The sequence below is a fragment of the Centruroides vittatus genome, unplaced genomic scaffold, assembly GCF_030686945.1.
Source record: "Centruroides vittatus isolate TY-2023 unplaced genomic scaffold, ASM3068694v2 contig_221, whole genome shotgun sequence".
In the NCBI taxonomy this organism is placed as follows: Eukaryota; Metazoa; Arthropoda; class Arachnida; order Scorpiones; family Buthidae; genus Centruroides; species Centruroides vittatus.
The window spans coordinates 1838268-1898762 of record NW_027121377.1 but is presented as its reverse complement, the minus strand read 5'-3'; the positions used below and the strand labels follow the sequence as shown (position 1 = coordinate 1898762).

The 60495-nt window shown below is 30.6% G+C and overlaps 2 protein-coding genes and 1 pseudogene across 2 annotated transcripts in view; 1 reads left to right on the top strand and 2 right to left on the bottom strand.

The window, feature by feature from the left end:
- The window catches only part of LOC136970862 (cytochrome P450 4C1-like), a 16029-nt gene extending 152 nt beyond the window's left edge, over window positions 1-15877 (bottom strand). The window contains exons 1-12 of the mRNA XM_067265361.1: window positions 15790-15877; window positions 13745-13947; window positions 13409-13521; window positions 12120-12205; window positions 7190-7380; window positions 6788-6860; window positions 5571-5697; window positions 5327-5485; window positions 3030-3203; window positions 1261-1327; window positions 857-1036; window positions 1-338 (exon numbers count right to left, since the gene is read on the bottom strand). The exon at window positions 1-338 is cut by the window's left edge and continues 152 nt beyond it. Coding sequence (XP_067121462.1) covers window positions 166-338; window positions 857-1036; window positions 1261-1327; window positions 3030-3203; window positions 5327-5485; window positions 5571-5697; window positions 6788-6860; window positions 7190-7380; window positions 12120-12205; window positions 13409-13521; window positions 13745-13937 — 1536 coding nt within the window. The 5' untranslated portion in view covers window positions 13938-13947; window positions 15790-15877 and the 3' untranslated portion in view covers window positions 1-165. The remainder of the gene's footprint in view (window positions 339-856; window positions 1037-1260; window positions 1328-3029; window positions 3204-5326; window positions 5486-5570; window positions 5698-6787; window positions 6861-7189; window positions 7381-12119; window positions 12206-13408; window positions 13522-13744; window positions 13948-15789) is intronic.
- Window positions 15878-22526: 6649 nt separating this feature from the next.
- LOC136970892 (glutamate receptor ionotropic, delta-2-like) lies at window positions 22527-58021 on the bottom strand. Its single transcript, XM_067265395.1, has 9 exons — window positions 57634-58021; window positions 42875-42918; window positions 40833-40930; window positions 40286-40349; window positions 34317-34475; window positions 32657-32804; window positions 32328-32557; window positions 31998-32254; window positions 22527-22704 (listed from the first exon to the last, which is right to left on the bottom strand). The coding sequence occupies exons 1-9, from the start codon at window positions 58019-58021 to the stop codon at window positions 22527-22529; spliced, it is 1566 nt and encodes a 521-aa protein (XP_067121496.1).
- Window positions 24374-24492, top strand: LOC136970927 (5S ribosomal RNA; annotated as a pseudogene).
- Window positions 58022-60495: the final 2474 nt, after the last annotated feature.

Here is a 60495-nt window from a genome sequence, read left to right as displayed (position 1 = left end):
TATTATAGTATCTATAAAACTATTTATTATATAATAGTTCAAATCATTACATTATTGATTATCATATTCGTTCATCCGTAATATTTGTATATTCTACTGAACGTTTCATAAAATAACAATAAATATATAAAATAACAGAAAATATTGATAAAATAAAAAACTATTTTATAATGTTGCAGTCTTTTCCCTAGGTGATATTTTAATCAGAATTGGTTGACTTTCGCCAATTACAATGTCATTCAAACAGGCAACAACTTTTCGTGGATGAGTTTTCACGTTTAAGAATCTCATAATGTATGATAAAGTGAGTTTCACTTCCATTATCGCTAACCGATGGGCTGAAATGTAAAAATGTTAAGTTTATTTGTTATTTGTTACTAAATTTTTACTGATAATTATATTTAACGGAGTAAAAGCAGTTGTTTATAATAATAATTTTAATGACAAACTAAATTATAAGTGAAATAAAATTAGTTGAAACAATTTTAAATTCAAATGATTTGTAAGCCATTGTAGTCTTATTTATTATTTTGTGTAATTTACTTACCATTGTAGAAACATATGAAAAGAATAGAAAGAAGAACTATGTCTTGTATTATATAAGAATTATATGTGTGATACAAGGAACGTTAATAGTTTTTCATAGCCTGATAACCGATTTCTCATCGATTGAAGACGTTTTTCAATACATTTTTATATTATTTATTTGGCTTGAATATTTGAACTTCTATGTCTTAATTTCAATATATCAGGAAATCATCTCTAACAAGCCAACTTTTGTGATATATGTAGTGTTCAAATCTTTTCATTTGGCATTTACTCTAAACTCAACATTTTTTTATAAAAAGAATCTTACCAATACATTTCCGAACTCCAGTTGAAAAAGGAAGATAGGAGTACGGATCTCTTTCTTTAGAATTCTCCGGAAGAAATCTGTCTGGATCAAACACTTCTGGATCGGGATATAATTCTGGATTTCTATGCATATGAAATAAATCGATGAAATAAACGGAATCTTTCGGGAAACTTTCGTCATCTGTAAACAGAATTGCAGGGATGATAATTATATTTTCTTTATATATGAAAAAGATTATAATTCTTCAATATTCTTATTTATGTATCTCAGAATATTTCATTACAGATTTGTTTGAATACAGTATAAGCTTTAATAAGATAGATCTGACAAGCAGAATAATACTACATAAGATACTATAATATTATGTTACGTTACAATAACATGAATAATGCAAATAATCTTACTAAATTGTAACACTTTTTTAGTACTTCTCATGGTAAATGGCACAGCAGGATATTTCCTTAATGTTTCCTATATTATACAAAATTCAAATAAGTAGAGCAGTGATTAATACCATCGTAAATAATTTAATATAAATTAAATTCATATTTTCTAATGTTATTAAAATAAAATTATCTCTCCAATTTTTATTTAAAAATGTCTAAATTGGCCTCTCGTAACAAAAATATTTCTGTCCTTGAACATTAAAATTGTAGAACTGGCAATAGATTTACCTTAGTCTGGTGTCAAAATTCAAAACAATTAACACATTTAATAGCACATAAATAGAAACTGATCTCAGTAAAATTTATGAAACATGCTGCACACAAGCTTTCATGAAGAATTAAATTATTATATCAGTTGAATTGCAACTGAGGAAACATAAAATTTATGAAGCAAAAGAAAAACTGGTGTTTCATGAACCATCGATTCGACTCTTTCTGAGTGTTGTTTGTAGTAATCAGGTCTAAAATAGCATTGCATTCTCGTGTAAATAAAGTATTGAGATGTAGGGCAATTGCATTAGTAGATTTGGTGCAGAATAGTCTAATACAGAGATAATTGGATGGTAAGGAGTGTGATATCAATCATGTGAGAATAATTTCAGAAAATAAAAACCGTCACCATTACAGCAAGTGAAGATCAACGAAAATCAACGACTCTTTGTGAAAATCATCGAGTGGATTTAACTCCCTGTGTCATAGAGCAAAGGCATCCAGATAGCTCTTCCGTGACTTTACTGCTCTCTTTGATACATTGATATCAAAGAAAGCAATTTATAATGACTAAAAAGAAGGAGCTTTATGCTACGTGACCATTATTCTGTTCTCCGCTAATTACCCGGTGTAATACCCATATTTTCAGGTATTATAAGCATCATCTGTCAACATAAAACCAATGAACTCTCGTTGTGCTATTTCTTGAGTCGAAATACACTTTGCAAATTTGATTTTTGATGCAATAATCTATAAAGAAATTATAGGACAAGCTATCAACCTTCAAACGTCAGGGAAAACAACCGCTATGGTGGAATTGATGTCGTAGCATGAGTTCGCTGCACATCCCAATACATCCTCAAAGAGTGTACAGAAGTATGCATCGATTAACCAGCGCCAACGGCACTCCAAAGAAGATTGACATGGGTTGAGTGCAATACAGATGAGATCTGTGAGTTACACGTCAGGCTTTTTCGGAGTGTCATTAGACCTAATTAATTTTTATAGACAATAAATATATTTGCGTATTGGTGTGTTTCTAGACCAATATTTGATTCATCGTGTCTGAAATTCTCTGCATTAAGTAGACCCTCTCTCAGCACCTACCAAGTGTTGAAATGTGCTTCTGTTCACTGGTGTGTTTATTACTATAAAACCTCTTCACAACCTCTAAAAATGTTGTATACTGTCAGGGAATCAAACTCTTTTTTGGTTCTTTCTAAAGATTTCGACGCTGTGTTTTGTGTATTTTTGGCAATATATACCATATCTCTGAAAGTAAATTATTTATTTTCACTTTGTACGACTAATAATCTTTTTTGACATGAGGTATATGTGTACAAAATTTTGTCTGAATTACGAAATACCTTTCCAGACTTCGTAAACGTGTGCTTGCTGCCTTAGTTAATTTTACACACCTCTGTATTACTACTGCTACTAGCCTTATATTAAATCTGCTATACTTAACTTATAACATTTTGTATTAATGATAACTATGCACAGATTTTGAAACTTACTTTGAGAACACATTCCAAGTATGTCATTTTCGATAAATCTTCTTTTGTCGTTGTTCGTAACAGATCATCTTGAAATATTTCATCTAACTCTTCCTGAATTTTCTCTTGAATCTTTGGATGTCTTCCCAATTCGTACATAGCCCATGTCATCGTTACAGTAAACGAATGATGACCCTAAGTTATTAGACATTATAAAAGTTTCATTTATAAATCAATATTTAACAATACAAAATAAATAATGAATTTTTGTAACCCAACACTTTATGAATGCCACTTGTAAAATACATATTTATGGATGAGGTGAATACACGTAAATTAGACGTTATTAATGATGGCGATGCCAGTAAAAACGCACCATAAGCGGAAAAAGACAAAGCGTGAGTGCAGCATATCATAGAAGAAATGAGAATATTTTCTGTACTTTTTCGATATTACTTGTACAATTTAAATTTGTGCCCTTATGACTTGAGAACTTTTTCTCTTGTTGACAAAATGTCAGATGTCACTGAAGAATGTTATGCTACTTGCAGAAAAAACACAGCCTACGTAAAAATTTAAATAATTACATTTTACGTTTTGATTTCCTGAAATGAAAGAAAAGTTAACATAAAATGTAAAACAAGAACTAATCTATCAGAAACTTTACTGATGGAGCCACAATTTTCGGATTGTTTTAAATTAGAAAATATTTTATTTGTCCGAATCGATTTCATACAGTTTCACTGACCTCTCTCATGACCTAATCTCCTAACCTAGCAATGTAATTTAATTTTGTAGTACACATCTTGCAAATTGCTTCACTTGTATCTTTCATTTCTGGTCATTTGCAGATTTTGTGTTACAAATTGCTTTAAAAGTTTGTAAATTTAATCGTCTATATCAATTTTAAATGATTAATAGTTACGGTCTATGTACATAACAAGCATCTCTAGTTATGTTAATTATCCAGATAATTATTTATCAGATAGTGGTATTGTTATTCAAGACATAAATTAAGATTTGGCCCAGCACGGAACAGTCACAGTGTAATAAAATGAGATTTATAAAATCAAAGGGATGAGAGATAGTACCATTTAAGCTGCAAAGATGCAGAGGCCCAAGACCTGTTTGACAAAAACCGTAGCTGCAGATATTCACAGTTAACCGAACTATTTTCATTTTCTTTGTGAGTTTAGAAGAAATAACAGGGTTACCCTGTGTACATATATTCTCACTATATTCTCCTATCACCCATGCAAGTATCAATCGATCTTGGCACGTTGAACTCACTAACTCCAGATAAATTGGCTGCACAAATAAAACGTCTTTTTATGTTTGAAGTAATATAAACTCTACTAACACCCGCTCCTGGACACAGCAGAGTTCGCATCACTTATGAGTGGAGTGCCCTCAACGGATTAAGAGTGTTAACATTTGAGCTGGAATAGATGGCCAGTGAGTGCTTGAATATTTATTATTCACTATATCTTCAACTTCCAAAACTACTTGAGCTCCTAGAAGAGAAAGGCAGGCCACTGCTGAAAAATTTAGATCTTGACAAAGCTATTTTCTGTCAACATGATGGAGTATCTGCCATTAGGGTATTCAAAGTGAGTGGTTTAATGCCACATTTCCAGTCGAATAGATTGAGTGAGGAAGTTTATTTTCATGGCTTTTCAAATCATCTGGTTTTTACGCCATTACATTTCTTTCCTTGAAGCTAAATAAAATAAAGTTGTCCAATCAAGTTGAAAATGCCGCAGAATTTAAACAACGCATAATTCACATTTCTGCAGAGATAACGACAAAGTGGCTTAGGTAAGAATTGCAAAGAAATTTATTACAAGTTTGCATTGCAAACTGCCAGGTGCCACAGAATGCTTATTTTGAACACTTAGTGAAATAAACTCCTTGTAATAACTTCATTTCCGTTGGACTTCGAAGATAGGTTCTGTTTCTTTATACAATGAAAAGCAGTATAAAATGATGAGTTATGATTTAATTTTATTTCTAAGCCTTACCTTTTACATGACTAGCACAACGTATTTCGGTGACACTTGTCCTGTTGTCAACAAAGAAAAAAATAATTAATGGAAAAGTGACTCTTAAGGAATTAGTGGGCAACAATCAATACTTTCCCAAATAATATGTAAAATCTGAAAGAAATATCTTTATTTTTGGTGCTATGCTGGTATGCTTGCTTTATCAGGGTCACCTATAATGCGTTTTGTACAAACACCCAGTAATATGAAAGTGATATTGTTTATTATTTCAGTCATGCATGAAACTAAGATCACGAAACATATATCGGTACTTACTGCTCCTAGAAAAGCCATTACGTCATCAACGACATTTTCTATTGTAACGTCAGGATCAGTGGTTAAAAAAGGCAGAAGCAGATCGATAATCGACAATGTCTCTTTTTCATTTTTATGTAAATTTTTCGTATTTATATCTTTCTGTCGTTCAGTAACCAACTGAAATTATCAAGATATTATAAACAACAATAAAAGTTCTACAGAATATACTTATACGAAATAGAAATTTTTTATGATACTCAACTCGTTTCAAAATATCCCTCCCGATTCTTTTGCATTCATTAAATTCACGACCATGTTTTGTGAAGGAAAAAATAATATTTGGCCATAAAAATACATTAAGGAGTCTTATTATAAGAGATGACGCCAATCTATAAATATAAAATTATTTTCCTATATTAAAAAACTTTTCTATATAGCTTTTAATTCTTAATTGTACGTATTATTATCAGTTAAGAAATATATATAAATACTAATGAAATATTATTTTAAAATATATTTTAAGTATTTATTTGAAATGCTTTAGAAAGTCATGTCTTTTTGCAAAAATTAAACATAAATTTTACTGTTTATGGTTTAAACCTAAAGCTTGAATTGAATCCATTTCTATCTCTATTGAAGCTAATTGTCGCTAGACAGTGAGACTGTTGCAAGAGTTAATTACACCATACAGTTGGAGTGTAGGAAAAGCCTACGTGCAATCCCTCCTCACTACTGTTACGGCTAACGGGAATCTTAGCCAAGTACAAGTTCAGGGTTGTCAATACTCGAGAGTCCGTACCCCAAGGTTCGAATCTATTCTGGGGTATATGTTCGTTCTTGCTCCGCACTCATCAACGTCCTAACAACAAGGGACCAAGTCACAAACTGTCTGATCCTACCGGTTCCTCTCGTACCGCGCAGGATTACTATCGCAACGACTTCCGTTGCCGCGGCTAGGGGTCTTCTGCCTTAGGGGTGTTTAGTCATAATCCCACGAACAATAGCTTCGCGCCACTAGCCACTCGAAGAAGCACATGTACCAAGTGTCCGTTACAACTACATCATCTCAAACAGAACCGTATCGATTTTCGTGAAGACATAGCTTGAATACCGCAAGGTGTGCACTCTGTAAGTTTCTTGAATTATAAGAAAATATCCTTAAGACCAAAGAGTGGAGCTATTCCGGCAGAATCTTTTGCTTGCCGCAATGAAGTTGATATGTTTCTCCAGCACATAATTGCAGGCAAGAAACGTAGTGCCACTATTACAAACTATGAAGCAAATTTCAGAGCATGGAGTGGAAACACGCGGAGTAAAAACGTCCCTGAAAGCTCAAAAGGAGAGCATGAAATGGCAAGATGCTGTTTGTGGCCTTCTGTTATCATTTCAATTAAGCACATCCCACAGACAATGTGCATTATAAATTAATAAAATTTGAAAAAATAGATCATTATGAAGCATATAGTTAATATTACTTACACGTCATCAACTTTGTCATAAATAGGAAACAGATCAAAATCTTTCCAACTTTTAGGAAATGATACCACAGTTTCTGCAATAAATAACTGGTAATTATCAATATTAGTTTTGTATTTTTATACTGCTTGTTCATAAATACTATATAGTAATGCGAAAATCTTTATACTGTTAAGTGACATAATCAAGTTAACAATTTCTTTATATTATAGATATAAACAATTAAATTGTTGAAAATAAAATTATAAAAAGATTAAAATTAGAAAAGGATAATTAATAATATCATAATGTTATCTGCAATAAATTAGAAATAATGAATATTTAATTTCTAAAAACAAAAAGTGTTTATTAATACAAGACTTCAAAATTTAAATAGACAATAAATTGTTTTGTTATGTTTCTCACCAAGAAGTATATAAAAAACACGTTTTTTTATAATTGGATAAATTGGTGTCCATTCTTCTTGACATTTTTCTTTAAGCTCAGCTATAAGTTTCCTTGCATTTTCATCAATAACTGATTGAAATTTATCAATACTCTTTTGTGTAAATGCAGGAGCATGTATTTTTTTTCTAATTCTCCATTTGTCTCCATTTCTGAAAGGAAAGCAATGTGCACAAATTACTGTTATAGATTAAATGCTTCTATCGTATAAAAATTAAATATAAAAATATAAACTAGAACTAAGAAAGAATTCATAAACAAGGTTAAAACTTTCAATCGTGAAATTGCCTAATGAATTATATATATATATATATATATATATATACATTTATTTATTTAATATATAAAATAATTCTACCATTGTTATGTTTTTACATGAAGATGGTAAAAAAATAAGATAAAATACATTATGTTTAAATGATTACAGATTGTTAATGTATAGTAGCATTTGTATATTTCGTACTTATATCTTCATACTGCAAAAAAGAGTCATGATTTGTCCGTAATGCAGCTAACTTTTTCATATTATAATATCAGCATGTTGGGAAAGTGAAATGTTGAATCCAAAATGTTGTCACTTGACTACATTTCGGGTTCAAAATGCTTATGATGAACCATACGCTGGTTTTTTATGATTTGCAGCAACTGTTGTCAACACTTTTTCTACAGACAATGTTTCATACTATAAAAGACAGATATCAGTACGATTAATTTTTTTATCAACGAGAAGATGCATGTATACATCCGGTTTCAAGTGGAAGCGAAAATAAGGAGTATTGAAATAAGTTCATACTTGTTTCGCTTCCTTAAAGAGACGGTTTTACTTGTTATCATAGCACCACATGTATCTCTGATACACGTGAAAGACGAGACACAAATGTCAATGCTTTTAGCATGATGGATTTCGTAAATTCAGATATAGAGCATTAATACGGTGAAGATCTTTTATCAGGAAAATTGCTATCACGAAATGCAAAAGAGTAAAAAGAATTTATTTACGCTCACTAAATGCTAGGGACACAGAGTAATTACTGCAAATTTTAAAAATAGTACACTGAAAATCAGACACCAAAAGCAACTTTCTTCCGCTGAAAGTTAGGAAAATCGTATACTTTGGGTCCCTACAGAAAATAATAAAATAAAATGTTCACTTTTCCAGAGATTCAACAGAATTCTAAACAATAAATGTGAATAATGCTTTACAGCTAATAATACAAAATGATGAATCAACGTTTAGATAAATTAGTTTAAAATTATAATGAATTATATCTTAGATCAATTAAAATGATACCAACTAAGGCTAGTAGAAAAGAAAGTGAACTAACAGTTTATAATAATCTGTTCAAAATAAAATCTATATCTAAACCTAAATACAACGTGAGTGATAAGATAAGAATAAGTCAAATCAAAATTCCTATAACTTCCAAAATTCTGAAAAATAGCATAGATAAATTATCTAGTAATCTACAAAAAGAAACAACTCGGAAATACAATAAAATATTTTACTTAAGACGAATTAGATTTCCTAATTACAAACGGTGTTTATCCCTATAACTATACATACAAAGAATTAAACATCGACAAAAACAATTACCATCAAAGCAGGTATTTTATAGTAAATTGAATGAAACTAGCATATGAGATGAAAAATAAAGCCATGCACAGAAAGTATGAAATAAATTTAATATTAGAAAATGGGGGATATTTTGATTTATGTGTTAAAACCGATTCATACCATGTCTACACAGCAGAGAGAGAATACAATCTTACTACAACACTTAATAAAGAATTCTTTCAGAAAACTCTTAACAACCGTTTTCAACTATCAAGACTTTAAATACGTTTAAGAAAACCTTTCACAAAAAAAAAAAAATTTAGTTTAAAATTTTACATTTCAAGTATTCTAACTACAATTTTAAAATTACCGTATTAGCCCGAATATAACGCGATATTTTTCGACAATTTATTTTCCGTTAAAAAATCGACTCGCGCTAAATTCGGGGTTTAAGTAATGGAATGTAATATAAACAAGGACATTTTCCTACAGAGATTGAAACGCGACTGAACGTCAGACCTAGCTCGACCGACCACTTCAAAACAACCATGTGATCTCGTTAGTAAACCTGCGCTTTTGTTTGCATAGCGCTACTATAGTAAGGCTATGTCTCTGCTTGTTCGAAGTTCATTAGTCACGTGATTTTTCGACCGCCTTTTAGTCACGTGGGCTCTCACAGACGCCATTTTTTATATTAAAATTGTGAAATTTTTGGCTTCGCTCGAAAAATTATTATTACATCTTTCTTTTCTTTATTTTCTCTACTTTTTGACGCTTTCAAGTGAAGTCAGTAGAGATTTCGTACTACTGCGAGAAAATTTGTCAATAGACCGCTTTACCCCCTAACGCGAAAATCAATAAACGCTAATTGTTTTATAACCCTATTTTCAAATGCTTTTTTCTGAGTTGTAAATCGACCAATTGACTAAGTTTTTATTTTGTTTTGCTCAGAAAAATGTTGTGTTTAAGATTTAACAGATATTTTTTTACATTTTTACACATGAATTTTATTTTTAATTTTTTATGTGATATAGTCGTGTGTTAGGCTTAACTCGATCATTGACATGAATGTAATCTGTCTTATTAGCTATAAATACCTAAATAAATGCTTATCTGATTGAATTTTACTTTTTTTGAATTCTTTTATGAGTATTATTTATTTTTCTAAATATCTTTATGAAAATTTTGGAGTCGCGTTAAATTCGGGGTCGCGTTATATTCGGGCTAATACGGTACAACCGATGTCATAATGTTAGCACATATCATTTAGAATTTTAGAGACGTTTGCTTTAAAACATAATAAATTAGACCCAGCTCGATATTTTGTAGCACTGGGATTAGCATGGGATGTAGGATTAAATACAACAGGAAAAATATTAGAATTATTAACTTATTACGATATGATTATAAGGCTTGAGATAGAAATCATTGTTCGAATCTCCTAATGCCACAGATGTGGCAAAGAAAATAATAAATATATGAGAAATTTCGATGCAACAAAGAAATCAAATTATTCACACTGTTTAGATGCTAATTTATAAGAATGGGCAATGATTCAATGTCTACCATGTGAAAAATTTAAGTGGTCTGATAGAATTATAAATCTTACGTAACTGTACTATCAGAGTACACGAAAATTTAAATTTTCTTTCTTTTCTGATTTATAGAGGGCTAAAAAGTAATTTAACTCTAAATCATTTGTTTAAAAGTAAAATAGAATTTTTAAAAGGTTAAAAAGTCAAGAAAGTTTTCTCGTAGAGAAAAAATACTTTTTTTATTACACGATATTTATCCCTAAATGCATTTGCCAGTTTTTCCGGCTTCCTCAGTAGAGCTTGCATATACAAAATATAATTCTAAAGGCCAACAATGACAAATTTCCATTACTATCTTCTATCTCGCGTTTACAACTTTTATACCCGACAAGGTTTACTTGGCATTCCGCAGTCAGCACGCCATTATTCAAATTTACAGAGTTACTTTCCATAACAATTGTAAAGTGTTCTTTAATTTTTTTTTACACGGTTTGATTCTTTGTATACAATCTTTACTTTATTAATTAATATTAATTTGACAATTATGAGCATTACAATGCAAATTACGTATGATTGAAAAATTCTGACTCCATTGCTTTTAATAATTTTTATTTTTAGAATTATAGATGTTACCAATAAACCTGACTATTCGCAAACAGGATAAAATTTATAAGTTGATTTATAATATTCTAAAGAATTATATGATTATCATAAGTTCAACCGCTAACTAAAGAAAATCAATCGAAATTATAAGCAATGCTTTATTATAAAGGTAGAAATTAAAGGGACCAATCATAAAAGTCGTATAAGTAAGAGTTGTGCGAAAATGAGATTAAACAACTTCAAAGAAAAATATAAAAAATATAACTGTATTTATGACATTACCACTAGTTTTATGTAAACATATAGCCAGCAGCAATTCTCTATCAAAAAACAGATATTATGTCGAGTATGATACTCTTATCTGCTTTCTTATTTTCCTGGGCATCTGTTTGTCCTGTGGCAAATTGACTTCAGCCTCTTCTTGTGATTGACAAACACAACGGTATAGTGAAGGAAAAATACATTTGTCTGAAACATTTGTAGAGGTGAAAAGAAGAAAATGTTTAGGACATACCAAGCGTTATTGATAAAAAGAAAATGAAAGACGAAAATAACTGTAAAAGAATGGCTAAATTTGTTGGTTACGTGCTAAAATGTACGGCTTGAAAGAAAATTTCAAAACAGAGTTGAAAAGAAAACATAGGGTGTTAAGAAGTACGCTTAACTTCACTAAATAATGTCAGTGAAGGTAGCATTATATATCAAGATTATGAGAGATATGGTGGAAGATGAAATTTACATTTACATTGACAGATTTTTTTAACACGCCTGTAACATGTATAACTTTCTTACATGAGATTTTATAATTCTTAGGTACGAGTAAAATATGTATAATTCTGAAAAAAAAAAAACAGTTTTATAGAAATACACAGGAATTCAATCAAAGCTAAAGTAACAGCTTTTACGTGAAGCAATTACATATTTAATTTCCGAAAAAATTGAATTTCAAAAGAAAAATAAGATATTATTAAATTTCACACGTAATAAATCTTGATCTTCAATGTGAAATAATATAAATTTTAACAATGTCTGAAAAATCTAAAATTGCCTTGCAAATTCGAAATTTAAAACGATAATCTTCTAAACACTAATTAATGTATTATAAATGTAATTTATACCATTCATATGATGTATTTAATATCTAAGAAGAACTGTATTACTGATGCAATATACAAAATCCCTTTGAAATGCCACTTACCTGATTAGTAATGAATCTGTCATTATACCTTTATCAGCATGCTTCATTATGGGTCTATCGATGTTTTCATCGTCTTCCAATAGCATCTCAAATAAAATTACATAAATATTAATTTCAATATGACTTAATGAATCATATTCAATTATGATAGTCGTATCCTATTATAAACAAATCAAATCGAAATGATCGAATAGCAAATTATTCAGATCAGGTTAAAATTACTTTACAAACTTCATGGAAATATTTTAATATTTTATATTCGGATCAAATTCAAAATAATGGAACATTACTCTCTATTACAGATTTTAACTTTAATGAAATTTCAGTGTAAACTGACAGTAACTAAAAACAAAACAGTGTGTGTCATTTTAATAAAATACTGTAATTAATCATCGTTACACAACAGGAAGATACTTAAAGAATAAATACTTAAAAACGAGTACACAAGGGCAATTTTTTTAACCTTCGATGGTCCACAAAACAAAGAAAAATATAAATAACAAAATGGATTTATTACCAAAAGTTAGGTAAAAACGTAGTTACTTTTCGACATTATCTTTGTGAAGACTGGGGTATTTGAAGTATCTGTGGACAAGCTATGAAATCCCCTCATCATAGAACGTTGCCGTCAGTGACTGGAGATGATCCTTAACGTTGTTTTGAAGGTCATCATTAGTCTAGAACCTGTGCCTTGAACTGACACCACGTTTTCACTTCAGGGAAGAGGTTGGAAGTCGATTTGCGCTAAATCAGGACTATACGCTGGGTGTTTAAGCAGTTCTAAGCTGGGTGAAAGTTTTCACACACCTTTAATGTGCGAAGGCTTTCACCTCTTTCCTGAACTGAAAACGTCGCTATGAGGGCAGAGGTTCGAAACTAATTACGATTTTTAAAACAACGTTAAGGCTCATCTCAAAACACTGACAGCAACATTCTATGAAGAAGGGATTGCATATCTTGTCCACAGATACCACAAATGCCTCAGTCTTCACGGTAAAAAATTCATTTTGTTATTTATTCTTGTCTTTGTTTTATGGACCATCGGAGGTTGAAAAAAATTGCTCTCGTGGATTATATTACATACATTTAAATACAGAGTAATAGAGAACATTTTTTTTTGTGTCCATGAACAATTCCTACATTTTATCGTCTTTTCTATTACATAAACAGTATATGAACAAATATTAGATCGTGTTAAATCTTTTTCTACACATCTACAAAAAATTGTCATGGTGTTTTCGTTTCAGTAATTAATTATATCTTATGAAAATATTTAAAATTTGGCTTACTTTCATAAATTTCGGATGAAATACAAATACCCATTTCATGAAAATCAGGTTCATTGTAATATATCCTTTCGATGACTTGTAATCGTAAGTTTCATCTATAATCATATCCATTCCTATAAAAAAATTTATTCGTAATATTAATGTTAAACATATAGAAACACGAATGAAAATATACCTCTTTACATCGAATAAGTCACGTACATATCATTGCATTAAATATAATTTTATATGTATTTTGAGTAATTTTAATAAAATTCGTGGATACGTACAATGATATATATTATTATAAGAGGATTGATAAATCAATGTGCATTCGTTGTAACAACCTAAACTTACCAATTTTTCTTGCTTTCAATTTTGATAAAAGTTTCATGTAAGCATTCAGTCGGCTTTTCTCATTAAAACCTATGAAATTCGTCATCAAATCATATACACTGTTTCTTGTGTATATAAATACGAGGACACATAACAGACTTATAAGAATATAAATCACTCCTGGAGAATTAGCAATTTTCAGTATGTTTTGCATGTTTATATTTCTGGAAAAAGAAATAAACTGATAAAATAATACTTTAATTTGATATTTAATAAATTAATGTAAAATCATGCATTAAATTTTACTGTCTGTAAGAAAGTAAACGTAGAGATGAACATTTCCTAATAACGAAAAACACTTTAAAACTATGTATTACAGTGTCGAAATACATATTATCCTGTCCAAAACAGTCTTTTTTTAAATAGTATTATCTTAAAAATTGGCCAGTAAAAAGAGATTGAGGTTCATTATTTGTTATGAGTTGCTGCTCATTGTGTTCGGATCATTTCGAATGAGAATTTTTAATATTGTATTTAATAATTGAAATTATTTAGAATGGCAAAGACGAAACGTGGTTGAATACAAAATGAATAGTTGCCATAAATAAGTGGGAACGGTGATCTCAGCCTCCGAACTCAAATTAATTTCCAGAAAATAGCAGAAGACATAATGTTGTTACAAAAAGGTTAGTTACAGAATACATGAAATAAAGTATTTTTTTTATTTTTGTCTTCTGTGAACGCAATATTGTAGACATGTTGAATGGATACGTTCACACCTGAGGTGTAGCAGCATTACAAAAGCACAATATTGACAATAGTGGAACGACAAGAAAATGGCCATTACATTTGAAATTAGCACAGGTAATATAAGATGCCTAAATGCATTTTCGCAAAAAAAAAAAAAAAATCCAAAATCTTGTAAAAACTAGTTCATGCCTTAACTGGAATTTTTTTTTGACATAAGTACAGTACACTTCAACACGGCCTACAACCTTGTGTATAAAAAGCAAAAAGTTACTTAACTTTTCGGAAGGAATTTATGTATCACTGTACAGTTTAACATTACTGTTTACTTGGACCTTGTTTGTTAATGGGACTTATTATACTGGTGTCGTTCCTGATTAGCAAAAACAGACCTAAGTCAAAAGTCGAAACATAATATTTTGATTTTTAATGAAAGAGATTAAAAGAATTAAGTAACAAGAATTACATTTTAAAATATTATGTTCACTGTACACTTAAACTTTATTTATTTCTCAGTTTTTTGTTATATTTAATATTTTAATCGGTTTAAATCATATTCGATTTAATCCGTGAAAACGATAATAAATAAATCGTGTTTATATCTTTAAAAAACCACTGTTTCGATATAATTGCAAGAAATTTGAATTAAAAATATACACGAGAAAACAAGTGGCGTATGTTGCAATAAAACTGTTGTTGACAATCTCCACCATATATTTAATACATGTATTATAGTAATAAATCTAAATAGCAAATTAAATATAGCTATTATGTAGATTTATTAAAATATAGGACAAAAAGCAAATAATTATAATCATCATTATATTATAGCTTTATTCGTATATTTAAATTATTTGTTTATAAAATTTATTACATGATTTAAAATAATTAAATGAAATTATCGATAAAAATTTTCAGCACTATGATTCATTGTCTCACTATTGCGCTACAATGTAGAAGTAGAAGCTGTATTACTAGTTTTAAATGTAAATCCACATTAAACACACACACATACACACACACACATATATATATACATAATTATAAACATATACTAAATATTATGACAGTAATAAGAACGTTAATAAATTTACATGATGATAAATATTAACTGTTTTTAGTTACGAAAATATATTTCTCATTTTTAAAATATAAGAATTGTTTTATTAAAAAAGAACTTAACAAAATATTAAATACTAAATAAAAAAAATTCTTTCATATTACACATAAACAATCCAAAAGAAAGAAAAAAAAACCAATTGCAACACTTTAGAAGAATGAATAAATTTAGACGTTTTAATTCAAATTTCGTTACTTACTTTTAAAATAATATCTATTTTCTTACTATTTTTACAATTTATTGTTGATACTTGTAAGTTCTTCTGTAAAGTTAATACTCGCGTTATTATCCTTCTTCGTTTTTTAATTGGAATTAATATCATGGGTTACATAAGCAACAAGTGTTTAATTTCAATGTCTGAGTCAGTGTTGGCACTTTAATGAAGGTATTTATTACAGAATAATATTTTTTAAAGTTTAAAAAAGGTCTCTACCTGTTTAATAGTGAATTTCTAAATCAAATTTTCTACTATTTCATAAAATTCATGTCTCCCCTCCGAATTATATTAAACATGTAATATTTATTATATAACTAATAATAATTATACAGATTTTAATGCTTATAAGTATATTTGCATTAAATATAGCAAAGAAAACATTTCAGATGTTTATATTTTTTCAGGATATAACATATTTTTAGGTGAATGTTTAGATTTTATCGTCTAAATGTTTTATTATTTTTTAATTCAATGCGGCATTTATAATTTTAGAGCTTTGGAAACGTATTTAAATTAATATTGTATTAAAAATCTTAAGTATAAATGCGAACCGATTCACTTTCAAAGATTAAAATCGAACGAACACTTTACTATTTTGCATTTTATAACACTTGAAAAAACAATAACCGAGTAAACTCGAATAACGAACAGTGAAAGCGGATCTTTCAAAAACAATTTATATAATGGAAAGTTTATCCGTTAGGACTTTAGAGAATACACGCGATATTTTCTGGTTAGTTTATAATTTTCACCCATAAAACTTTTTCAATTATATTTATCAAAATTTTGTTTATTACTTTTCCAGCTGTTATTTATAACAGAGAAGTGTCAGTATCAGTGAAAAATGGCCCATTCGAAAATTATTATATTTTTCGGCACAGCACACTTTGAAACGTCGAGAAATAAAAAAAAATATTCGGGATTTTTTTTGTATGTATGGATTCTTGTAAGCATGATTTTGTTCATCTTTGAAGCGTAATCTCTCCTGTGCTTTTTGTCGATAATTACTATAATTCTTCCCGGAAGTTCGTGTATTAGAGAGATTGCAGTTTTTAAATTTTGAGTTAAAAGTTGACTGGGTGGGGAGATAAAGAAAGTCGTGTGTATCTTCAGTAGGATCAGGCTTAATGACGATTTTACTTGTTACTAGCATATAAAATTTTTTACAACGCTCATCCCACCTTCAAAACTAATCTTTTTGCTATTTTGTAATAGTTAAAAATATAAAGAAAATTTAAATAAAATATGATAACAGATGGCGCAACCAAATGTTGCCAGGATATTAAGCAACCCATTCTAGATTTTTTTTTTTTTTTTCAATTCTCGAATTACCACAATTTAACTAATTGCACAGCATGTGATTGTAGAAATTATTTTCTAGACAGAGATATTCTATAAGTATCGGATGATCTGTTTGAGTGGGAACTACTTGAGAAATGTCTTACAATAAACAGATTGTATAAAAAAGAAATTCTGCCATAATGGTAAGGAAAGGTGGTAGTTTTATTGAGAAATTTTCGTCACGACGAAAAAATCCAAAATTGCTTCGACTTTGTGATTTTAAGAAAAATATACTACAAGTTTTATTTGAATTAAACCTTAAATTCTAAACTTATTTTTATTTTCACATTACATCAATGTGAAAAAAATTTTGAAATTCGACAAAACACTTACAATACTAAAAATCACAAATTTGAAATTTTACCATTTTAACAATACAATCGATTTATATTAATGTTGTATTAAAAACTGGCAAGGAATGAACGAATACACACCAATTTATTTTCAATGATTAAAATCATACTGGAGACTGTTTTTATTATTTCGTATTTTATAAAATTTAAAAAGAAACAATAACAGAAATACATTTGAAAGACAGAAAAAACATAAATTTATTTTAAATTTTTATAATAAACACTGCATAATCACTTAAAGTTTTGTGATTTGTGCAGTCACGCTATATTTTCTACTTTCTGTTCTAAGGAATGTAAAGTACAATACAATTTTACAGTTTGCACATTATACAATGCGATTTTAGAATTATAGCAATTTAACTAAGTGCAAAGAATTTAAATATTACAGTTCTATTAAAATAAAATGATTTCTATAAGAATTCGGTCGTGAGTTTGCGTCTACCCAGACAGGCTTGCCCCGGGGAATATTCAGGGTTTTCTCCACGTTTGTAACATTGAATAGGGGCCACTTACCTATATTATTGGAATACTATCACGTTTAAAATGACTGTTATTACTATCATGGGTAAAAACCTAGAAGTGAATTATTTATTTTAATATATTATGAATTTTAAATAAAATGTTAAAATACATAAATAAACTAATTATAAACATTTATCTTTATTTTAAAAACAGAATAAATGAAATAACTGAAAATTAAAAAATATTGTTAAAGTTAGAAATTTTGTTTATTTAGTTAGCGATTTTTATTTGTGATAAGTGTGACAAACATCAGACAACTTGTCAAATAAAGAGAAAATTCATCTAGCGACAGCTGGAACGTAATATTTCCATACGTTTACGGCATAAATATTTTTTACATTTAAAATACTAAACACTATACAGTATATATATATATATTTTTTTCATTTACTACACGAGATACCTTTCTTGTCGTGAAGTGGATTTTTTTCGAACAGGTTCTCTGTTCTCACCACTATGTATTGAATTCCCGAGATTTATGATGTCCAGAATCTTCATTTGGAGAATCAATGAAAAATTTAATCTTCTAATGGTGTTTCATCAGAAGCTTCGCCAAAGTGAAACCCAGGTTGTAGAGAATCTAGAGAATTAACGTTGGCTTCTGAACCTGGCTAATTTGTTCTATGTGTAAATGATACTGGCATTTATTCCGGTGTTATTGAGCATACCATGAAATACAGCAAGTGACATTCAGTGACTGAATATGTTACATTCAGTCAATTGGTTACTCGTGGTTGGGGGATTTTCCCTCGTAAAGCAGAAGCATCATTGACATACCCTTCAGTGAGAGGATTGAAGTCTGTGTCTTTGTCCGTGTCATTCCAAACCCTTCCATTAATCTATATGTCGAACATTTCTATCTGAGCGAATCTGTTAAAAATGTGACTCATCACATCACATACTCGTTTCCAGTTTTTCAGTGACTAGTGATAAGGAAATATTGTACAGTCCTCATGCTGATATTAATAGTGGTTCCAGCGATGAACTGTGATGTTATTTACGGCAGTGTTGTTTGCATATTGCTTGAGTCTCGACAGATGACGCAGGTCACGATCATTGAGACTTTTTCGATTGCCACACAGTTTACGGAAATTTGATGTCTTACCGAAATTTTTGTATTTGTAGGAAACTTTTAAAATTGTCATACATGAATACACAAATATAGTTTTTATTTTCAAAATGATATGACTCATTTCTCTAACACTTGCCCTCATATCACATTGAAATTTGCTTAAATCATGATAACTTGCCATTCTCACTGCGCAATAGAAGAAAAAAGTGATCCCGTGACATAGGTGTCGGGCATATCGATACGGTTGTAAACAAGCCGTTCCGTTCGAAGGATAGCTTACTTTATAATAATGGAAGAACGAAAGTATTTTTTAAAAAGGTTAACAACGGTACAATTAAAGGAGGAATTAAAAAAATACAATGCCAAGTTAGCTGGTAGAAAAGTTGATTTAATAGAAAGGTAAGTTAAAATAATTTACATCTACATTTTTATCGTTAATTATTACATTTAAACATTTATAATTTCAAGTCCTTATAACTATTAAATGAAAAGGCAACTTACCAGTAGATGAAAGTTTTAAGGATAAGAATTCACAAAATGCACATTTTTCATTGATGAAAACATTTAAAGATCAGTAAAGTTGTAATTGATTGTTTTCACATTTGTCTAACCAAAACATAAGGTCAAAACTTTAAAATGAATTTTTTTCCTCTTGGAATATGATCATGTACTGAACCTGATATATTATAATTAATATCTACCAGTATCTGAAATGTTAACTGTACCAATAGGTTATCACTGCAATTTAGAACATCAATCAACACAAACAAAACTAATTTCTATGAAGTTCTAAGGCAATATAAAAGATATATATCTGAATCTTTTACGAAAAGAAAACAATTTTTGGAGTATTTAAAATAAATATAATCATAATGTCTTTTTTATTAGTCACAAGTCTTCTACTTGTTTCAATAATTTAATGCAATAAGACTAAGTTTTTCACCAATAAACTTTTTGTACAAGTGAATTTTTGCCCATTTTCTTTTACTAAATCAGGCATACACTTAATATATGTTATATTTAGGTGCTTGTCAATACTGTTCAGTTACCTTATACTGTTTATTTTTATATTATATTTTTTTGCCTTTCCTGTCAATGAGACAAAAAAATAAAAAAAATATTGGTGAACATATGTTAACTAGTTATTAAACTTGTTTACAATAATTTTCAAATTACTGATACATGAGAGGAATCAGGAAACTCACAATTTTTCTATATCCTGTGATAGCTCTCCTGAACTCAAACTTCCTGATTCATCTGAATATAAGGATCTCTCTCCAAGTTTACAAATACAAGTTTGACTATAGAAAATATTGATGCCTACATGGAGGTGTCAAATCAAAAAATGCCACTGTCTGCTATGTAGATGTATTTTAATGAATTCTTATTAATAATAAGAGGAACAAAAGAAAAAAATTTTTTATATTTTAAAGGTAATGTAAAATCTGAATTAACCAAGGGGAACACATATTATACAGATTTAGTAATTACAGATGATGAGGTTATAGAAAATGCAATATGTAAATATACAGCAGGTAAAGGGTCTAGACTGTATTGCAAACATGTATGTGTAACACTATTGGCAATAGAAGAATATGGAAGAACAGACACATATAAGTGTCACAAAACATGATGATAAAATATTAAAAGTTAAATGTCCTTACTCCATTTTTAAACTTCCTGTGAATGTGCTAAAGATACCATATTTGAAATGTACTGATGACAAAATTATTTTAACACGGAATCATGATTATTTTCATCAAATCCAAGGACAATTAGCAGTGACAAATAGACAAGTTGCTCATCTGTTTATTTACACAAAAAGTGACTTTAAAGTTTGTATCATTCCAAGAGATGAGAAATTCATTGCAGACATGATTGAAACACTAATTATGTTTTTCCATAAGCATAATAGGCCAGCTCTTTAAAAATAAAAACGTTTTATAAACATTAAGTTATATAAAATAATTGAGTAAATTGTTATTTTTATTTTACAATTTGAGTTAATGTAAAATTTTTATAGATGGTGTATAGTGTGAATTTTTTTAAATAATGAAAAGAGATTTTGTTTTAAAAATTAAAATTCTTTTATTAGCTTACAAATATTTATTCAACTATAGTACAAATTTTAAAACCACTATATTACTTTGAATTGAAGTTTCACAATGAAGACCTTACTGTGTATGCTAGTATACATTCTTAATCTTGAAATTTATAAACAGACAAAAATTTAAAAATACTATAGATGGAAAAGTTAAATTAGGCTAGAGTCTAGAATGGAAAAAAATTACATACGGTATTAATAGAGAGCTAGACTAACAGTTAAACAAATTACGAATCTCTGCCAACAATGCATGGTCTAAAATTGTATAACATAAAACTTATAAATATAATTTCACTGCCAAGTTTGGTTACTGTCGGATGCATGTGTTGCCTCAAAATTTTATATGTACAGTACGAGCCATTCCTATAATACGTTCAATATGTATTCTTTTACTAGATATTTTTCTGTCTCGAGATGACGTGAGACTAGTAGGTTAACTTACAAATTTATTTCTAGTGTCTATCGACGCCTGCATTCGAAACACTTTACTCCTACCTTTACCATGACCCAACTTCTCACGGGCCATGGCAACCTCAATGCTTACCTGAAGCGCTTCTGCCTTAAGGACTCTAACGTCTGCCACTGTGATGGAATCTCGAACCAAGACAGCCTGCACTTCCTTATGGACTGTGAACTTTTCGAGATAAACAGAGACAATCTCATCAGCAGTGTGCTCCACGCAAGCTAATAATTGGCCTTGCCCCTTGGACAACCTTATAGAGAATAAAGACATCTTCAACTGGCTAAAGAAGTACCTGCAGACGACTAAAGCTCTCGATCCACCACGCGGTTCATGCACCAGCGCTGATAACAACCATGGTTCAACGTAAACGGACTTTTCTTCACTTTTTGACCCTGTTATCGCTTTTCATCACCTACAGGTACTGTTTTGTCTTTGTATTACTTGTTTGCCAACTTCTCTCCACGCGTCACACCTTTGTTTCGCTTAGTGTTAATAGTCCGCATTTGTATGTGCTCACTTTACTATATATTGGTGCTTAAATGTTACTTTCAGCTGTTTTTCTTAGTGTTCAGTTTTCACAGCATTCTGTTACATTTGTATTATTATTTCACTGTTGTACAAGTGTATACCTTGTCCCCCATGTTTGTTGCGATCTTCAATATCTGCAATGTACTTTTCTTCATTTCACCCTGTTTTTGTATGCTATCCTATAGTTTATTTTATGTAATCACTTTGCTTTTGTTAAAAACTTAATTGTCGTGCCACCCATTTGTATATATTTTGTATTATTCTCATGTATGCTTTTTTATGTTTTGTATACTGTTCATTTCAATTATTGCAATGCATGCGCTCGAGTTCTCATCTTTATGCTGACCCATTTATATCTCCTAATCTTACTTCTCCCTCTTCTTTCATCTCCTTTTTCCTCCTTGTCATACCTCTAAGTGATACCAGAAGTCCCCCTCTTTCAACTAATGTAATGTCTCGAGATGACAAACTGCTGCTCAGCTGTGCTTTTCTTCTTATAAAAGTAAGTATATTCCTAAATGTTAAAATTTCGATCAGCCAATACTTAGTCTTAAAATAATTATTGAATTTTCGTTTAAAAATTAACAAATCGTACGTTACAACCGACAACGTATCGCTTAGTCTGATTACAACATCGTCGATACTAGCGCCGCGTGCGGAGTAGATTTCACTTTTTTCCCCTCAAATTTGTCTGAAGTGTATATAAACTTTCATATTTAATAAATTTTAATATAAAATTTAATTAATTTTAAAGATTGGCTATTTATCAAAATAAATATTAAAATTGCACACTTTTAGATTCATTAAAACGTTTCTACTTTAATCAATATTTATTTTCATCTCTGTCATCGTTTAGGTTTACAATAACGTGACTATTTTTAATATAAAAACAGCGATAAAGTAATTAAAATGAGTACCATAGTTTTGCAATGAATTGGAAAATATCGGGAATTCACCAGCACAACTGCTCTCCCGTCATTACAACGCCGAATTAGTGAATTCCGAAGCGAAAAGGCCGTTCTGCAGTATCGCAGTCACACAGCGCCAAGTGGGAAATTCACTGATACACGAATCAAAATTGCCGATCTCTCCCTCTATTAAACGTCTGTAGTAAATGTGAATATCTCGTTCGAAAGATACTTGTTTTCTTAGGTAGCGTGCAAAATTTCTGGTTTTTCTGTAAAGGGATTGCCGAAATATAACCAGTTGAAAAGTGCAAAGATCTCCATAAAAGCTGTGACTTTTCTCTTTCTTATTTATTTGGCGGTGCAGACTGATTGTACTGCACCGCCAAATCATCCCTGTTGAGAACGATTTATTTTTGCATTTATGACGAATTAGAAACTTCATTCCAGATGTGTTAAACTATGCGTTAGACTCTGTTTTCTGTTAAGACTGATTGTAAAATCGGAAAAAGAAGTTCGTCAAATGATTATTGCACAAAGCAAATATTTACATAAGTTGAATACCGTTTATTTTTCTATAAGTTTAATACCGTTTTTTTGAGAAATTTTGTGATAAGTTTACTGTTTGAGTTTACTGACACTCTCTACTTTACTGTTAAGCTACGTAATTATAATAGGACAAGTAAACTAGACGCATATTGAGTTGCAATCAGAAAATTCCGCCTGTCTTTTCCTTACCTCGAGAACGGAGTTAGATAGATGAAAGACGAGATCAGATACGGAAATTTAGGGGCAGCAGGAGACCCCGACTATGTACCAAGTATGTACGAACTTCCGATGCAAACCGGAAGTCGCGTTATTTCAATTGAAAAATTTTTCTCTTAAAGCAGTTAGATAGAAGACTCTATTGTTAAAGGTAAAGTATGACGTACAGGGGCAAGCCACTACTGATATGGTGTGGAGATTTTAAATTAAATAAATGAAAAACTTAACATTCCGACGTTGTGAGGAATAAAAGAATTGCTAGTGGGATTTTTAAATTGTTTATTATTTATAATATTACACATATAATAAGTCTTATTAAGTTAGTAAAATTGACTGATATTGTTAATTTTTAATAAACTTTTTTCCCCATCGATCCTGTCAATGTAATATCGAACGCTTTAAGAAAACCTGGTTTAAAGTGGAATGTGATGGGAAGAAGGACAAAAAGCGATATTCGAGGCGCGAATTGGGTACGAATATGCATAAGTGATGCTGTGCAGGCGATTTGTCTCAGGCAGCGGCCATACCACGCTGAAAATACCGGTTCTCGTCCGATCACCGAAGTCAAGGAGCGTCGGGCCCGCTCAGTACTTGGGGCGGAAACGACCTGGGAATACCGGATGCTGCTGTCACTATTCTTTTACTTTCATTCTTCGACCTATCTCTTTTTCTTTCGTCTAATAACATTTATCACTTGGCGCAGTAATTTTTGTTTAATACATTATGCCAAGCAAACATTTCTTTTCTGTAACCTTTAGCTTCCTGTACATTGTTTTAAAACTTCTCGGTAAGTATCGTCTTTTCCACTTCTCCCCTTTGTCGTTCTCGTCTCCCCCGCAACCCTCGTAAATCTTAACGGTTTAGGAATGTTACTCGTCTAAACCCCACATATATAATTTTTTATTTACTAAAAATACACAAGTCATTAAATGTGAAATAATAATGTGGGTTTAGAATTAAATAGAATTTGTATATAGTTGCTGGATACTAAGCATATAGGAGGGAGAGCGACGGTAATACTGCCATGGCGAAAATTTTGGTTTGCAGTAAATTTCAGGCCGCAATCTTTTAATAAACTCTTTTTTATTTACAATGTTTAAATGGTATCTGTAAGTTACACAAAATTATATCTTCTGTAAAGGATAGTAGCCTAAACTTAATTTAAAATCGGGCATAACTTTACAGCGCTTATGGAAACCGTTTAATTTACAAACGTTTACGATTTACTTTATAAGGTTTTGCTAAGTTACGAACTTCCGAAATCCATATAGTTTGTAGTTTCAAACCCGAGGCAGCTACGACCAGCAATTTCGAGGGCGCTGGGCGACACGACAGTCACCCACAATATGGTGTTAGTGTAATCGCTACAATAAAGTTTAATTTGCTTCAATTTGAGCTTTTCTTATTCTGAACAACAACATTCGTTCGGATTAATTTTATTTTAAGAAGCGATAAAAGCAAGGGATAGGACCCCGCCAAGTTTGATTTATCCACCCGCAAGTTTCGCCAGCACCTCACTAATAACGAGAAAAGCTTAAGTTTAAAATATAACTTCTCTAGAGCCAGCGGTGTTCTTTCTCTAGGAGCATCTGCACCGCCAAATGAATAAGAAAGAGAAAAGTCACAGCTTTTATGGAGATCTTTGCACTTTTCAACTGGTTATATTTCGGCAATCCCTTTACAGAAAAACCAGAAATTTTGCACGCTACCTAAGAAAACAAGTATCTTTCGAACGAGATATTCACATTTACTACAGACGTTTAATAGAGGGAGAGATCGGCAATTTTGATTCGTGTATCAGTGAATTTCCCACTTGGCGCTGTGTGACTGCGATACTGCAGAACGGCCTTTTCGCTTCGGAATTCACTAATTCGGCGTTGTAATGACGGGAGAGCAGTTGTGCTGGTGAATTCCCGATATTTTCCAATTCATTGCAAAACTATGGTACTCATTTTAATTACTTTATCGCTGTTTTTATATTAAAAATAGTCACGTTATTGTAAACCTAAACGATGACAGAGATGAAAATAAATATTGATTAAAGTAGAAACGTTTTAATGAATCTAAAAGTGTGCAATTTTAATATTTATTTTGATAAATAGCCAATCTTTAAAATTAATTAAATTTTATATTAAAATTTATTAAATATGAAAGTTTATATACACTTCAGACAAATTTGAGGGGAAAAAAGTGAAATCTACTCCGCACGCGGCGCTAGTATCGACGATGTTGTAATCAGACTAAGCGATACGTTGTCGGTTGTAACGTACGATTTGTTAATTTTTAAACGAAAAACGTTAATTCTTAAACGAAGTAATAAAGAAAATATTGGTGAACATATGTTAACTAGTTATTAAACTTGTTTACAATAATTTTCAGGTTACTGGCACATGAGAGGAATCAGGAAACTGACAATTTTTGTATATTCTGTTATAGCTCTCCTGAACTCAAATTTTTTGATTCATCTGAATATAAGGATCCCTCTCCATGTTTACAAATACAAGTTCGACTATAGAAAATATTGATGCCTACATGGAGGTGTCAAATCAAAGAATGTTACTGTCTGTTATGTAGATGTATTTTAATTAATTCTTATTAATAATAAGAGGAACAAAAGAGAATTTTTTTAAAATATATTAAAGGTAATGTAAAATCTGAATTAACCAAGGGGAACACATATTATATAGATTTAGTAATTACAGATGATGAGGTTATAGAAAATGCAATATGTGAATGTACAGCAGGTAAAGGGTCTAGATTGTATTGCAAACATGTATGTGTAACAGTATTGGCAATAGAAGAATATGGAAGAACAGACACATATAAGTGTCACAAAACATGATGATAAAATATTAGAAGTTAAATGTTTTTACTCTATTTTTAAACTTCCTGTGAATGTGCTAAAGGTATCATATTTGAAATGTACTGATGACAAAATGACTTTAAAACGGAATGTTGATTATTTTCATCAAATCTAAGGACAATTAGCAGTGACAAATAGACAAGTTGCTCATCTGTTTATTTACACAAAAAGTGACTTCAAAGTTCGTATCATTCCAAGAGATAATAAATTTATTGCAGACGTGATTGAAACACTAATTATGTTTTTCCATAAGCATATTAGGCCAGCTCTTTACAAAAAATGTTTTATAAACATTAAGTTTATAAAATAATTGAGTAAATTGTTATTTTTATTTTACAATTTGAGTTAATGTAAAATTTTTATAGATGGTGTATAGTGTGAATTTTTTTAAATAATGAAAAGAGATTTTGTTTTAAAAATTAAAATTCTTTTATTAGCTTACAAATATTTATTCAACTATAGTACAAATTTTAAAACCACTATATTACTTTGAATTGAAGTTTCACAATGAAGACCTTACTGTGTATGCTTGTATACATTCTTAATCTTAGAATTTATAAACAGACAAAAATTTAAAAATACTATAGATGGAAAAGTTAAATTAGGATAGAGTCTAGAATGGAAAAAAATTACATACGGTATTAATAGAGAGCTAGAAAAACAGTTAAACAAATTACGAATCTCTGCCAACAATGCATTGTCTAAAATTGTATAACATAAAACTTATAAATATAATTTCACTGCCAAGTTTGGTTACTGTCGGATGCATGTGTCGCCTCAAAATTTTATATGTACAGTACGAGCCATTCCTATAATACGTTCAATATGTATTCTTTTACTAGATATTTTTCTGTCTCGAGAAAACAAACTGCTGCTCAGCTGTGCTTTTTCTCTCATCAAAGTGGGTATATTTACCACAACATCTTTAGTATTTACTTATTTCTGAATGATAAAATTTCTATCAGCCATTACTCAGTCTTAAAATAATTATTGGATTTTCGTTTAATGAATTAACAAATCGTACTTTACAACCGACAACGTATCGCTTAGTCTGTTTACAACCTTGTCGATACTAGCGCCGCGTGCGTAGTAGATTTCACTTTTTTCTTCTATTACTTTTTACGCTATTCAGATGCCTGTGGATATGTAGACTTTGCATATGAACATAGACATTAATAAGAAAAACGACGGTGCTATGCTTTCTGAATGGGATCGACTATAATAGTTTTTTGGCACATGAATGTGTGGAGATCTAAAGATATATACAGTATATACATTGATGTGGCAGGAATCTAGGATAATCGAACCCATTTAGATAGTCGATACTAGGATTTTCACACACATCAATAATTTCGCGGAAGTTATAAAACATATGAAAGCATTGTAATTGGTAAATCTGGACTTTTTCAGTCCTTTTAAAAAATCATGGATATCTCTTTCTTTTTCCTTTGTGTGTGTGTGTGTGTGTGTGTGTGTGTGTGTATGTGTGTGTGTGTATGTGTGTGTGTGTTTGTGTGCGTTAACAGTTGACATCTATTTGATGAAGAAACGAAATATAGCATTATATCCTGTGTATATGAGGCGTTAATGTTACTAAATTTTCGTGGTAAAGAAGTAAAAGGGCTTAGAAGAGAGAGAAAGTTGTCATGCAAAATTTAAGTGGGGTCACATTCAATCAAAATTTAAAATGTAATTAGCATTTACATTTTTTTACATAAAACTTATCTGTACCCGCAAAATTAAGCTTTTTCTGTACTTTACAATAATTAATGAGATAATAAACTTAAATTTTAAATACACGCACCTTAATTAAAATTGCAACACTACAAAAGAATACACGTTGCCAGTTGCAAATTGTAAGATCAGTAGTCCTTACAGAGATATGCAAATGATTAAAAAGACAAAGATTTGCAACAGTCACGTGTTTACTCAGTTAAAGCATATGGTCCTCATTGCAGCTAGACATTCCGATATAAGGCTAGGCGTATTATCATCAATAAAATTAAGTGTTTCATCAAGTATTCCATTCCAAGCAGCATCTACTGAAGTGCAACTGTCATTTACAGTTTATGTGGCAGTGGTTCTTGGTGTAGATCACATTGAAAGACATCCTACAAAAGTACTATGAGAGAGAGAACCGATAACGCTGCCAGTCAGGGAAAAATTAAAGTTTCATACTGGTTGGTGACTGTTTGCGATGAGACAGTTGGTCTGGCCTTGCCATACTGAAACACTGTTTTGGAGGTAGCTTGCAGTAGTGACTAAACCAGAGGCCGCACAATTTGGGCGATGCATTAATTGGCTATCAGAGTATTAGAAATGAGCAATAAAGTTATCAGCTGATTGAACACGATAACTTCTCAAACTACAATGCCCTGTGTGGGTGGGGCAGGTGTGACGCTCGATAAAAAAAGCTGGCACGTAGAATTTTATGGGATACCGCCACGCATATCCACTGTCATCATTTTTCCACAGGCAGAAGCCCCATTCCTTTATAAACAATACACGATACAATTTACTGCTCCAGTAGCGATGCTGATAACACCACACTGAGCGTGTTGAGCTGTCATTAATTAATCACTTACCACACCCTGTGCTGAGTGATTAATTAATGACATTCTAGTTGTTAGTTGCCTTGCGTGCATCCCGACTACATGCAATCTGTTGCAAACGGTTTTTGTGGCCGTTTGAAACACATGCAGCCGTTGATGGCATCAGGCGGCTGCAGATGTCACATGCCGTGAGAAACTGATCCCGATGCTCTGTTCGGCAAATCTTCTGGTCTGTGCGTTCTGTCATCTGTCATGAGTCAGTGCAATCCACTTCCTCTTTGACGTATTCGTAAATGTTCCTGCAGCCATTCTGTCATACATCGCTGGATGGAACTCACATTTTGCCCAACATGCGTGGCAACTGATCACATCGTAAAACCAAGCACGCTTAGCTTCACGATACAGTCTCATTCCGCAGCCATGAACTTGTGGTATTTGGATCGCAGTCGTTCGAAGTGCTTTTCTATGCTTCTTTTAATGTTTAGCTGCCGCGAACCGTCACTAATAGCATTTACGGTTCCAGCCGGCAGCTGGTTTTATAGCATGAAACTGGGTATAACACATTATCTAATACGTATGCAAACTTAACCATTTGGATGTCTGTATCACCTGCAATTATCAAGTTGCGTCGTGCATTCATTCATGGTATTGAAATTTCACTTTTGAAAAGTGTAAAATCTTATAACAGCGGGGAAAGTTATGCAGCTCTTTATTGAATTTTTTGTTAGTTATAAATCACAGAAATCCGAATCTGCTTTTCAAACTTCAGAAATCACTTCAGCCGCGTGACGAAACGAAATTGCATTTATGTTAGTTTCTCCTCTTATTGAAATTTTAGAAAAGTCCAAGTGACGGGAGTGTTTTAATTTGAAGACATAAGGAAAGTAAAAGTCTAGTTATCTATTACGATCAGCTATACACAGAAGTTTTACTTTGCTTTACTAATGTGTATACTGTGAAATATGAGCTCAGAAAATTTTACCACAGTTCACAATACGGCAAGGTACACTCTAGTAACTTACCGACTACAGTAATATAATACAGAGACTTATAGATATTGACAACACTTGTGAATTATAATTTTTCTATTACAGAGGTGGGGTTTAGTACCTAAATTGACTACAAAAGAGCGAAACTATTTTTATTACCACAACATTTTTCAATATATAAACAATGTATGTCCAAATAAATAAAATGTAAATCATAAATATAATTTACAGAAATTAAGACAATACTTTAATTCTCTTTCTATCTTTCTTCAAGTGCAATCCTCTGTGCGACGTCGTCAGGTTTTAATGGAGTTTTGCCTGCCAACGGTATTAATTAGGAAACATAAGCAGTTTTTTTATATATCAGAGTTGTTCTGGCAACAGTGCGTAATTGAAAATATTAAAAGTGGCGTGCTTAATAAGAAACAAAGTGAAAAATGCAGGTTCTAGGCACAATAAAATAAAATGCATGTTTTTGCTGATTACAAAGGAAAAGGGCTTATGAATATCGGCACATTTCATTGTAGAGGCATTTAAGTAGCCTAATTATAACAACCTTTATTTTGAGTAGATTAAGCACAGATAAAAACTTGTCACAAATATAAAATTATTTATTCTGTTTCTTTTCTATGCAGTGCAATACAGTTTTGTACTACGTATATTTTTTAAATCCAAAAAATCTTTTTAAAATAATATTTAAGGTCTATATTATTTTTAATTATTTACAGGAAATGCTTCTCAGTATGACAACTTTGAGAAATGAAGGTAAGCTATATATTATACGTTACAAAATTGTTGACGTGTAAGAATAATAGATTAAGATTTTCTCGTTGTAAGTGACATTTATATCAATACTTTCACAAGAACTGTTTCAATGAATTATATTTTTTCGAAATATCAGATAATTGGCTGGTGTTTTACTAAAATATACGAAAAACAAAGCTTTATTTCTAGGATGGACATGTTTGCAGTTGGCATCTTCTTTCCGGATGTTTGTTTTCCACAGTAAAATTTATAAAGAACTGTTTGAAGAGTTCAATAGTCGAGACGAAACTCAGTGGTTTAGCATTACTTAGAATTAAAATGTCAGAAACGAGAAAATGGGTCGTTCCAGGTTAGTGAAAATATAGTAATTCAGTTATGCGGATAGTGTTTTCAAAAAATAAATATGGTATTGAGGTTTCAATCCAAATATCTTATTTAACATGAAAAATTACTTATCGGTTATAATTTTCTATATATTACAGAAAAATTAAGAGAATATTTTACAGAAAGGACTGTTTTAGAAATAACAGACCCCTTATATGTTTCCTCACTATGTGCAATTAATCATTAACAATTCTATTTCGTGATATTATTTTGGTCTATGAAATACTTTAGTGCTATTTAAATGCTATTAGTCAAAATTACATTTTACGTGTACATTCATTTTATCTTAAAAACTTTAACCTTAATAAGCGTTTTTGCATACAGAATTTCAAGAATTAAACAAATGAATGACAGCATATATCCTGTAATTAATAATATTAAAGGGCTAATAAGATCTTCCATCGTGACAGGTTGATATTGTGAAGATGTATGAAAATTCTCCATTTTAGAGTGATCGATTTTTTCAACGATTCCTGCTTCAAACAGACGAGTTATTCTGAAAATATAATTTAATCGCGTGTTTAATATTAACGATACACGTGCTATGTAATTTTGCAAATATTTACAAAAAAAACTTAACTTACACCATGCTAACATTCTCTTTCATGGGAAATTTTTTCCTCATTGGATAAGCCTCAACAAATGTAAAAAGAGTATCGTCCGAAATTGTGTACTTGTACATTTCTTTTTCTTTGATAAAAAACAATTTTAAAAACTTCAGAACGGCTATAAAGGCAAAACGCTTTTGCAGGACTAATTTTACAGCCTCAGCACTCTTTACTAAATTGTTATTTTCAATTATATGATCTCTGAGTATTTTAGCATTTCCAGATTTAGAAACCTAAAGCAGAATAAAATCAAACAAATTATTCAAATACAAACAATAATAAATGTATTTTACTATTTTTACAAACTTTAATTGTATTCCATATGGCTGTTGCAGGTGCTATTCCACAGGAATATTCTCCTCTTTGTACCGCTTTGGCCAATTCGTCAAAATCTTTCGGGACAGGTTCTATTGTGGGATAAGTCATAAAAGACATCAATGTTCCGCTGTAACTTGATATTAAGACAAAAACCGATAGCAACCAGATTCCTATCAATAATCTGGATGGGAATCTTCTTATATCATTCAATTGAATACCTATGATTCAGGATATATAAATATTAGGAAAATTACACCAAACTAGGCACCTTTACATATGTAAGTCAATAATTGAAATTACATAATTCAGAAACATACCTTCATACACAAATGTACAAAACAGATTCCAAAAAATTTTTCTCCTTGGCCAATATATTTTAATTTCGTCTGCGATGAAATCATGTTCAATCACTTTGTGCAAAATTAATCCAAATCCGAGGGATGTGAAGAATAACACGATCCAAATCTGTAATGATGTTAAAGTCACAATTTTCAGCTATGAATATGAATGAGAGACTTCTTTGTTAAAATAATTTAGTCTTTCTGTAATTTGTGCTGTCAAAATGGTCTGAGTATAGTTTCCAAAGCTTTAGCAAAAACAATATGAATATTGAAATAAATAATTTAAAAACAACATTTCTGCACAAATATGAAAGAATTCAAATTTTTAATGTTTGTGTCTGGAAATAATTTTTATTGCCTCTCTCACGTTTGCTTTTAATGTGTTAATACTTTTTCACGTAAACAATAATTAAAACATGAAAAAATACCAATTGAAAGTAAATTAAAAACCGAAAGCAAAACCTCATTTTACTATAATTTGGATGTTTGTTTATTAATGTAAAAGTACTATTAAAATTCTATGAAAAAACATATATATAACGAACATATAAAATCTCACATATGTTCTGTTTTTAAAATTCATTATTATTCTATAAAATTTACAGCTTAAGAATTAAAATACCGTGATAACCAGATTTATATTTTTCATTTATATCACATAATATTGTTTAGATGCATTAGTAGTAAGGCTTTTATTACCACACACATTATGAGTTCACCCAGGACAAAATGTAGCACGCGGGTGGTAAGAAGTATCATCTGATACATTCGTATATGGTTAAATAGTGTCCAAAAAATTGTTTTAGAATTTTCACCTTTTCAGACGTGATTTTGGTTACCATTGTTCTTGTTACTTGCGTTGATTTTTAAATAGACAATTATGAATAGCAAAAGTCAAGGAAAGAAATAAATTTAAGAAAAAACACTTATAATATTTATTTAACAAAAATTAGTAAATACATTGATCGATAAAGTAAATTTAAAAAAAAAGATGCTCTAGACATGTGAAAGTCGAAATTCTCATTCAATTGTAGACCAATTGCATTGAATGAAGGATGTTTCTGTCATATTTAGGTTGACTGCTTATTCAAAGAATGTTATGCAAAACTGGTTCAAAAGAATTAAAGTTAATTGCAGAAGTAATGCAGGTTGATAAAATGTATAATATTTCTGTACATTTCTAATATTTTTGAAAAAGATAAACAAAGTTACCAGAAAATTTAGAAAAGGATTTTTTCTTGAAAACTATGCATGTAATGCAAAAACTTAATTAATAGTGTATATTCTACATGTTGATAAGTTAGGATAAATCTGATATTTTCAGACTTTTACAAAATTTTAAATGTGAAACGTAATGAAAAAGTTAGATAGCATTTCAGGAGACAGAGAGTTAATGAAAAAATCTCTTTGGTTCTATGTCATTTCGTTGTATTTTTCTGTATTGCTGAAAATGAAAATTCACAATAATGTCTACAGTATTGACTAGTAAAGACGTAGAGGTGCAACAGAAAAAATATATCATATTAGAGTGCTGATCTATAGAAATAGTTGAAAAACATTGCAATAACCTTCAGGCATCAGTCGTGCTTCTTATAATTAACAGAATAATTGTTGCATTGAGTTATCATTTACTTACCTGAATGGTAAAAGGTTTAATAATAGAACTCCAATTCGGAAATTTCTCCGGAGCCTTTACTATAAACGAAACTGACGGGCACATTAACGGGGAAGAAAAATCCATCACAGAAAACCGATCGTACGTCATAAATAAAGAAATATAAGCCATGTCCGCTTCCTATTTATAGAAAATATATAAATCATGTAAAATACAATTCGATAAACCATATGTTTATGCCTAGTATGTAAAATAAATAATTATTTATCAATGCATAATAACAAATTTACAATCTTAAATTTTCTTTAAACTCTACAATTTGATACGTGGCTAATATCTTCTGCGAACTATTTATATGCAATGTTTCAAATGTATATTCGAAAAGTTTGAGAATTTGTACAAAATTAAATGATGAATGTTTTAATCGACATTTCAGAATTCATGCTGTACACATTCAAATTTAGTTTTAAATACATTATTTTTCTACTGAATTGGAAAAAGATAACATAATCTAATTAAGAGTATAGATTCCTGTTAGAATGTATTCCTTTTTCCACTGCTAATTTTCTTATAATAATGGAGAATAAAAAATTATTTTAAAACACGAATTAATAATAGATGGCAGCACACATAATTTTAACTTTTTATTTAATTATATGAGAGAAAAATCATAAAAGCTCTTTTTCAGAATTTTATTATTATAACTTAAAGATTGTGAAGTGTTTGATTATGTTGTTAATATAGTTTGTCAAAAAGTACTTTATCAGCTACATTCATACCTGCTACCAGTATATATTTCTCCCTACAACAGAAAAATTTATAACTTTTATTTTTAAATTTATTTTTAAAAATGTCTACATTTACTCTTTCAACAATTTAGTTTATTGTCGTTGTTTCGTAACAAGGGAAAATATTGAAACCGTGTCAAATTTGATTGTCCGAGATTTCTTTGCAAATCTCCAGGTTTTCAGATTTCTTAAACCCAAGGAAGTAAAATAAGACCCGTCAAAATATATCGTAGATATGTGTGCCTGCGTGTACGTGCGTTGGCATCCATTTGGTTTAATAAGTAAAAATGGGATAATGATAAAAACCGAAATTTGTAATGTTAACATCTGTATAAGGAACTTTGATGGTATTAAATTTTTTTTTATCACAGGTCGAGGAGTAGGAGATAAAGTGGTGTCATGTATCATATCGCTAGAGGAGTCTGACCTAATGAAGATGTGATTCCTTATTAAATTTATCGCTTTTTATTAAACTACTCACTCTCCTCAAAAGTAAGTTAGTTGCTATTTTATATATTTAAAAATATAGAAGTTTTTAAAGCGCTAACTCATAGCAGGTGGCGCCATACACAATATTTGTTTATTTATTATCATTAATAAAATAAATGTTTATTTTTTAAAAAAAGTTGCATAACAGCCGAAAAATTTATGCAACTCGTTGCTAACCGTCTTTAAATTATTTGGTATATTCCCCAGTGTTATGCCTGTTTTGTTCCCATAAAATATTATTTATGTCATACATCCTGTTTTCTTGTTTACGCGAATTTCACTTATTTCACAGTATTGCATGTCAGCAATTCATTATTATTTGCTAGACTTCTTTAGATACCAAAACTGCTGACGTGGGAACTTGGATTATGATAGAAAATAACACGATTTTTTATATATATAATTCATAATTGTCAATTCATTAGTGTCAACTTTTACTTAAGAACATCTCATTTTACATGTTCTTTACACCAAAAGCAACACTTTCCCATGACCTTTTGGTCTCCATGACATATTCTACTGACTTTAATATAACGATTAACGGCCCATTGAGGCAGTTGCCACCCATTTCTCCCGTGGTTTTACATTTGTCAACCAGCTTTCAAGAGAAGTTGTCACTAACTCTCATCTTGTATGTATAGTCTATCAAGAAATATATATATATATATATATATTTTTGTAAATGTGAATTCGTTCTGGCAATTTTTTTCAACTTTATTTTGTCCAGATACATTTCAAAAATTACATTATTCCCCTGTTCAATGAATTTTCTTCTAGAAAAGATAAACAAGGCACAAACAATTATCCTTAAACCAGTATCTGCAGTATCCATTCAGATTAAATTTCATTTTTGTTCAAAATACGTGTAGTTCTGTCCGCAAACAATGGATCTGTTGCAACATTATAGCTTTACTTAATTAAAAATGACAACCCTTTCGTCTTATTCCTATTTCATCTGCTATGCTGAAAGATTCAAAATTTGTTTAAACTGTACACCAGTGGTTTTCAAAGTGGGTTCGCGGCACCCTTGGGTTCCGTGAACAAGGTCAGGGGTTCCATAAATCTGCATTGAAAAGCAACATTTAATCATAAAAATTCGGGACATATCATATCTTATGACGTCAATGAATTCCCACTGACAGCAAGTGTTGGCAGACTAGATTATTCACAGTTGGCAACATGGTGATGGCTGGCTTTGTCGGTTAGTTACGCACTAACTCTCGTGGAGAAAGTTGTGCTGTTCTACTGTTACCACAAGCATTTCTTCTACTCAACAAATTATTTTTACTATTTTTAAGCCCTACAATGGATCGATGGTTAAAACGGATTAGTAAAGCAACAACATCCAAAAAAGATACTTAAATAGGTGAACTTCCAAAAGAACGATCTGCAACTACTAGTTCAAAAAACACGGAATGTGTTCCCTCTTGTTCTGAACGGCAACCAGGCAAAAAGACGCAAGTATGATCCTCAGTAGTTGTCATATGGCTTTACTAGTACTAGTGCTGAAGAAGCCCCAGATGCCATTTGTATACTTTGTCACACAAGATTAGCTAACAGTTCGTTGGCACCAGCAAAGTAGATATGTCTTCAATAAAACAATTGAGGACAATTTGCTTTTCTGTAAAAGTTTAGATCTTCATACCACAGGAAAAGATATATTTGATTGTGTTGATAATTATATAACAAATCATGGTATTGGTTGGAATAAATGCATTTCAGTGTGCACTGATGGAGCAAAGGCTATGATGGGAAAATTATCTAGCGCTGTAACTAGAATAAAAAAATTTGCAAAAAACTGCAGCAGTAATCACTGCATTCTTCACAAATACGCATTAGTGACAAAAAGAATTTCTGCTTCATTAAAGGTAGTTTTGGACGAAGTCGTGCAAATTACCAATTTTACAAAGACTCGGCCATTACAATCAACAGTATTTAAAGCTTTATGCGACGATATGAGTAGCCGTCAAACGACTCTTTTACATACAGAAGTAAAATGGTTTTCAAAGGAAATGTGCTGGTGAGAATAGTTGAATTGATAAAAGAACTGCAGTTTTACTTTCTTAAACATAAATTTAATTTGTCTGACAGATTAAGAAATAATGTATGGCGTTCAAAACATATATTTATAGCAGATATTTTTTCAAAGTTGAATGAAACATGCCTATCTCTACAAAGAAAGGAAACGCGCATTTTTCGAACTCAAGATAATATATCTTTATCTCATATATTACAGTACTGGATTTCAGAAGTAGAGCATGGTAATTTTGACTGTTTTCCACTTCTTACTAAATTTCTACAAGAGTCTGAAATGGAATTGGCGCAAAGACACTCGATGAAATTAAAGATCATCTCAACAGCTTATCCACATCTCTTACCGATTATTTTCCTAACTTGGGGTAAAAAGAATATTATTGGGTACAAAATCCATTCACAGTAGCAAAAAAACGAACAGGATTTCTGTCAGTGGATTATGAGAAATTAATAGAAATTACATCCGATACTCAGTTAAAGGCTAAATTTGAAGAAGTGCCGTTAGATGTATTCTGGGGGAATCTACTTGAAGAATATCCTGAAATATCCAAACAAGCCATAAAAATACTTTTGCCCTTTACGACAACATATTGGTGTGAATCAGGATTGTCAAGATATGCTAGCACGAAAACTAAGTATCGAAGCAGACTGGATGCTGCCCCAGATATGAGAATCCAGTTATCAAGTATAAAACCAAATTTCCAGAGGATATTTATGTCAAAAAAACAGATGCATTCATCTCACTAAAATTTGATATTCCAGTTTACTGTAAGTGTGTTTCAAATAAAATATTTTCTTTTATTATAACAAGTATTATTTTAAATAAGGGTTCCATTATATTACAAATAATGTAAAAGGGTTCCATTGCAAAAAAAGTTTGAGAACCACTGCTGCAGACTGTACTCAACACTTTTGTATAAATTAATGCCAGTTCTGCACTGTGGCTTACAGCATTATTCCACCACCACCAATGTTTTGGAAACTATATCAATAATCCTTCAGAAATTTGAAAGACAGCAATCTGTCTTCATAATTTATGTAACCAAGCCATTGATTCTGTAATTCCCAATCTCTTTATCTCAATACATAGAGATCACTCCTACGCCCACAAACTAAGAACCTCTGCTATGGCATTCAGCCAACTAACGTTTTACCCGGCAAGGTATATATAGACAGAGATCACATGGATTTAAAAGCAGGATCGAAATTGATCCTGCTTTAAAATCTACGCTTAAAAATTACTATCACCCTCGTACATGTAAAATTAAACTCGGCAATTTTGAACTTTTCGATTTGAGGAATTCAGCAAGGTTCGACTTTAAATACACTATTTTTGTTAGCTTATATGAACTGGGTCATATCGCTTCGCCTGTATTGCCTTATATTAAATTAATTAACCCTGACCTTCATGTCTTTCAGTCTAATTCATTTCTTTTTCTTTTTTTAAAACTTGCCTAATGATTAATGTAAAATCTGAAATCATACGTTTTTCACTTATTCATGATCCTCCGTCTTCCCAATTCTATATTTACAATAATTCCATAAAATATGTTTGTTCTTATAATGATCTCAAGGACATTTTTATTTAAAGCTTACTTTCAGAAGACATACTGATAATATTAATAAATCTCTACCTATTCGTCCTGGAATACTTTGCCGTTTTGGCAAAACTATTTACTCAAAACAAGTATTATGATCCGTTTATTTTGCCAATATTCTAGTCTCTATTATTGTCTGCCAATATGGGTAATGGCTGATCGATCTCATTTACAAACAATTTTAAAACAATTAAATAACATATTTTTTATTTTAAATAAATTCTTTAATCTTTCTTTTACCTGTAATGCTAATCTTGTCCTCGTTGAAAATTCACAGTTTTATGAAACATATACCAGTAAAATAATTTGAGGGGTTACTTTTTACAATTATACGCATGGTTTCATTCGTTGTGATTGCGAATACCTAACAGTTGACCACGCGTTAGAGATAACAAATTTTGTTACTTTACCCCATCATTTAGGCTTTCAATTTCTTTCAGATTATATTTTCTATCGGTTAATTTAGAATATCCCTTGTGTTACAACTTTTACTTGAAAATTGTCTACATTTTAAACACATTTGTAAACGGTAACTGTATATATATAATATATAATCTTTTGTTTTTATTTATATATACTTTTATCGTGTATATTGATATTTATTTTTTATTATTTGTAATTTAATATTTTGGTGCGGTGATTATTTTTGAGAGAAGATATCAATTGTCGTATGACATTTCCTTTCGTATATCAAATAATTTAATAAAATTTCCGAGATTTTAGCGATACATACAAGAGAAAATTAAGGTTAATTTGATAGGTTATATACAAATATTAAGGCTACAGTATGAAAATACAATGGTGTGGCATACTGATCACATGGTATGTCATTCATATTTTCTATAGGCAGTCTTTACACAAAATTATTAAAATCGCACTCGCGCTAATTGAAACACTTCTCTTAAACGAATGGCCGCATTAGCGAGTGTAAACTGTCTATTCAAAGAATGTTTTCAAAATTTTCTTAAATTGCTTAGTAGAATACTAATTCTCCGTTAGATAAGACTACTGTTATGTTTTATAGTAACGGTTTCTGTAAACATGCTAAAAACGTTTGATAATTTAATTATATTTGTCTTACCTTCTTTTGAAGTTTTACTCCCATTTCATTCCATGTATCGTCAACTGGTTTCGCTAAAATATACCTAAGTATATGACGTTTAGTTTGTATAATTCAACTTACTTTTATTCAATCGAAATATATATTAATGAGGATGATAAATAAATTATACATTTAAACTTTATATATTGAAAAATTATTTTCTAACATGGTAATTTAATGTTTTTGAAGTAGAACTTATTTCAATCTTGGCATTTTAAGTTGATTAAAGCATTTTATTGCGGATAAATTCATGTAAAATATTTATGAAAATAGGGAATCGAGATACCATAGGTACATGTCGAAATGTACTTAACCTAACACAACTGAAAATTTCCTTATTTTTTACTATTACATAGCCTTATTCCATCCAACTAACGTCTTACACGTTTCTCTACGATAAATACCACTTACGAAAAACGGAAAATTTCAGTTTCTCATTACCTTACCAGTAAAGATCTGTTGCTTGCAGTTATCAACTTTCATAGCTCAACCTAAGAAATACTTGTACGTTAAAGTTTACTTTTACCTGAATCCCAATTTTTGATGAACAGCATTGAACACGTGAAAATACTGCCCATTCGTGATCTGATTCTCAAATTCGTCCATCCTCATGTATTTTGGATTCTGAAAGAGAAATACTGAAACATAAACAACGAATTTCTGTTGAAATGTGATCATCCACGTTTTCTGAGGAAGTATTTTATTGGGAATCATAAACATTAAATTGGACTAGGATAAAAATATTTCAAATTAATATACCGAATATTGTATTATTATACAGACATCGAATATAACATACAGATTTTTTCATCGAATTAACATTAAGTAAGTGAAAAACAACTAATCCGTGTCTAATATTTAATAATTACTAAGAACAATACGTTTAGAGATATATGTCGATATATGAAACAGATACTTATGAGAAGATTATTTCTCTTATATTTATGACCGGGTTATGTCAAACATGTAATGTTCTACATATCTAGACAAAGTAACTTTGCAAATTTTGTTCAGTTACTTTTATATGTTTATTTTTACATTGTAAAAAAACATGTAATGATCCAATAAAGAACTAGTCATAGTTTACATATCTGCAGTTACTCCTGACAGCCAATGGCTTGGCAGCAAGAAAGCTGTTCTTTTTTTAATGGGGTTGTCCGTTCATTACGTAACATTATTTTCATATTTTTCAAATACGAATCCGGTCACCAGTAATGTTAGGTAATAGTGCTGCACATACCTACCCCAACTGGTGTAACGAGTATCTTCGATCATCCTCCTTTCTTTTACAGAAATAATGCACAACATTTAATATTAAACAACAGTGATACAAATATCCTAGCATTACTTAACATGTTTGTATACACCCCACTCCCTTCTACTGCACCGACGAACGATTATCTTCAAACCTGCCCACTCTTAAAAACACTAGTAAAAATATCCATCGTAACCTAAACTAAATGTGTAAACTAGGGCATAGGTTCTCTGGGTGTTCCACTTGGGAGGTCACTTCTTTACTTCAAGGTTTGAATTTTTTTCGCTGTATCTGACCAAGACTTTTATGTAGTTCTACATTCTCAGCCCCCCTCCTTTTGTAGTAATGTTCATCATATCAATTGTTAATTACTCTGTTTTGAGTTAGCAGTAGCTTCTTTACAGACTTATATAAAGTAATTTATGGAGAGTATGAAGTAAAACATTAGAACTGGTTTCCTAAATGGTTTCCTAAACGACAAAATTTTGAATGACTGGAAAAAATATTTCAAAGCTACTTTGCGATCACATGAAATATAGGTTAACAACTATTATTTTGATTATTTAAAATTTATCTTATATACTAGTAATTTTTCATCAATTAACAGGACTTATTATACTGGAATTACGAATGCAGATATTTAGTCTTACAGATAAAAAATAATATTTTTTATTTAGTTCACTTGTGAACTAAAAGTATAGTATACAAGATAAATTTTAAATAACGATAGAAAACACAAAGGCATAATAATTAATTATTATTTTGATTATTTCACGATAAGATTTGTATCGTTTTTTAAGAAAATATAATAGTAAGTGAAATTTATTAAAGTCTGAATATTTTTTCATACACCTTTAGATTTTAGAATTCGGCTTTAGGTTTGTTATGATAACAAATCCATTATTAGGTTAATTTAGAACCTGTTGTATTTATTAAATTTATAATAAAAGAAAATAATAATAATGTGATCACGTATATAGTACATACAGTAGTATGTTTATCATACGATATCAATAACATGACTTTAACAATAACAAATCTTATGTATTAAGAGATGTACAGTACACATTAAAATGAAAATGTGGAATGCGTACTGTACATGATAATATTAATTTACTGACAGCACTAATAAGGGGTCAACGCCTTATCCTGCTCTCTTCTCTGATTAGGATATCGGTTCGGATATGCATCCATATCAATGTTTTTTTTACCCAAGATCATGTCAAAAAATGTTTCAAAAATCGAAATCTAATTTACTGCGTAAATATAAACAATTTATATTACAATATAAGTAATAAACATTATTTTTTTACCTTAAGTCCAGCTATCTTCCAAATGTAAGATTCCCTTTCTTCCTCTGATAAAGAAAAAATAATAATTTATGTATAAATAAAAACTATAAATACATATATATTATTAAATAAACAATAAGGTTCATTTTCCAAATAAAGTCTACTTTATGTTTTAACACGTTTTATATTTTTTGTAATAATACGTTTTGGGGAAGATATGTAATGGACCTTAACTGGAACAGAGGGTTCCAAATAAAGCCCATTAGTAGTTAATGTCAAATAATAACTCTGTGTAAAGAAATAAAGTAAGCTAAAAACTAAGATCTATTTTAATTACAATAAATGTATTTAAAGGCAATAAAATACAAGAAATAGATTAAACATTACATTCTGGTGAAATAAAACTGAATATTTTTTAATCTGTAAGTCCAACGCACAGTTCATGAACATTACTTGAACACTGTACACAGAGTCTCATGTCAGCAATTCGATTTGCCCTACATAAATAACAACCAACTTTTTTGTTTGTTTAACACTAGCTCCAGATAAAAGATCAACCACGGGTTCTGCAAAATTCAACTTTCAACCTTTCAATTTTTCAAAATGATAAATCTATTTGAAGAAAATTGCTATGGTAATTCATCTTTTCTAAGTAATCTCAACCTCTCTTCCAGGTAGAAGATTATCCTTTCATTCAGTATTCAATCTTTTCTCTTTAAAAATAGGCTTTTGGCGGTATTACTTGAGTCAGGCCCTTTCCATAGAAGAAAATAGACACGTTTTAACCGTGTTCAGGTGCAACAAGATACACTTTTTTCCTACATTTCTGGCATACTAACTTTGTTGTTCATGAAAACCAAGTCTACTGCCTTTCTTGTTTACATTGTACATTAGATGGAGCTTTTCGAAAATATCAAACCGGGACAATAGATTTTTCTGCTTATCAAAACAGTCGCACAACACATTTATTGATCTTTGCATTAGGATCTTTGCATCTTACCCAGGATTATACTTAGAACCTTTCTTCTAGCAACTTCCAAATGATTATTATTATTATTATTATTATTAATATATACATCATCGTATATTACAGAATGTTCATGTGTTCATGAAGCATACAATAACAAAACACATACAAAAATTTAATGAACCGAATAAGGCTCGTGTGCCTTATTTAGAGCTTTTGTTAATTCGCGCTTTCTACCAGTGTTTTATTAACATATAAATAAATGCACATTAACTAAAAAATATCAGTGTCTATATCTAATTCTACTCATCACATACTTTTAATATGACAGCTAACATGTTCATGTACCGTACATCAAGTTCCAAAAAATGTAAAACATTTATCCAAATACTTCGAAACAGTAAAAACAACAGGTTCTGTCATTGATTACACTTCAATTATATCAAACCAGGCGAAATCGTCTTCCTCGATTGTACTTTTTGATATAGCTGCTAAAGGGCGGGTGCTGTCAGAGACAAAAATCTTTTGGAAATGTCTACGTTTTCTTTATAAAAAGAAAAGTTCTCTGTATTTATAACTGTATCTTATTTGTTGAATGTACAGCACCTTAAATTTAATTATTTATATCAATTATTTTAATGCCCGAATGCATAGTTTCAAATACATCGTAAAATTTAATCTTAGTATCTTAGTATTTTAAAATGTTGCTCATATATGCGGATGAGTGCATAGCTTTTATACTCTAATTAGTTTTTTATTTTCTGATATATTAAGACTTTTCAATAGATATTTGAAATTTGTAATTACAGTATTTGTTGCAGTTTATAAACAATTTTTTTCAGAATAATTCATAAGGCTATCAATGCATAAATAAAATCAAAACTTTTTCGAAAATTTAAATCAAAATTAGTTCAGAAATTCGTGAAACGTGTTTATAAAATATATTTTTAAAAATGAGAATTTTATTTTAACATACATCTTTAATTAAACATAGTATTTATTTTCGTGTAATTGTAACAAATGAACCTCCATACAATTTAAGTACAATAAGTAAAGTATGAAAGAATTTTAACTTTGCTACTTTACTGTCCTAAATTGAACAACATAAAACTGTCGAAAAACGGACTAACGTAAAATTTAATATAAGCAACAAGTTAGAAGTAAACTGCAGATTCAAAAAATAAAAATGATAATAACTAATATAGTATAATTAATATCTTAAATAATATATCAGAAATATTTTAAAAGCCTTTCTCATTTACTTACCATTGCTACGGATAAAGAATGGAAACGTGCTCACAAACAAATAAACTTGAAAAAATGTGAAATTCATTTATTTATACCTAAATGTGCACTATATAAGCAGAAACGACTAAATTATAAGAGATATTGCAACTAGAATGTTTGCAGTTTCGATTTCGTAAAGTCTGCTTAACGTATTGTGAGACTATATTAATAATAGCTGTATAAGAGCACATATAGATCTCGTGATAGTGAAAACAAATCTAAAAGATTTTTTATTAGCAACTCCTAAAGTAATCACGAAAATAAACCACTTCACTTTTAAAGATTAAAACTGTACAGAAGACTTTTTCATTATTTTACATTTTATAAAATTGAAAACAAAATCAATACTAAAAATAATTTCAAATAATAGAAACAGAAAACGATCGTTAAAATCTAATTTATATAGTAGAAAGTCTATCCATTAGTGCTACAAACAGTTAATGCTGACACGCGATATTTCCTGCATATTTTGTTACTTTCATGCTTACGACAGATAACGTTTGTAAAGAAAAATAATCAATTTTAATTATTTAAATTATGTTTATTTTTATTCTGTCTGGCACAATTCTCTAAAGTGAGTGTGTATATATATATATATATATATATATATATATATAAAGAGACGAGTTGATAATAATAATAATAATAATAATAATAATAATAATCAGTGCAGAGCCCAAACAGTTAGGAGTTGAAAGTTGAAATTTGGTACACAGTTAGGGTACGTCACGAGGACGCACACTAAGAAGGGATTTTTCGAAATTCCTCCCCACGGAGGAGAGGGACAGGATTAAGGCTTAACACTTTCATCAACAATGGAAGTGTCAACAACGGAAATATCAACAATGGAAGTGTTAAGAGAAAGCGATGTGTAAGACGCAGATGCAGTTTTTTGCTTTTCCGGGAAATCGAACATATTTTTAGACCCATCTAAAAAATCTGTGATTAGTCTGGAAACAGGGAGGACCCAATTCTTGCATTCTGTGAAAAAGGGTAAGGTTGATTATAACGTAATAATCTTAATTTTCTCTAAAACGGTTAGGAGTTAAAAGTTGAAATTCGGTACACAGGGTACCAAATTGTTAAGTAACAATGGAAGTGTTAAACAACAATGGAGAACGAGAGAAAGCGACATGCAAGATTTACGGGCGCTGGTGGAAAAAAAAGAAAAAGAGTAATATGTTAGAATATATTCGATTTTCAAATTTAAACAGATTAGTTCGGTTTTTCTCGACTTTTCTTCTTTAGAACATTCGATGAAAATCGAACGATATAATCAGAACACGTCGTGAAAATCGAACAATATTAGAACATTCGATTTTCAAATTCGACCTTTCTTTAGAAATACTTAGTTTGTTGATGAAATTACTCTTTTTCTTTTGTGACTATAACGTAATAATCTTAATCTTCGCTATCGTTACTTTTGCCCGAGCAACGCCGGGCCTACCTGCTAGTATATATATATATATATATGAAGCCGCGCATTTTTAAGGGGATTGTAAAAATTAATGTAATTCGTTTTTTCGAAAATGTAAACATCCTGGATAGAAAAAACGGAGAATCAGATGGGAGGTCACTGATTGTAATAAGAAGTCAGTGGAAAAGTATGCTGTCAAGAATGCTTGATCATGGTCAAGAAACATATAACTGGTTTCACAGATCTGCTTTGCGCTGTGATTCTTATATGAAGCTATACAAATTGATAAATGATGGCAAGAAACTCCTGAAAATTCTTCCTCTCTCCTACACGATGGCTAGCAAAAATCAACTGCGTAAAGAGAATCCTACATCAATGGGATACTTTACAATTGCATTTTATAATGGTTTCTTTCAACTGTGACAGATATTATGCAAGAGAACTATCTGCTATGTATTCTGATGCTGTGAACAAATTGTATTTAATATTCATGGAGCCGGTACTGAGTGAGTTTGAAAAAATAAATTTACTTTTCCAAAAGGAAATGGCTGATAGCTGCGGTGTATTAGAAGATTTACGCGACTTTGTTATATCGTTGTTGAGAAGAATTTCTTCCCCATCTTATGCAAATGTTGAAAGTATCTTAAACAACGTTGAAGAAGAGGATTACGTTTCATACGAAAATTCTGATTTCGGTTATGAATTTTTCAATTTATTAGTGGAGACTTAGCTTTGGGAAAGATTTCTCCAGAACAAGGGCATTACATACAACAGTGTTGTTTCCAATTCTTAATAAGAGCATGTAAGGAACTATTAAATCGTATTCCAAGAAATATGGAGATTCTTCTGAAGATTCGTAACTTTTCTCCTAAGATGTGCTTGTCTCACACACGCCCACCATTTTCTTCTCTACCATTAGAAATATCTGAGAGATCTCAGATTGGTGAAATAGAAAATCAGTGGCGTTCTCTGCTAACGATCAACTGGGAAAATGTTTTTCCTGATGGCATACCGACAGATGGAACAGATTTCTGGTGCAAAGCTATAACTATTAAAAATTCGGCTGGTGATTTTATTTTGAAAGGATTGTCTCAATTTGCATTGACTATGTTCAGTTTGCCAATTAGCAATGCTACTGTTGAAAGACTGTTTTCAAGACTAACTGCAACAAAAACAAAACTCCGAAACAGAATGGAACTAGAACTTCTTTCTTCAATTCTCCGGGTTAAAATGATGTTTGAAGACAGAAATATGTGCTGTTATAACTTCATACCATCAGCAAAAACGCTCACATTTAATTCGTCAATATATCACAAAGAATCATCTGAAAAGGAAGATGAGGAAACTGATGAGATTTTTTCTGTAATACAATTTTAAATAGATGAATAATAAATTATTTTGTACTTATTATTATTTTTTTATTTATCAAAAACACGTTGTGGCCAAATAAGCCTTTTTCAAGTATCTTCAAACAAACAACAAATAAAGCAAAACAGTAAGGCCAAGAACACATATGCGTAAAATTGTGTGGCAGAAAACTGAATCAGAAATCAGCTTTCAGTTCAGTTTGTTTTACGTTTTTATGCCAGAACACACACGTAAAAATTCTGGTCGAATAGGAAACACCATTGCCACTAACACTGCTAATTTTATTTTTTTTCCCCCTCTCATATATCTATCAATATGCGCCTATTTTTAATTCTTTTTTTTAAACGAAAATATGCTACTCACAAATTTATCTGTACTTTTACTTCGTTTTCTTGTTTTTTCCCGCTTGACTTCTTGATTCTACTTCTGTTTTAAAACGTTCCTTTCTCTAATTTAACGATTTCTCTACATTTTTAGTAGACGTTTCCTTTTTTTTTAGGTATTCCTTTCTTTCGTTTGCTGGATTATATGTAAACATTTTACTTTTATTTAGGTTATGTTAGAACGTGGGTCCCTACTGCTCCCGAATCCAGCAAACAGAAGAAAGAGATACCTAAAAAAAAGGAAACATCTACTAAATGTAGTGAATAGGCCCAGTGTTGCTCGGGCAAAAGTAACGAAGATTAAGATTACTACATTATAGCCAATCTCACCTTTTTTCACAGAATGCAAGAATTAGGTTTCCCTGTTTCCAGAGATATTAGAGAATTTTTCGATGACTCTGAAAATATGTTCGATTTCCCGCAAAAACGCATCTGCGCCTGTAAATATTGCACGTCGCTTTCTCTTAACACTTTTATTGTTAACATTTCTTTTGATTCATATCAGGACTCTGTGAAGGCCAATCAATTACATTAATTTTTTTCAGAAAACCAATTTTTAGTTGACTGATGCATGAATGGCAGCATAATCCTGTTGGAATTGCCGATTTTCTCTCCCAATACGTGATCCAAAAGTTATTAAATTTTGATACTGTTGGAATCAACGATCGAAATTATTGTCAAATGTTGTACGTCATCGTTACGTACAACGAAATGTGTCGCGATTTATAAACATTCTTTCGTTACGTAATAAAAGGTTGGTGACACTGTTGACCCCTCGGGGACAGTGACGTCCTTTCACACTCCCCTTTCTGGCGCTGACCTTCCGTGAGTCAAGACAGTGTAATCTTTGTGTATTCTTTGTTGTATAACCAGTTACGCGAGTCTAACTAGTTTTTACTAATCTCTCCGACAGTCTCTAAACTAGTCTAACAGATACAACAGTTCTTGATACAGTGTAAACAGAGAGGCCTTAAAACTGAAAACAAAAGTAGCAGTCACTATGTTTCTAAGTTCAAAAAATGAATCGCCGCGCCTGCGAATGACTCGCTTTGATTTAGAGAAAATTGATGCAGATACACCGAATGTCCATATATATTACAAACTTATTTCATTAGTAAAACTGCATAGTTGCAAAATAATTCATTTTTATTGTTTGGGCTACAAACAGTCCAAATCCGCTACTTTTGGAGCACAACCACGCTACTTTTTAACCTTCAGATCTGGCAACTATGCCCAAGAACGAATTCCCAATGTTCAGGGACTAGTCCACTCAAAGTGCGGGGACGAAGTCCGCTCGGCCACTGGTGGGCCCCGTTAGAGAAACACTATTCAAAAGTAGCAGAGGAGAGTCTAATGATGAAGATAGTTTCTTATCGTTGACCGGACACTGCATCTTATGTCAAGTTCTCGAACTGGAAAAGATGTCCGGTGAATGCAGGTCGGAATTTCCGAACTTTTTCCCCACAAAGGTCTATAAATTTTGGATGATATATCGGCAAACGAGAAAGAAGTAACCTTGCGGGAAACACCCAAGCGAGGGGCCTGGTCTCGCGGGATGCCATGGTAAAGAACGTAGTGTCCTTGTGGCCTCGGTTTAAATATCTTGTGGACTCGAAAATCGTTAATTTACTGGTTATTAATTTTCTTTTCTAGATCCAAAACGGGTCTTTTTCTGTTTCCAGGTACATTATGCTTAATATTTAAAGTCATTTGCGTGCTGCTATTTTCTGTTAATCTTACCGAAGAGTGCAAATTCTTCGCTCCTACATATAGCAAAAAGCAAGTGATTTCACACAGATTGTTTCGCTTTCAAAATCTTTTATTTTCTCATTTCTATAGAATATTATATCTAACTGTATAATTACTTCTAGCTATTTCTACAGATTTCTATTTGTGTATATGATTTTTCTACACATTTCTAGAAATCATTCTATCGATGTTAACTATTTAAAATAAACAAAACCCATTTGATGTAAATTCCAGTAATTGTATATGTAAGTATGTTTAATTACAAGTTTAATTCAAGTAAAGAAAGACGAAGTAGTGTTTATACATCTCGATAAACAAATCACGTTGGAAGAAAGTATATATTCATCATCTCATTTCATTCAAATTACAGTAAAGTGGTTTAGGTGCAAATTGTATTAATAGAAATAGTAAATATATATATGTTGTGGATTAAGTAATTAATAGCGCATTATTTATAGTGCCCGTATGATGACATTTAGAATTACCTAAAGTTTTTTTATTGTAGTATTTTCATCTATTAAATTTGCAACCAATTTTGCAGCAGCATCGACTATAACCTTGGCCTCCAGAAATTTATGTCATTTTCGCACAGGTAACTAGGGTGCAACAGGAATAAAGTTCTCTTTAAAAACACTAAATTGGCTTCTGAAATATCATATGTATAATATGATATATTTGATACCCAGTTTGTAAAGGTTTTTATCCTCAACCGCAACAACGACACCGAAAATTGTTTTGCCATCATTGCGAACAAGATCTACACCTGGTCCACGAATCTGTACTGTATCATGAACACTAGCTGCTGGGTATTTGAAATTCAAAGTATATATCATTTCTTCTGCATGCTTTTTAAAATTAGAGAAAGCCATTTCTCATGTTTAACAAATTTATTTTTTCTTGTATTTTTGGATTAACTGTTTAAATAATTTCTTTCTTATTCACTGACTCTTTAATATTAATGACATCCTAGTTTTTTGAAATCATCATGGTTAGATCTTTTTCACGTGAAGACAATAATGATCTTTGAATTTCATCAGTTATATTGCTGTGAGGATGGCATTATCAAATAATCTTTTATAATGTTTTCTAGGACAGTACCTGATCCTTCAGAGTTTGCGCAACTTTGGCTTACTTCGTCATTAGTTTTAAACAGAGTTTCTAGATCTTTCTCCTTATTAACCTTGGTCAACGTTAATAAGGAGGAAGATCTAACCCAACGATTCGCTAGGTATAAAATTCTTTAGTCCAACGTTTAACTTTGTTTCAAACATGGCCTCATAGGAACTGCAGTTTATACCAGTTAATTTTTTTATCAGTTCTACAAAATGTAATCCTTTCTGACAATTTGTTAGTCTTGTTAGTTTCCAACCAAGAACTAAGCATATTTTCTATGTCTTGATTACATCTTTCTACTGAATCCTGACTTTGAGTGCCTGAGTTTTCCATGCCCCATTTTTAACTCAGGCCACACACTACACATTTCTTTTATGACATTATTAGCTAATTCTTTGCCTTTATCGGTTTGTTGAATACTTGGTGCACCGAAAATTGTAAACATATCTAAAAGAACATATGCTACATCTTCAGTCATTTAAAACAGCACGTTAATTCTGTACAAATAGTGATTAAAATTATTAAATATTCCAAGATGATAAGAATTAAAACATTGAAAAATATAAAAACAGAATTCAGAAACGAGCTGAGTAATTTTATTACAAAAAAATAAATTCTAAATTTCGAGGATTGAGTTCAGTTTCTAAAAATAATATAATTGTCAGTAAGAATTTTAAAATTTTCATTAAATCTGACCTCACCTGAGATAAGACACGAACCCTATTCTATCGCCAAGATATCTACCTGCTAACACAAAAATCGAATAGCATCAATGCCTTTTATATTAATAGAAGTTGCCATGACGAATTTTGTTTATTCCATTTTGAGATATTATTATTTATTTTTAACTTTTTCTGACCTTTGGGCACAAACCGTTCGAGCACGTTACATAGCGTTACAAAGAAAACGGGTATTTGGGCCCTGGGAAAAAAAATAATTTTTTTTGAATTTTCGGATGTCTTCTGAGTCTCCAAATTTTCTGAAAAATTTTTACCTGCGCAAAAAAATATTATTGCGATTTTAATTAACCTTTTAATGATGCGCGATAAACGTTTAATTATTTTTTTATGGAATTTCATTCATCCTTCTAAAGTTCTAGTGCACCGATTTTACTTTGGTAAAGTTATTTAAAGCTATTTTCTGATGTCAAAAACAACATCCAATAGTTTTTTATTTTTTTAATTAATATATTTCATTATATATACGTTTAATTAAGTCGGGTGGGGTTGGGAATTTCAATTAAAATCGTAATTTAAAAAAAATATTTAGAAATATACCGCCATCTAGTATTCACGCTACTTTTTATCCTTCTCCTTCTGAGAGATTCATGAGAATATCCCGGGGAAAGCTGACACCAGCTGTTCTCAAGGTCATCCAGCTGTGTAAACAATGACTCATAGGTGTCAGATTTCAGGGGAAGGCCAGACAAAGGAAATTGTACTTTGAAGCTTTTTCTTCAAAATTAACACATTTCTTTAATTTTTTTTTGTTTTTATGTTCAATTACATTAAAATTAATAATTAAATTTAAAAAGTAGGAAAAAAGGGGTTAAATACACATTTTTCAAGAATTATTTCGATCTGCAATGAAAGCTGTAAAACGTGTAAATGGAAGGGAAGTAGCTTCTTCCTAAAACATTAATACTTGATCTACTTGTTTCTAAACAGCAGATGAACTACTTTCAGTGTGGTAATTTATCCATTTAATTCAAACCTATAAATACATGTTCTTAATTATAAAAATTGATTGGAATTCGTTTATTTTTTCAGATTATCGAGGGTGAAACTGTGAAATGTCGAAGAATTTCTAAAATTATTAGATGAATTTTGACATATTTAATTTCATTCAGAAAATAACGTTTGACGTCATTATCGTATTTTATAACATACAGAGTTTTTTATTTGCAGATTCACTATCAACCATTACAAGGCACAGCTGTGTAATAAATGACAAATTGTTTTCTGGAAAACACAAGGCGAGTCGAAGAATGCATTCGGCTTCTGTTTACGGAATATTAAATTGAAGCAGTGGCAAGAAATGATACGAGAAAATGACTCAGATGACAACGCATTTCGTGCAAATGAAAGAAAAGAGGAAATTGAATGAAGATACTTTAAAATTATTATTGGAAAATTTTTGCAAAACATTCTTTCTATTGATTGTCTCCGGAACAATATATTTATATGTATAATTTATATAATTTTTGATTGTATGTATGCTCGTTAATAATAACTGTAAACGCTGGGAAGCAGTTCGTTTACATGGTGTGACCCGTGAATTTTAGTTTAAAGAAAACTCGTGAGAAAAATGCAATTACTTTTCTATCAGCAAACACAAGTTTTAAGACAATACTTGACAAAGTAGTGCACCTTGAGTTTACATTTATATATATTGGATTGAAATAATAAATCGAGTTTTGATATTTCTATTTATAATTTTCAGATTTCTCTGGTAATGACACGAGGAATGGGAAATATCAATGTGGCAGCTGCAAGAAAGAAATCACTTCGAAGTACAGTTTAAAATATCATCAAATGATTCACACCGGCGAAGGGCTCTTATCTTGCCAATATTGTTACTGTAAGTTCAATCATTCCGGCCATTTAAGTGACCACGTCAGGATTCATACCGGAGAGAAACCATTTACTTGTGTTCATTGCAACCGAAGTTTTACACGAAAACAGACTCTTGTGTATCATCTCAGAACTCACACAGGGGAGAAGCCTTTCACTTGTGACCATTGAAAGCGAAATTTTACACTAAAACATAATCTAATTCGACATCTTCGTTTACACACCAGAAAGTAGCTATTCTCATATAATTATTACTTACAAAAGTTCCGTTTTAAAGCTAATTTAAATAATCATATTAATAAGCATCACAATAATAAGGATTTAAAATGATATTTTCTATGAAGGAAACAGAAAAACAAAAATGGATGAAAATGATTGCGTTGTTGCATTTGTTAGGAAAAATATTCAATATAATGTAAACACGCGTATTAAACTTAAAAACAGTATATTTTGAAGTTTTATTTTTTTGTTTTGTAATTTTTGTATTGTATTTAAAACGTTTCATTTCGTGGATTTGAACAACATGTGTTGTAAAATTATTTCTAATAAATGGAAGTTTAATTAAAATAGTAAAAGTACAACATTTGAATGAACTTTGTGAACTTTTTCACTGATTTTTTCCATTCTCGCCATTATTTTTCAATTGATTTGTAGGTATTGAAAACTGACGAAGGCAACGGAGAGCTTTCGTTATGTCTCCGGTTAAGTATAAAAAATTATTTTATAAAAATACAGCCAATATACAGGTGTGGCAGAGTAACTTGCTTAGATCTAATTATTGATATTAGCAATTACGGACAGACGTACAATTGTTTTTTGAAAGTCTTTTTGACTGTAGTCTGAATTTAATCCTAAAAAGAAAACAGAATCTTAACAAAATAACATGAAGTAATTTAATAACACCGTTAACAATAAATAACACGTTTCTGGTGTTTATATTATACAACGCTAAAAGCAAATTAGAAAATAACAGCACGTGGAAAATGTAGGCCTATCTCGTCTTTATAAACAGCAATATCAATTGAAAAAATAATTGCGAAAAGATTATTCTCTTAATAATTTAAACTCGTAGTTAGAACTCTATATTATTAGCAATTATCTTAAGATGCTAATTACACTGCTAAGTTTATTATAAATAGTGTCTCTGCAATTTGTAATTGCACTTGAATGGACTTTCATCTGAATGCACTTTCAGGTGCCGTGTTAAATGGGTCTTATCCGAATAGCTTCTTTCTTTCTTTTATTTCATGTGAAGATACCAGCACTTGTAGACTCCTATCCGAATAGCTTCTTTGGCAGAATTTGCATTTAAACGGCTTCTCACCCGCGAGAATCCGCATGTGTTTCTGTAAATGTTGGTTTTTCCAAAATGTTTTATCGTATTTCGTGCAATGATGTTTTTTTATCCTTTAAAAATTTCCGTTGAGTAAAAATAAGTAATTAGTAAAAATTTAAATATAAATTAATCATGGTAATTTAATTGATTATCATATATTAAAATAATACGGCAAAATCTATAATATGTACTCTAGGTACGATAAGAGATAAGAATTGAAAATTTCCTTTGAGGAATTAAAAAAAAAAAAACTGCCAAATGAAAAGTGTTTCACAAAATAACGGTTTTAGTCACCATTTCTGATTTTAATTAATTTAACTTAAATAGTAAATGTTTAAATTTAATGTAGAATCTTTGCCGAAAATAAAAACAAGCACAGAAATAATACTTTATAATTTTATTGTTGTTTGAGAGTGATGAAATGCGAATGTATTTGAACACAATAATAATTCGAAACATAAAAGTATAATTTTATTTTATTTCGATTTTCTCATGTGACTTTTGGCTGGTTTGAGATATTTTAGCTGTCATATTCATATTATTCTTCATATTTTCAAATGTATAATAAAAAGTTCTTTTAAAATAATATTTTATTCATTTTGCCATTTTACTCTCTTCAAGTAGCAAACAAGTTTTGGTTTCATCATTTTTGTATTCTTGTAGACGTTCATTTTGAAGTCTTCCTATGAAGGGTTTGTTTCTATATTAATTTATAATTTATACTTTAATTTGTTTCTAAATTAAATTATAAAATTAATACGTAATAGTTTAGGAATAAAAAATAACAAATTATTTAATTAAAATAAATGAAATCAAAATGATATAAGCGTATTTAAATGTAAAGAATTTAAGGAAGATATTCGTAAATCAAAAAGTATTTAAATGCTTTTAACATTAACAATAAAATATATTTAAGTCATTACTAAAGAACTACATATACTTCCATACTGATAATTAATCTTTCAATTGATAATTTTTATAAAAAAGATCCAAAGATTCCAATAAAATATTTTTCTGTTTTAATTTTAAAATATACAATAGAACAATAAGCAATTTTTAGCGATTACTGCCAGTTGTAATTTTTTTCGGCTATTGTTTAATGCTATATAATGACATAATTTTCTGGTAACCTCGATGATATTGTCTTGGTAATATTGATGATGTATTGTTTCATGTGAACAATCGTAAGTTAATTATATATTTGTTATATAACTAGGGCTATGTCCAAGTATCCAGAAATAATAGAGAGCAAAAAGTTTTTATAAAATTGTAATTGACATCAATGGAGGTGTTGCCTGTTAAAACTCTGCAGAAGAATCCAATGACTCATTCTGTTTCAAAAGATACCCTTTCACGTCATTATTTTTTATGTAGCTATATTAATGCCGAGTTGCGTGGCATAGTACATTACGTCGTTCGCTTTCTGCCCAGTCTTTCGTTCTGAGTATGCTTGCAAGTATGCCTACAACAAGAAAAAATGACTTTGAATTGAGTTGAAAATTTAAAAAACTGAATTTAGATCAAACTTCTAACTTAGAAGGTAATTTTTGGTTTTTTAAATAAAGTATAATACAAAATATTGTAAATTTTTATAAGATTTTAAAAAGCAAAGATGGTCAATACTCCGATCACTCAATCTAATTCTTATTTTAGTAATGAAAAGTCTTGCTACCGAGAATGCCTTTTCCGATTCAATTGATGTGATTGGAATCGTGTTTAATGCATTTAAGAAAAGACAAATATTATGTGTTTTTCACCTGTATCTTGAAAGATTTCTAGTTCGTTTTTGAGATTGTAGTACTGCTTTTGTTCCCTAGTATTCTTGATTTGTCTACCTCGACTACTTTAATAGAAACATCATAGCCCAATAATTCGGCAGTTCGTTTGTCTTTAATAATCAAATTATGAAGAAAAACTTTATACTCGCTGACGTCGTACTTGTTTGTATCCTTACCCAATTTGCACAACTTGGCGTTACGCAGTCATTGAAGCTACTGGGCATGGTTATGAATTAAGACAGCATAAGCACAATTATTCCAGATATTACTGGTAAAGAATTTTGAGAGTCCTGCCACAAATAAGCTACGTATTGATTATTGACCATTTGTGACGTGCCATAACGAGCAAAAATTAAAAAAAAAAAACTAATAAGTAGGTTTAAAATTAATAAATACAAATGTATTCTGACAGTTCATGAGTTAATTATACTTTCTATTTGCAAAATTTCCTCAACCTTAACGTAAAATAAGAAAAATGTGAATTTTTAAGAAATTTGCGGGATTTCCCAGGATAAGAAAAATTTTCCGGGATATTTCCCGGGTTAAAAAAACAACCAGGTTCTCGGGATCCCTGGATCCCGGAATCCAGTTTGAGAAACCCTAGTCACAATATCAGAATTTTCATATAAATCTTCAAATTCTTTATTAGTACTTATTCTCCACGCTCTCTTATACTAGCCCATATATTCTTCTCAAAATCTTCTTCTCAAATCGTCTCAACTGTTCTCCATGTTTACTTGTCAATGTCCGAGCCTCTGAGCCATACATGATTACTGGTCTTATAATAGTTTTATATATTCTAATCTTACTGTATCTTGATATTTCTTTAGATGTTAGAATTCGTCTTAAAGTATAATAGCTTCCATTTGCTGCCGTCACTCTTGCCTTAATTTCTTCATCGATTTCGTTCTTTTCTGTCATATGAGTTCCTAAGTATTGGAATTTATTCACCTGTTCAAGTTTATGGTCCTTTATATATAGAATTTGTCCACTTGGCCCCTGACAATCTTTTCTAATTAAGTTGATATATTTTGCTTTTTTATCATTAACTGTTAGGCCTTTATCTATTGCTATTTCATCCATTATTTTAAATGCCTCTTCGATTACCTCTTTAGATCTTCCCAATATAACTACATCTGCAAATGCTAAGCAGTGTAAATGTTTCTTAAAAATCGTTTCTCCTGCATCTACATCCATTTCCTAATATACTTTTTTCATTACCACTTCTAATACTAAATTAAATAAAACTTTTGTAAAAATTAAAAGAAACAGTCGTTTCTATAAATTATATAGACGATCGCCATTTTATTTTCTTTCTTGTTCTAGAACAAACTGTTGACGACTACACCTTTCTTTTGAGGCTATTTAGCCGTCCAGTTAGAAATTTTAGAAATTTTAATTGGATTATTTCTGTTTTTTAAGGAACTTTTTAACTGGACGGCTAAGTAGCCTCAAAAGAAAGGTCCAGTCGTCAACAGTTTGTTCTAGAACAAGAAAGAAAATAAAATGGCGATCGTCTATATAATTTATAGAAACGACTGTGTCTTTTAATTTATACAAAAATTCTATCACCCAACAGAAATTCAGTTAAATAAAACTGTAGAAAGCGCATCTCTCTGTTTGAGTCCTTTCTTTATTGGAAATGCTCTTGACATATATCCCTGGATATATGTCAAGAGGACTTCCGTCTTCTCTAAAGTTAACTTTGTTATATTTATAAGTTTTTGAGATATTCCCAATTCCTGGATACTCTTCTAATACTATCGTAAGCTTTTTTAAAGTCGATAAAAACTTGCTGTATCACCAATATGCACCAACTCGTAGCATTTCTCTAGAATTAACCTTATTGTGGAGATTTGATCTATAGTTTATCTGTTATTACGAAAACTGCACTGATAATCTCTTACTATATTTTCCATGTATACTGCTAACCTCTTTGCCAATATTTTTGAAAAATTTATAAACTACATTCAATAAAGTTATTCCTCGGTAGCTACCACAATCTAGTTTGTCTTTTTCTTTGTGGATTGGGCATATTATTCCTCTATTCCAACCTTGTGGAAACCGTTCACTTTTCCAGATTTTCTTAACCAGCTTGCCTATTTCTAGTTCCAATTTCACATCACCTGCTTTTATCATTTTTGATACTATTTCATCCTCCCCCAGGAGCCTTGTTGTTTTTTAGAGTTGTTATTGCCCATCTCAATTCGATTGGTCTTGGATATTTACATCCCCCATTTTCACATTCTCCTCCTCCTTCCTCAGAATTTACCTCTGAGGTTTCTTCGTCTATTTTTGTTTCCGTTTGACCCTCTATAGATTCTACTCCATCGTTTAATATTACTTCAAAATATTCAGCCCACCTATGTAGAATTTTTGTATATTATAATAATCTGTAATACATTACTGGTAGAAAATAGCCGTTTCGCTATATTTTACAAGTCTGCCACATGCGTTTAGTATGAAAGAAATTGTAAAAATATGGAAATAAAGAGAAGACTGTAGTGTCAAGGAAATTGCTGTTTTAGTTAACAGATCTACTCCAGGAATTTATAAAATTTTTGATGAATCATTACCAAAACCATCTAAACATCTGTTAAGAAGACCCAAAATCATATCTTAAAAGAATGATAATCGAATTTTGTCCGTTGCATTACAACAGGATAAATCAGTTTGTCAAATTTTGTATAAAAGTGGATTAAGAATATCAAAACCTATTGTTCATCGAAGAATTTCAACAACTCTACATATGAAATTTGCTGCCTTGATGAAAAAACCACTGCAAACAAAACAACACAAACTGGCAAAAATGTGGGCTGAATATCCCGTTGTAGAATGACCAATGGCTCTTAGTTCATTTCTGTGAGGAAAAAAAATTAATTTGGATGGGCCAGATGAATGAGCTTATTATTGGCACGATATTAGGAAAGCAGGCAACAGGGAATTGGTTCTGTTATGGTGTGGGCTGCTTTGGATTTAATGGTTTATCAAATTTAGTGATTATAACTGGTAGACAGACATCGAAAAGTTATTAAGAAGTCTTAAAAAAGAATTTATTATTGGAGAAAAAATTGGAGGATCTGATTGCATTTTGCAACAGTACAATGGCAGTATTCATTGTTCGCATTCAACAACTAAGTGGCTCGAAGATTATATTAACATTATTCAACTTATGAAGTGACCAGCAAGACGCCCGGACATAAATTCGATTAAAAACTGATGGATCATTTTTGGTCGAAAAATTATTGCTAATAACAAGCGTATTACGACAATTTCTGAGCTTAATAAAAAATTCATTGAGGGCTAATTTAAAATGAATCGAAAAATTTTTCACAATTCAATAAAGTCAATACTTAATTAATTGCATTTTTGAAATCTTTAAGCACAATGGTAGTTGTATTTCATATTAAAACAATTTTCATCAACTTGTGATTTGAACTATTGCTCAAAGTTAAACTTATCTATATTTTTGGGACACACTGTATATTAATCACCCACCTACTGGACGATTTCAACAAAACATGCGGAAACGGAAAATGCTACCGCCAAACTCTAAATGAAAATATGAATTAGAGCCGATTTATTCCATGGCCGGTCCCAAAGGTATTCAGGTATTTCAAGCCCACTCACTTCAAATCTTTACCTCACTATTGTTGAGAGATTGACCGTGG

What these genes read in the sequence shown, in the direction of transcription:
- LOC136970892 (XM_067265395.1), bottom strand. Translation starts at nt 58,021, where the DNA reads ATGGATGTAGATGCAGGAGAAACGATTTTTAAGAAACATTTACACTGC. An exon ending in GGAAGATAGCTGGACTTAAG is followed by an intron (nt 40,931 to 42,874) that starts GTAAAAAAATAA and finishes TTTCTCTTTCAG; the next exon opens with AATCCAAAATACATGAGGAT. An exon ending in CCATATGGAATACAATTAAA is followed by an intron (nt 32,255 to 32,327) that starts GTTTGTAAAAAT and finishes ATTCTGCTTTAG; the next exon opens with GTTTCTAAATCTGGAAATGC.